General features: G+C 32.8%; 4 protein-coding genes across 4 annotated transcripts; 1 reads left to right on the forward strand and 3 right to left on the reverse strand.

Annotated features, from left to right (window-relative positions):
• Positions 1-15,010: 15,010 nt before the first annotated feature.
• On the forward strand, positions 15,011-16,199 carry LOC108336618 (uncharacterized protein At3g50808-like). The gene is made up of 3 exons (XM_017573090.2): positions 15,011-15,256; positions 15,707-15,853; positions 15,961-16,199. Exons 1-3 carry the CDS (start codon positions 15,224-15,226, stop codon positions 16,126-16,128), a joined length of 348 nt encoding a protein of 115 aa, XP_017428579.2. The 5' UTR covers positions 15,011-15,223; the 3' UTR covers positions 16,129-16,199.
• A 1,711-nt stretch (positions 16,200-17,910) lies between these two features.
• Positions 17,911-20,992, reverse strand: LOC108336619 (PHD finger protein MALE MEIOCYTE DEATH 1). The gene is made up of 3 exons (XM_017573091.2): positions 20,618-20,992; positions 19,754-19,997; positions 17,911-19,647 (listed from the first exon to the last, which is right to left on the reverse strand). The coding sequence occupies exons 1-3, from the start codon at positions 20,910-20,912 to the stop codon at positions 18,075-18,077; spliced, it is 2,112 nt and encodes a 703-aa protein (XP_017428580.2). The 5' UTR covers positions 20,913-20,992; the 3' UTR covers positions 17,911-18,074.
• A 7,627-nt stretch (positions 20,993-28,619) lies between these two features.
• LOC108337492 (U-box domain-containing protein 21) lies at positions 28,620-30,332 on the reverse strand. Its single transcript, XM_017574026.2, has one exon. It carries the CDS (start codon positions 30,178-30,180, stop codon positions 28,873-28,875), a length of 1,308 nt encoding a protein of 435 aa, XP_017429515.1. The 5' UTR covers positions 30,181-30,332; the 3' UTR covers positions 28,620-28,872.
• An 8,019-nt stretch (positions 30,333-38,351) lies between these two features.
• Positions 38,352-42,280, reverse strand: LOC108338312 (receptor protein kinase TMK1). Its single transcript, XM_017575111.2, has 2 exons — positions 39,734-42,280; positions 38,352-39,098 (listed from the first exon to the last, which is right to left on the reverse strand). Exons 1-2 carry the CDS (start codon positions 42,045-42,047, stop codon positions 38,566-38,568), a joined length of 2,847 nt encoding a protein of 948 aa, XP_017430600.1. The 5' UTR covers positions 42,048-42,280; the 3' UTR covers positions 38,352-38,565.
• Positions 42,281-58,386: the final 16,106 nt, after the last annotated feature.

Raw genomic sequence — 58,386 nt, forward strand, 5'->3', positions numbered from 1 at the left:
CGGATTGATGAGTGTAGTTCAACGTGTCGTCGTACGCACGCACGCACGCAATCGACATTGCACGAGGTAGGTTGGTGTTTCTTGAAGAAGAGGATGAGTGTTATATCCCTATGTGCTTGTCTTACAGGGGAGTGTGTGTAAGCCAAGACAATTGTTGTTTAACCGTCTTTGGCTCTTGTACTTTGCTATTATAAAAACCCAACACCTGTACCTATTTCATAGTTAATGAAGTGAATAATACACACAGATTATTCAGCGCATATTGAGTTTTGTCTTCTTTCTGTGGTCACTTCATTTGGTCATTCGGTATTTTAGTGTTTTGTCGTTCGATACAATAGTACTCTGCTGGTCTGTTCATTCTCAGGCGTCCGGCGCAGGCGTTCTCAAACCGTTCAGTTCGGTGCAATAGGTTCAAACCCTTTTTCTCTACCTTTCTAAGAGATAAAACAATAATCTTATATTTTAACTTAATTTCTTTTAAAATGTCTATTCAAAAAATTCATTAAATTTATATTTTTCTATTTTACTAGAACTTATATGTTTCTTTTTTATTTTAATTATTTTTTAATTTTTTTAATTCTATTATTTTAAATAATTTTTATCAAAAAATATTATTCATAAATATCATTTTAGATTAATATTGTCATTAAAAATAATTTAACAATTTTTATTTTTTATCAATTAAAATATTTTTTAATCTATTATATCAATTAAATTTTATACAATTTTTTTTAAAATTTACTTTCAAATCTATTATCAATCACTTCTAATTCATTTTAAAAAAAAATAACACACATTTAGTTTCAAATCTCCTTAAATCTATCCACTGACTCAATTCATCTCCTCCCTGAAAATGAGATATAGGTTTTTTATCAGCATTAAAAGATAGTTAATTGAATCAAAAGGAAAAAAATTGATTGTGAAAGCTACATTGATATTATTTAAGTCGAACTTGGCCTTTCTGTTTTCAAGCTGATAAGACTGGATGAAAATGAAATTCACCACCATTGAAATCAGTAGGATGCAAGCATACATGCATACCTTGTCACAAATGTTATACTGGATTTTGAATTTTGTGGTGTTGATGAATAATTGGTGAATAAGTCAGACAGGAAAGTTAATCATGGACACAAATGTCCCACCAAGTCATGCTCCAGTCTCACCTCAGCAAGACAGGAACAAACTAAGTTCAGGAAATCAAATCAGTGTTCCCAACAACACCATCCTCAATTTACGGACATATTATCACGGAGCCAAACTAAGCTGTCTCTGAAATTAATTACCTATGGTTGAGTTGAGGTTCAGATTTAGTTTTCAGCTTTCTCTTTATCATCACTATGAAGAATAAATTATTCTGTATTATACATTGAACATTCAGAATACAAATGTTTGAGTTACATTTAACAACTTCTCTCTGTCAGTGCAACTCTCGCTTGTTTCCGCACTTCCACATCAGCTGCCACCAGCCAGTACTAAATTTTCTTGTACACCAGAAGTCAACAGTAGCAACCCTAATAATCAACTAACACAATACAAGAAGCTCTCGAACAACATCAACTTAGAAAATTAAACATGACTCCTAAACTCTATATCGCACCTCCAAAACTCTAATCCAAGATCCCCTTAACATATGTGCTGAATTTGGCGAAAGTGCTTCTGGGCTGCCACGTTAGCAGTGACTGATGCATCATCGTCTTTCTTCTTGTTAAACTCAGTTTCCTCGGACACTGTGTTGAAGTGTGGTTGAGAAGCAGTGGCAGCAACAAAAAGTTCCATGAAACAGCTTAAAAGAGGCAAAGCCGAGCACACAAGTAGTCCCACTCTGATGATATTATTCATGGCTAATTGCTTCACAAAGTTTAGATCAGTTTTTGATGAGTTTGTGGTTTAAGCACTGCAGATGGGAAAATTTATAGTGGTGGGAGAAAGTCTAAATGAAAAGTCTCCAACGTGTTGAGCAAGATAGAGAAAAGGAAAGTTCTCGTGCTAGCCTCTGGTCTAGAGTCACTGAATCCATTTCATGATTAGAACAAATTGTTACAAAAGTAACGACTTTGATTTTAGCTAAAATAAATTCCAAGCAGAAAGAAATTTCTTTGCTCGTGCTTGGGAAGGAAGAAATTTCTTTCGCTCTCTTTTAGTCAACATAGTCACCTTAAAATATGGAGTGAATAATATCAATTTCAGGATAGAAAATAGAAAAGCAAGGAAAGAAGACATTGACATCGATGAAAGGAAGAGAAGATTTTTCTTCGCATACATAATTGCATTGCACTGATTAACTATTACAAAATTGAAAGAATTCGAACATGAAAAAAAAGAGAAAGTATTTTGATGGTAATTAGGTTGTAAGTTAAGTGTTTTCTATTATGATAGAAATCCAAAATAAATAAGAAAATAAAAGTTCTAATTTATATAATAAAACAGGTCAAAATATAAAAGAAAAATAAAGTCTACGACATCATCTGTATGTTTTAAAATTTCATAAGATAATAGTATCTTTCCCTGTTTATAACGAAGAATCTAAAAAATTAAATCATGATTTCGTGTGAAGTTTGAAATTTTGACAAGCTCAGTTGACAAGAACACATTTAACTAATCTAAGTATCTAAAGTAACATATTCAAGAAAGGCCTCATTTAATGGAAGTCTCTTTCATTCTCCAAACAGAAACCTCGGAAATTTATTGAGCAATAATCTTGATAGCTCCTATCATTAATTATGAAGTCGGCTTTTCTCATGAGTTTGAAGTTACTCCCTCACTCAAAATGCTCTTTGGATTTCCATTGTCAAATTAAAAGCCACTAATCATAGGATACAAGTTATTGATTCAACCTAAAGAGAAGGATATTTATTGTCATCAATAACCTCAGCCGTGTTTAAGAAAAAGTGCTAAGATATGTTTTTCTCAGAAATATTTTTTATTTTAAAATTATTTAAAAAAGTATCTTTCGTTTATAAAATAAATTATATATTTATTTTGTCCTTATATTTTATGAAAATCATGATTAACAGAGGGCATTTTTTAATTGTATACAGAAGACAAGGTGGAGGAAAATTGTGACAGAAGCTCTTATCCTGAAGAGACTAAGTTGTGGTTGATTGCTATGTGATGAGAAAATAATGTGAGGTGTATGCAGTGAAAAGTGTAGGTGCAGCGAGTGAAATTGGAAATGAGCTCAAAAAGATACGGAACACACATGGGACGAGGAATTAGCAGGGGGCTTCTTCCTGCACCCTAGCTTTTTCTTGCTACACCCCTAAAGTTTTTCATATTTTGCCATTTTACTTCTAAAGAAAGTTGTGCACCGGAATGGATACTCCGATTGATGACTTTGGATTCGGAAATATTTATCGAATTACTAAATTCATAAAGTTTGACAACTCGAAATATGCAATCCGATGAACAGCTTTTGAGAAGGTGTAGTTACCAGAATGATCAATTCAAAGTATATCTCTAAATTCGAAAAACAATAACCGAAATAATCCAATAGTTCTCGCCACGAATTGAAAAATTCATTCCGGAAATGCCTAATCGGGATTCGTCAATTTGGTTATGTCTAATCGGAACATAGTGGCATGTGTAACACCTCTCTTCTCTTTTCTTCTCTAGTGTGTGACACCTTTCAACTCTAGGATTAATGAGTTTGTTAGTTTGTTAAAACGGTTAGAACTGTTACTTAGAAGCAATAATCACTTTATTAAGGACAACGTCGCAACCACGCGACGGGGAAGACTAGTGAAACTCTTATAAAAATAATTAATGATGTTTGAAAATTAGAGTTTAGAGTCGTCATCATAGTTTATTTTGAAAAATTACGGAAAAATATAAAAATAAGCCATGATCTATGAAACAAGAGATTATGGATCCAGGAATCGATTATTGGCACCCTACATCGCATGCCCAAGAGCAGTACCTTTAATTAAATGTACAGACATGATGTCGTTTTCAAAATAGTTATTTCCCCGAAAATAACAAGACAATACAAATGAAAGAAAAATATTTTTTATTTTTAGGAAGCCCGACAAAGATTGACTTTGCTCCTACGTATTCTCATGTGAGAAATTAGGGATATGTAGTTCTTTTGAAAATAAGTTTGGAAAGAAGTTTGAGAAATTGATTTGGAAAATTGTTTGGAAGATTATTTTAGATTTTTGGGAAGTGAACCTGACAAGGATTAAGTTTGCTCCTACATATCTCCACTCTTAATGAAGAATCAAGGATACCATAGGCTCAGATTAAATGCATGAGAATTTGATATTTTTAGCTTTTTTGGATATTTTATATTTTTTGGTATTTTGATATAATATTTAGATTATGCGTAATAAGCATTAGGCTGATGCGTAAGATTGCACGAGTACTCACACGACTTTTTGTTTATTTTTATTGTTTTGCGTAATGAGCACTAGGCTGATGTGTACGATCCCACGAGTACTCATACGTTTTTATTGTTTATTTTATTATTTTGCGTAGTGAGCACTAGGCTGATGCGCACGATCGCACGAGTACTCATATGGTTTTTTTGTTTATTTTTATATTTTGGATAATGAGTACTAGGCTGATGCATACGATCGCGCGAGTACTCATACCGCTATTTATATCATTATTATTTTTTAATTATATATATTTGTTTTTATTTGTTATTTTATTATTTATTTTTTTTAAGAGAGATTAGTTGAAGGATTTATGACATACAAATGTAAGAAAAACGTAACATAAAATAAATATTGTAGAAAACAAGATAAATTTATAAACTAAAAAAATGATCAAAATGTATAGATAAATAAAATAAAAAGAATATGTGTATCTTGTTGAAGATTTGCACGATGGAGAAAAACCTTACTTGTAATAAGTTGTGAGAAGAGGTAGATGGAAAGTGAAGAAGATGACCTTGGAGTAGAAATTGGGTGTAAGAGAAGAACGAAGTAGAGTTTTGGGATGGAATGAAGAAGTTTGGTGCGAGAGATAATAGATGGATATTGAGTAATGGTGTGTGTAATGGAGTGAAGAGAATGTGAGTATTGATAGAGTTAAAGATGGAGAAATATTAAATAAAATATAATCTTTTTAAAAATGAGTGGGAAAATGAGAAAAGGTTAAGGTGGAAATAAGTAAAAGAAATAATATAAAAAAGTTGGTCGAGAAATTAGGTGAAATAAAATATAGTAAATAGTAAAAGTTAATGTGAAAATTAAGTGAAAGAAATAATATGAAAAGTTGGTGGAGAAAGTAGGTGAAATAAAATATAGTAAATAGTAAAAGTTAATATGGAAATTAAGTGAAAGAAATAATATAAAAAGTGGGTGGAGAAAGTAGGTGAAATAAAATATAGTGAACAGTAAAAGTTAACGTGGAGAATAAGTGAAAGAAATAATATAAAAAGTGGATGGAGAAAGTAAGTGAAATAAAATATAGTAAATAGTAAAAGTTAATGTGAAAAATAAGTGAAAGAAATAATATAAAAAGTGGGTGGAGAAATTAGGTGAAATAAAATATAATAAGAAAAGTAAGTAGAAAAAATAGAAAAGTTATGAAAAAAATAAAAATTAAATAAAAAAATAAATATATAAAAAATGTAATAGTAAATGAAAAAGGTAGGTGATGTGGAAGGATCTGGAGGGTGATGTGGAGACCTAGGTGTGATAAGAAAATAGGTGGTGAAGAAGTAAAAAAGTGTTGAATTATTTTGGACCATTGGACTAAGGGTTAAAAAAATAATTTGGGGGTGCAAACAGTAAAATAAATAATATTTTTCATTTTTTAGTTTTTTATCTTTCTGATAAATTTAATTTATCCGGACAAAATTGGGTATTGATAAATAATATGCAAGAATCAAAGGAAAGATAGAGAGTTTATAGAAAAGAAAAAAACTCACTTTAAAAGAATGATAAGTCAAAATTTATCCCCACCCGCCACAGTTTAACTAGTACAATATGATTGTGAAAAAGGATATGAATTAGTTTCCAATAGAAAATTTAGAGATAATAAAAATAGAAAGTGTTTATAAAGACTACGAAACATGGAAATGAATAATGAAATATATAGGAGTAATTAGTATTTTGGTTCTATATCCAAAGCAAATATTCAATCAATTTTTAATAATTTTTTTTATTCAATTTACTCTTAATTTTGTTTAAAATCGTGTAATGTTGACTTTTTTATTAAATTGGTATTAACATCGTTTGTTGGATACATATAATAGTATCTTGAATTTTTATTTTTGTATTTTTTGTTTTCTTTTTTTTTAATTTTTTTTCATTTTTCTTTCACTCGTCTACTACCATGGCCAGTCATAGGCGTCGTTGTTGCCCCTCCCTCCTATCCGACAAGAAGTGCTACCAATCAATCACAACCAGAGACCTTGTCGACGTTAATGCATCATTTTTCCTCTTCATTCTTCTTTTAATGTGCATACCGAATAAATCATGAAAAAGTAATTCGCCTAAATCTGCATGGATCCAAATAGAGAAATCAAGTATTTGTAGGTCTCAAATGTTATCATGTAATCCTATTTCAATTTGTCGACCACCTTTGATTCATCAACCTTGAAAAGTCATTTTCCAAAATTGATAAGTGTGAAAAAGAGTTGTTTTTACACTTATAAATAAGCTCAATCTTGTAATTATTCATGTTGTTCCTCATTGAAAAGTTGTAATAGGTAGTAGATTGTTATGTAAAATATTGTACAGGAAAGGGTGTATTATTGGGACTCTGTCAGCAATTTTCGTAAAGCGAAAGCCAAAATTCGCATTGCCAAAAGAAGGAAATTCGCATAGCGCACCAGTACCTGTGCGCTGAGCGAATAACATCAGTTAAAGTACAGCAGTTAAGAAAATTCGCATAGCGCACCAGTACATGCGCGCTGAGCGAATTAATGAAGTTAAATGGCTTTAAAAGACGTGACAAAAAAAAGAAAATATCTTCTGACACACGAACAAAGCGAGAAAAATACTGGAGAACTCAGGAGACAATCAGGAGACCTTTCCAGACATCAAGACTTCACTTTCTGCAAGGAATTGCTGTAAAGAGTACATTTGAGATGTCTAGGATAGACTAAATTTTATGTTCAATGGAATTGGTTGTATGACGACATATTAATGTAAATTTCCTGTGCAATATATTTTTCTGTTCTTGTTCTTTTCTTGACTTACTTTTGATTATACGGAAGTATAATTCTTTTTAAAAGTTCTTTTGTACTGGGAAGTATTTTTAGAACCAGAAACGTAAGAAAAGAAACTAAAAGTAACTACGCTAGGAATATCTTTTGTGCTTTTGGTCATTCTCAACATCTGAATTTAATGCAAAATTATCTATTGAATTAATTAAGGAATTAATAATTCAATAGATAATTTTAGAACTTGTTTTAAGGAATTAAACCAAGATACTCTTATGTGAATGCTTGAACAGAGAATGTATGTTGTCCAGGATTTTACTATAATGTTAGTAAAAGACCAATACCAGTGATCTTTTATCGTATTTTTCAATCTTAATTTTTTTTTACATTGTTAATTTCATGCTAATTTCCAAATTGAAATCACAAATGTTATCATCAGTAATTGATCTTGATAAAAAAAAATTTAATTGAATAATGTAACTCAAATTCCCTTGGGAGAACGACATTCTTAACTTAAGTCACTGTATTACTTGAACGATTTGGTATACTTGCCAAAAAGTTATCAAAGGTATAACGTAAAGGTCATCGAAAACATAACAACTTCGTTATTAAGTACTAAATTGAAAATTATAAAGAAGTTGAATGCTCAATGTACCAAAAAAATTTAATAGAAACTTAATTAAAAATACTTAAGTTTATTATGATAATCACTACAAAAAAAACACAAAATACCAACGGATAAAATCCATTGATAACAATTAATATCAGTCGGTAATGACTATTTTCGATGGTTTACTAATGGTCAAATATGCATCGGTAATTTTGCTATCGGTAACCCTTACTGACGGATATAAGCCTTCGGTAATTGTCGAAGGATAATGGTTGTCAATAATTACCAAAGGATATATTATTCGCTAGTATATCTGTCGGTAAGTGTTAGGCAGAGTCCAATGCAATTTGTATTTTGTCTATCCCAGTTTCATATAATCATCAAACCTTCACAAAACATAGACACTACATATCCAGACAATTAGACAATCAAGCATATATTGAGATGCATCTTTTGTACAAAATTCAAATATAACTTTCCATATATTTTCTAGATCATATTCACAATAGTTTTGTTTAATATCAATTTGAATACCCTTAACTAGATCCTTAGACTCTCCACTACACTCACTCAATCTGAACTGATCCTTTTATCAGTTAGTTAGTTAGTTACAACCATCATTATGTGTTGTGTTCTCTTGGAGTAGTTTATTACAGTTGTAGTCTATATATAGTTGTAGATAAGATGAAGTGAAATTAAAGGGATGGATGTTTACAGTTTTCTTCACATGGTTAGAGGTTGTACTGATGGGGAGAAACTGATGCTTGTTTGGGTGAACATATTGATGATTTGTTGGAAGAAGAAAATTTAGATTTGGAAATATCCTCACCACATAACTGTGGTTTTGAGACTGTCTTCGAAGACAATCCTAAAGTACTTAATGATTCAACATCCAATGGTTAAGATGTAAATTCAAATGAGACTGAATCAAAATCCAATGGTTGGTCTACTTGGGTAAGTAACAAAGTTAGAACAAACGAATTAAGATATGAAAACGCCCACGTGATTGTTAGAGGAAAACTGTCATAGAAGAAGATTCTTTTAAGTCAAATGGTTGTGATGGTTGCAAACAAAATAGGTCAGGCAAACACAAAATCTAATGATAGTTGTAAAGCTTAACTAAAATGTGGAACTCATCGGGTTGCTCACTTGCACTCATCGGGTCGATTCACTAAAATGTGAAGCTTTATTTCTATCTACTAGCCCAATATCTATGAGTAGATATTGATCAATTTCTATGTACTACCCTAATATCTAAAAGGTCAGGTATAATAGTTAAATAGAAACCTAGATCTTGAGCACTTAAATAGAAACAAAGAAGAACTCAAAACTTACCTCGATTGTCCGTGAGACAGTTAACAATATATGGCTTCTAAACAACACAAACTATCTCTCGACGAAGATGCAGTAAGCACAGACCTTCGAGAACAACAATCCCTCAACAACAAAAAACTCATGAGAAACAAGTTTAGATTGCACTTACAATGGCTAATGCTAGAATGCATAAAGATATGAAAACCAAACCTATAACAACTACTACTGAAACACATTTAAGCCAAGACAATCCTTTAAACCATTACAATTTGGCAGCAAGCATCAATGTAATAACATATCTATTATGAACATATTTCAAATTGGCAGCAAACATCATTGACAATCCATTAAACCAATTTCAAAACCAAAACAAGAAGGCAATCCATTCAACATAGACTTACCTCCGCCATACCTCTACCTTTAGACCTCCACTGCCAGTTTAGGGCTTCTAGACAACCACGAGCCCTCCACCACCACCAGCCATCATGGCATAACGACCACCGTCACCCAACAACACGCAAAGCGACTGACTACCTACGCACCACCACCCACCAAGCGTTGCCTACCACCCACTAGTCGCGCCACTCTCGCGCCACCGTGAAGCCACTATCGTGTCACCACTGTCGCCTAAATTGCCATTAGGATCGCGCCACCACCACTGCCACTAGGGTCGTACTCGCTGCATCGGCACTGCCACCAGCCACCAACATCCACTATCGCGCCATCACCTAGGGGGTTTTCGATTGGGGGTTGGCGGAGGTTGGGGTGAGGGCTTTTGGTGGAAAACAAAAATGGGGAGAGTTAGAAACCAAGTTTTGATTTCATAAACTCGAAGATTGGGGGGAGGGTTTTTGGTGGAAAATGGAAACGGGGAGAGAGGGAAACCAGGTTCTGATTTCATGACTGAGGACCTTTACCGACGATATTACCGGTGAATACATTCGCTGATAAGTAACGAAGTTCATTATCGACGATCATAGACCCGTCATTAAATATCATTCTACACTCCGTTGGTATATTATCGATAAATATCTCTTAACAACGAATCATTAGTGGTCGATAATAATCAGTCAATAATATAATATTTTCTTGTAGTGAACATTAAACTTAATTAGGACTTATTTTTTGAATTATTCCAACTAAACTAAAAAAACTAATAAAACATAATTAAGTTAGAAATAACAAAGTTACATAATTATAATTATATAAGTTAAAAATAATTTATTAAACTAACATTTTTTTAACAAAAGCATTATTTCCGTTACCTTTAATATGATAATGTATTAATGTTGAACTTTGAATTTGTTGAAAAAATCATGATTAGTCTTAAATGGTTGTTATTCAAATAATGTAGCTATTAATCTTTTGTATAATAAATATTTTGATGAGCAAATGGCCTCTTCTGAATTGAAAACATTAATAAATGTGTTTGTAAAGGAAGTACAGTAATTGGGGATTGGGCCACAAATGAGAGTGAAACGGCTAGAGGTAGTGTTTGGCTCTCATCGATTTTTGAACAAGTTGAGCACAAACGCTTCCGTTTCATGCCTATTCCGCGTTGTCTTTATTTGTCCTTTTAACTCATTCTTCTTCAAACACTACAAATTCCTAGGTAATCTATTCTGCGTTACTTTTCTTATTCGTCTCATTCATGCAATTCCTCCTTCAACATCTTTTCATTTTCAAATATTAATCTAATTTCATTTCCATTTTATTCTGCAACAAAGGACATCATGAGTGCTTCTTCCTCCAGAAAACTTCACATGGTATGTGCCCACAAAACTTTTACTCTATATTTTCTACTTCTTAAATTAAATTCAGTGCCATTTAGCATATACTTTAATTTCTTAGCTCTACTCTTATAAATTTAAATATTTCCCCTTTCACACAAAATAGTTGCGTAGGAAAAAAAAATTGTTATTTTGATATGCTTATTTTACCAGCTTTATTTTCTATGCTTAGTTCAGTTTATAAAGAATTTATAGAGCACAGTTTGTGAACTAAGGGGAGAATGATATTATCAAATGCAATTGGATTATTATTTAGCTGGAGAAGAAACATGAAATGAAAGAATTATTAACATTTGATTTCTTCGGTTCAATTTCATACAAAAATCAAGGTTAAAGTAAAAAAAGTATGATAAGTTTTAGGTTTTTTAAGCTTTTACAACATTTTGTTTCAATGAAATTATCACACTCTTCAAGCATAGAAAGCAAGAAAAATTTCAATCAAGCTTCAATATTCTATTTTATTGATATTTTTTTTATCGAAATTAGATTGGTCTGCTAAAACTTAAACTTCAACAAAAATTATTTTTTGTCAAAAACTATATTGATTAACCCTATATATATATATATATATATATATATATATATATATATATATATATATATATATATATATATATATATAAGAGATAAAAGAATATTTTTTTCTTATAAAACATTTATTGCAATATATATTCAATTCAATATAACTAATATTTGAAACATTATGGTGTATGTTTATTAAATATCTTACTTTTAATATAAATTTTATATTAAAATGTATTATTTAGTAAAAGTAATCATTAAATACACAAACACAAATATTGAAATAGTGATTACTTTTGTTGTTATTTAAAAAATTAACTTACAAAACATACTTAAAAATCGAATTCTTCTTACAAAGTATTAGTTATTGTATTTATTGACATTAATAATAATATTAAATTTTGGTTTTACTACATAGATGTAATATATCATGCGAACCTCTACAGATGAAATATATTTAATAAACCTAGGGTAGTTTTTTTCAAAATTTAATGTCTTAACATATATAAATATATAAAGAGAGTTTAATTTCTATAAACATTCCTGTGAATTGTTAGTCAATACATTAAACATTGGAATAAATATGACTTTTAATGTATTATAGTAAAGGACAAAGAAAATTAATTATCATAAAAAGTTATTTTAGTGATATTATAGAATTTCTTTGTAACGTCAATCCTTATGCTGTTTTATTTATGCAGTTATTAAATGTATTATTTAGATAAATGAATTTCTAATATATAGACTTTTTCAATAAACATAAAATTTTGGAATTTGATTGATAATTTTAGATTGTTAATTTATTCATATTCATTTATTTATATGATCTTGCAAACAAGTCTTTAATAAATTCTTATTGAATAGTCGTTTGCGACTTTGTATTTATTTGAGGATGATAAGTTAAATTAAGATCAATTTAGTCATATTAGCTTTATATAGTATCTATCGCAACCTAAAAGGAAAGTTAGAAGAGAACTTAGTATCTTTGTTAAATATTATACTTACAAGTACTCCAGGTAATCTAATTGTCTTTTTGTATACAATTATGCTTATACATGTACATAAATACTTAATTTTATGAGTATTATCCATTAATTATATCATATTCTTGTACCACTCACGTAAATGAGTGATAAAGTTTATGAAAATGATACTTATTTTAAAATAGGTATCTCTAATTGTTGTAACATGTTGTTTGGTCTCTAATATTGATTTTTTTGACTTCTAACGTAAAAAAAAGATTATATATATACCTTGCTACATCTATCTTCATAATAAATAAATAAAATCAAGTTTTGATATATTATTAGGATGAAAGACTTGACATATTCTTATAACCCCATCAATAATTATTATGTTTAACTCATCATTAGTAGATAAACATACTCTTTTAAACCTTAGTATCTCATTTGATCAAACTAAAAATTAGTTTGATCAGTATTAACAATTTTCTATACCTTTTTCAGATAATGTCAAGGAAATCATTAGTTCATATTACAACTAATATGATCATATTCTATTTAATTCAACCCAAAACACTCTATTCACATTTTCTATTTAATTCAAAGATTGATCTTTATAGGTCAATTGGGTTAAAGGAGTCATATATTCATGACTTCCTTTATGAACCTTCTACTGAACAGTCAACTCCACACAACTCTTTAACTTTAAAATTGTCTTAGAATGACTCTAACTAGAGAACAACCTTAACTTCATAAAAAATTAATAAAGATTCCCTCAATTGAGAAAACATGTTCCAAGAAGTACATCACTAGCGTCTAGAATCCTTCCTTAGACAATTTGACATACAATTATTTTTCTCTCAAAATATACAATATGGTCCTCAAGTGTAAAATAAACATCACCACAAATGGATATATATATATATATATATATATATATATATATATATATATATATATATATATATATATATATATGGTTTGAAAATCCTATTCCTATAAGATATAGTTGAGCATTAATCATCCGATGAGGCATAATTACATACCATGTCTTAAAAATTATCCTTTTTCCATCTTTAATCTTTACTCTAATATAATGATCCCCATATCTCAAATAAATATTGGAGAGTACCACCACTCCATGTAACTGATCCAAAATAATTGTCAATATTTGACAACAAATATTTATTGTCAACTTATTCAAGTGCTTGTATAATCAATGCATAATCTTGATTATTCATTTTTCTTCTTTATCAACGACATTGTAACACCCCACAGAAAAATACTTTGTCTAATTAATATTTTCTACAACAAAGCTACAACCCATTTATTCAATTTTGCCAACTCTACAAATGTCATCATGTATGATGTCATGGATATTGGTCCACATTCTACACTATATCAATAAAGAAATCTATCTCTATTAAAGGTAGTAACTCATGAATCTCATTTGGAAACACATCCATGAATTCCTACACAACTTTCATATTTCCACTAAATTATCATCACTTGCCACCATTATAAAGCACTTTGCACCATCTTGTACATCTTGGAAAATGTACCCTTCTTCTAAAGACTAGCATACATAACTTTTTTTCATAATATATAAGAATGAGATTGATAAATAATTAATACATCTCTAGGATCACATTCATGTCCTTTAGAGTCAAACAATAAGATTTATCTTGAACTTGCATCCCTCAACAGACACCTTTCATCTAAAACATACCTAAGATGCAATCACCATACTAGATTTTGGGATAGACACCAATATATCACACTTTAGCTCTCAATGGAAGTTTCAACTATTCAATACATAATTTGAACACAAAAGAATGTGTCACTCCAAAGTTATACAACATTTTCCAGGATGAACCTTCTTAGAATATATTTTATGCATCAAATTATCTCATTGTCAACTCCACTGATATTAGACTCTATTTGATATTAGACTCTATTGGTTGTCACGTGTCTTTGCTCACTACTATGGAATTCTACTACACTAAACTAAATGAAGTAACATCAATCTTAATCCAACAATCTTTAGACAAATAACTTGGCTTATGACATCTAGATGATGTCTTTGAATAAAAAAATTATTAAATAACGACCAATTTTAGAGATCAAAATAATTAGTCACTATAAGTTAGATATGTTTTATAAATTAAAAATTATTGATATCTAAAATACCTTTAATTATGAATAAAAGATTATAATTGATTTATGAATTGAAGTCTAAATTCATCTCTAACACTAGCTACCAAGATTTTAACTACTTACAATTAGTGATTTTAAATTATCTTTTAATCTTAAATTAGAGACTAATTTATACATTAATTTCTTGATAGCTAAAACTTTAGTGATGAATGTTAGTTTTTTGTTGGCCAACAATTTTTTGTCACCATAATATTGATGTAAAGTATTCATTAATTTCATCTTATTAATACTTTTCGAAAATATGAATTGGTGAACGATTTTAGAATTTGAACTCATTAATATACATTATAACGTAATGATATGGATTTCAGACAGTAAAATCTCAACACTCATTATAGTAGTTATAAGGGAAGGGAAATAATAACATTGACAAAAAAAATCAAAGGATAAATAATGATGGAATGAACATTGATTTCCTTTTATAGTACAAATTTATTTGACATTATTTACTTTGTAGGATGAACAAGTGACTGAACGAAAAATCCACAAACCAAGGTGGCTTGAGTCTTTTCTGAGAAAAATTTTCTTTAACTCGTGCTCAACTCATCCATTCCGTAAGAATGAGTTGAACAAGTATTGTATAAACTGCAATTTGTCAGTTTGCCAATACTGTCTAGCTTCGGGTCCTCATCGCCATCACAAAATACTGAAAATCTATAGACATGTTTATAAGGATGTTGTCTCTCTTGCAACCATGGAAAAGTATATTGATATCTCACAAATTCAGGTATGATATGATTTGATATGTTTTTATTTGTGTTAAATATTTTATATGTAACATTCAACATGAATGTTTTTCATGTTCTTCAAGAAATTATTTGGATAAATTGCCTATAAAAATTTATATTGTGGATTTATAAAATGGGAGTTTCCTAGGTGTTCTTTCAAAAAAAATGTTGGGAAATGTCATATGTAATAATTTTAAATGATGTCATACTAGTTTAGTTGGCTGTCAACTTTATAAAAAAATAAAATAAAAATTATAATTGATGTCTTCATATACAGTATAATTGTCATCTAAAATTGTCATACCATTTGAAATTATTACATATAATATATTTTAATTGGATTAAGGTGAAATAGCAGCAAAACGTCTTTATTTAAAGCACACTCATGTAAAATTTATATCCTTAAAAGAATATAACCTATGTGTGATTTGGTTACTTTCTGGTTGCAGCCTTACAAATGCAACAAGCGACTGGTTATTTCACTGAATCCTCTACCACATTCTGGTTCAACGGCAAACAATGAGGCATCATGCAATACTTGCAAAAGAAAATTGACTGAACCTGAATTATATCGCTATTGCTCCATTTCTTGCAAGGTGATGATGATAATTTGGCAATCACAACCATGTTTTGTTCTTCATTGTGACATATTAAACTAAATTTATAATTTTAATCTCTTGCTGGTTTACATCTAAACTTGCAGGTTAGAGCTGTTTTAAGTAACCCTGATGATTCAACTCCTCCTTTCATTTCCATCCAGACTCCTCGTCTTCCCCCTCAGCAGGAAAAGCAAGAGGAAACTAATTCTGAACCTCAAAAGCCACAAAAGAGGAAAAGAAAGGGATCACCCCATAGAGCTCCCTTCTTCTGAAAGTCTCATGTATGTCACATGCCCTTAATCTGGATATGGAAGATTGGAATAAATTGCATCTTGGAGTTTATTAACCGTGACATTTGAACTAAATATTATTACTCACATACTGTGTTTCAATTCTTAAATATTATGGATATTGGTATTTTCTGGATTGAACTTTGATATTATCATGTCATGTAGTTATATATATATATATATATATATATATATATATATATATATATATATATATATATATATATATATATATATCGTGTTTTTTGTTGTAGATTTTGTTGTTGAAACAGAAAGAAATCTTTTAGCATTTCAGACACTATTAACACCATGCTTATGACAATATAGTAGGTCAATCTGATAGGATGGTTTAACTACTTTCTTTCATTTTAAAGAAATATAATCTAAATTGTCTAAATGATGAAGATTTCAAATTTCACAATTTGGGAAAATTATTCGTGTGGAGAATATAAGAATCATTTTCGTCCCAGAAATATAAGAGGACGATTAGATATATTTTTGTTGTGCAGTGATAAATGTGTAACCGCAAAAAAGAAGACTCTATGAGAGATGGCTGATTCGTTTTCTCTAAAACTACGTTTTCAACTAGATTAAATTAAGAAGGTATTACAAAATAAAGAGTATTAGAATAGATGATTTTGTAGGTTGAGCTCAAACTTCTAAGAAAAAACTCAAAGGAAAGTATAACACTTCTTGATGATTAAACTTTAAAAAAGTAGCTGTAGACTGTCCTTTTAAGATATATCATATCGTCTACGTTTTGCTGAATATACAATATTATTATTAATGTATGAAATATAATTTAATTTATTAACGGGTTTTTGGTATGAATTAAAACAATATTTTCAATTGCCAATATATATTAGATCTATTTACTAGATATAAATAGTCTATACGGGATAGACATTTTTTCCTTCTAAACGAGTTTTTCCTACTATTGTGAACTTTTTTTGTAAGATTTCTTCATAAATATTAAATCCTCTTGATGCACCTTGTGTTAACATAAGTTATCATTATGATTATTACGCATCTCAAGATGAAAACACGAGATTTTTTTTCTTATTTAAATGCTTAATGAATGGCCACATGTTATTCAATCTACAATAATAAGTTCAATACCATGCCAAATTTCACTACCAAAAGGTTTAATTTAACCTCTAAACTAGAGGAGCAATCACCATGACCATTACATTAAGATATTAATGCGCTCAACTTTACCTTTTTATTGCGGTAGTTTATGATGTCAATGAATCAATTATTTTTTTTTTATGTTACTGGTGCTACTTTTCAATCATTAATTAAATTATAACATTTACAAATTTGACGAAGAAGTTTATACAATAACATCTAAAAGCACTTTAAATTGTTAACCCAAACCAAAGGAAAACACTATTTATGTGGAGTTTTGTAGGTAAAGCGCAAATTGAGACATGAACAAATCTAATTAAGACAAGTACTATTCCTTCCACTTACTATATCTTTCTTCACTGAATGAAAGAATCAGATCACCAAGGGGGAAACAAAACGTTATTTCAAAAGGGACATTAAAACACCACGTTAACAAAAAGAAGTGTGCAAAAACTATAAGACGAAGATATATGAACAAATGAAACGAGAACAGAGACAGGTATTTCCTAACTTTGAGCAGCCAATGATACAGTAGTTTTTCCTCATTGTTGATTCCTTTCAACTTTCACATTGTTTTTTCTTCACTTGAAAGTATAAAATCACCAAGGAATAAAAAAACAAAGGGAGCTATTCTTTGGTATCACCCACATAAAACCAACGTCTCACATGGGAGACGTTAACATACCTCATTAACGAAAGGAGGTGTGAAAAAAAAAAGACCAAAATATATGAACAAATGAATTGAGAATAGAAGAAAAAAAGGTATACTCTAATTCTAAGCAACTATGTTACAACAGTGTTTAATCACGCATATACTCGTATTCTAGCATAAGAGAAGGGTCTGCTGGAATGAGAAAAGAATCAGGAGAATCTGAACAAAAGGATGATTCGGTCCTGGAGGGTACGAGTGAATCACAGCAACCAGTGCAGACAAAAAGTGGTGGAACTGTCTCAGAATCGTCTATGCCACAGCAGCGAGTATGCTGCCACACTTCACAAATGTCACAAGCCACCATTCTCTCCCCATCATCATCTTGAGCTCCACACTCGCATCTCACCTTCCAGTTGTCAGATCCACCCTGATACTTCAAATTGGTGCACAAATCAATGGCAATTCCCCTCACACAAAGTTCTACACCGGACTGGATTAGTCCAAACAGCACTTCCTCATCACTTACTCCCATAAGTTGTTTAATGTCTGTCACTATAAGCCTTTCTGCAATGCAGTAAGTGTCCCTAAGAGCAGCCTCAGAAGCCCTCTTCAAGTCTCCAACCGTTGCATGCAGTGGAACCACCACAACCTCACCACATGGTAGACCTTTCAACTCATACTTCTTGTCCACAAAATTTGGTTGCAGTCGGCAAATGAATGTCAATGACTGCTCCTCTATTTCATCCCTCTCTGCCCACTCCTTTACGAAATATCTGCTGTCTAGAATTGTCTGAATGGCCAAGTCCACTATTTCTGAATCGGGGTAGCCCAATAGCACATTCTTGTACAAAAACAGTACGTCGCAGTAAACATCGTTACCAGGCACCCAAGATGACTCTACAACTTGTTGATCTACATAAGCCATCACCTCAGTCTCCAATTCAGGGGCTTTGTACCCGTTGCCAAGATCGTGAATAGTGTACTCTAGAATTCTAGTTGACGGATTCACCATCCGACGAACAACATAGTTTCCAACAATGACATTGTTGAGTGATTTAAGTACATAATCAAGTAAACCTGTGTCACCAATGTGAAGCCTAGCTGCATCTCTCACATCTTGCCTTGCCATCCCACCTGTGCCTGGTTTAACAGCCTTGTTTTCTTTCAGTGCGTCCACAATCACTTGAGCGGCAAACTCTAGCCTTCTTGTGGGCCACCTACTATCCATGTTAGTCACTGCATTGCTGAACTTCTTATACCTAACAGATTTCTCCTTCATGGAATTTGATCTGGTTGAAAGAGTGTGTTTGGTTGAATTTCTTGACATTAATGCTGAACAGGTAGAATCAGCAGCTGCGGCGGCGGCAGAATAGGAGACTGTTGTCTTAGGCGCTGGAGCACGGGAAGACTTTACGGTAAGCATAAACCTTAGAAGATCCCTGAGTGAGATAATATGAGTCTCACTCATATCTCTATAGCACCGAATCATTTGTTTGATTTCTTTGTTGTACTTTGTCTTACTCAAATCTTTTGCAATCATGTCTAGCTCCAAGGAGCCAAGCGTTGTCATTGCTTCATTGTAGTCTGATTCTGTCACTCCAAAGCTTCCACGGCAAAATCTATAACCCCATCTGCCAAACCAGGAGTGTCCATAGGCGACTCCATGAAGTAAGCGAAGGTCCATAGACCTCTTACACGAAACATCTTCAACTGCAACTTTCCTGCCATACAAAGCAAGTATCATATAAACATCGACCCTTGAACGCTCAATAAATTAATTTAAAACAACGAGAATGAAGATGAACGTTGAGTTGGGGTTTTATTTACCTTACTCGGAGGTTGGTACATACCCTATCCCATAGATCCATAATCTCTCTGCCACTAAGAACCTTGGAACCTCCTTCAATGCCATTTACACAGAGCAAATGGCCATATCCATTGCAATGAATCACCCCATGCAACAGATGCCTCTGACTATCTATAGAATCTTCATCTAAGGGCCTATGCCACCCACTGTCCATCGGGATTATAAAATGATACCTTCTCTTTGATACAAAATGGCCACTCCAACCTATCAATTATTAACCAAACAGGGTATTTATATCAGCATCATCCAATTTTAGTTTCTAAAACCCACTCAGAAGTCATCAAACCTCCAACCAACAGTATTCATAATAAATGAATCATCACTTTTGGAAAACTAGTCGAAAAAATGCTTCTTTTTTCGTTTCTAATGACTAAAATATCATTTTTTTTCACTTTGTCTCTGTTTTCAGAAGTATGTATGATAAAAAATGAATGAAAAGTTGTTTTTTTAGCTTTACAAACTTTTAAAATTGAAAAAGTATGATTTTTTTTTAATTCAAAATGTAAGATAAAAGTTAAAGTGAACATTTTCTCAAACTAACTAAATCACTAATATATCCCTCTCAATAGTCATAGGCTAAGTCTACCCTGCGATAGAAAATTCCAAAATTAGAAACAACCATCAATGTCAAAACCGGCACCCGAAAGAGCTAACTCCATCACGACGAGAACAAATTACGAAACACGTAAAAAAGAAACCCTTTTCACGAGCAGAACGCAATCACCGCCATTTCAGAAAAGAGCTAAAAAACCCAAACTTGAGCCAACCCCATTTCAAGAAACAGAAACCAAAGGAAACCCAAGAAATCGAAATCGGAAACGAACCTACGCAGCGGCAGTGATCGCAGAAGGGGTGCGAAGAGTGGTAGACGTGCTCTTCGACGGTGTAAAGAGGAGCCATTACGTTGGACTTATCATGGATGAGAAGGGTACACCATAGGGGATTCCCGGAGACACTATAATCTTCAGGTTCTCCAGCTTCTTGAAGGAAAACCCGAACGTTATCGCGGAAAGTACCCAAAGGTACAATTGGGATACCAGGGTCACCGAATGAATGAAACCTGAAAAATTTTGGCCATCGTTTTCGCTTCTTGCAAGCTTCGATGAGAGCAAAAGACATTGCGAATTATGACGAATATGAGAAAATGGCTTCGGCTTCGATTACGATCACTCTCGCATCGTGATTTGGTGCGAGGAACAGAGCCCAGTGCAAACCAGAGAAGAGAGCAGAAGAGAGCTTTAACTCAACAAACTAATTCCGTTATAAGGCATTGGCGCCTTTGAATAGCTTCACGTGGGTATATACGTCATTTCGCGTGGAAACTTTAAGTTTGGTGGAGGAGCTGTGCTAAGCGTTGATGATGTATCATCGACGGTCAGAACCCGGACAACGAGTAGAGAAAAAAAAAAGTAAAGTTCATTGTCAAAATTTATCTAATAACATAAAGATTTCATCATGGAACTTTTTTTTTAATTTAAGTTAAATATGGTTTTTATTTTCAAATTTTAAAAAATAATGTTAATATCTCTAATTTAAAAAAAAAAATACAAACTTATTGTTTAAAGATTAAAAATGGTTTCGAGAAAACATGTTAGTCTTTGAAATTTAATATTTGATACTGAAAACATATTTCTTTTTAAAATGGGACACTAAATTTAAAAGAAAATTGAGAAACTAAAGCATTTTTTTTTTACATGTGGAAGTTGGTGGCAGAGGAACATGTTGTGTATGGACTCTAAGATTTGGGAATGAAAGATTTGTGTATCTTTAGTGGGACAATGAGGGTTGTCTGATAATTTTGCTTCTACGCGGCACGTCGAAAACGGATGGGGTGACCTACTTTTCTCGGCCAGCTCCATAATTGTGGGCTTCAAGGTATTTTAGTCACATATTTAATAAAAAAAATTGAAAAGAAAGAAAACTTTAGCAAAATTATTGGAAATATTTTTATCCCAAGTCTCAAATCCTCCAAAAATTAAAAATTTTACATATTTTTCGATGATTTTGGTTACCAATATCTTATTGGAAGCAAATTTCACTAACAAAAAAAAAGTACTAATAAAGACTTAAATAAACGTTATAAAATGTACAAGGAGGGATAGATTGACCTGATCTTTATGAAAATCTTTAGCCCGAGAAAAATTTATTGGAGAGACAATACTTAGATTTTTCAGCACTTTATTCACAATACATAATAAGTCAAAAGAATGGATATAAACTAATGTATCATGTCCTATGTTTATAGTAAGTGAGAACCTTACTTTACATGGTTGACTTTACAGTATGAAAATCATTTTATGAAAAAAAAAAGTATTTTTTGAATTATGTAATATATAAGTTTATTTTAATGTAAAAAAATAATTTGTAGATTGTGTAATTTAAAACTCAGAAATGACATTTGTAGTGTGAAATATATAATAGAAAACTAAAATTTAGATTGTATAATATGAAATTTTCTTTTTTTATGCAAAAATAAAAATTGACTAAAAGCTGCTGAATTATACAATTTTAATTTTTTTATTTTAAAAAGCTACAAATTGTATAATCTAAAAGTCATTTTTTTTCATAAATCATAAGAATAAAGTAGATATTAGGAATGAAAAATGAACATCTTCCAATATATATTGTTTGAACTCGCGACGAAATTTATTTTTCATACGGAATATGATAGACATAAGTAAAAATTTATTATTTTCTTAAAATCAGGTAATCTTTCATTCCCATACTCATTTGCGTTGTCATAACCATTCTTATTTTAAATTACTAAAATACTTTTAATTTATTAAGTATTTAAAATATATATATATATATATATATATATATATATATATATATATATATATATATATATATATATATATATATATATAAACTTTAGTTTGATTATCATTTTTCCTGCAATATTAACTTTTTTTTAACTATTGAGCACTAGATCAAGTTCATTTTGAATGCATAATTTTATATGTAATTCATTTGATAAAATATTCGAAAAGTTCACTAGTACAATAAAACGAAATGGCACCGGTTAAATTTGTTTATAGGCACCGGTTCTATAACCGGTGCATATCCAGCCGAGGTAAAAAATGGTAAGTTTTATGCCTCGGTTACGAACCGAGTAAAAATAAATAAGATTATGCCTCGGTTTTTAAGTAACCGAGGCAGTATCGTGTTTTTTTTTTCAATTTTTTCAACCATCCTCGACCAACCCAGAGCTGGTAAATGGCTATCCTCAACCATCCTCAACCAATCCAGAGCCTGTTTCATCGCACAGGAAGAAGAACAACACACAGCAACATTTCAGAAATTCCAACATACATCACAAAGCAATACACAACAAAGCAATACACAATACTCAATACTCGCACCTTCATTGCACAGTATACAACATTATCAACAAAAGAGAAGCTCCGGAGGCATCGGCGTGCCCCAGATCCTGACGGTATCGGAGGCATCGGCGGAGGCGACCCACTCGTCGTTGGGGGAGAAACGCTCGATGGTGGCTGTGGCGGAGTCGATCCACTCATTGTTGGGGGAGAAACGCGCGATGGTGGCGGAGGCAGAGGCGACCCACTCGCCGTTGGGGGAGAAACGCGCGATGGTGGCCGAGGCGGAGGCGGAGGCGACCCACTCGTTGTTGCGCGCGATGGTGGCCGAGGAGACGATGGGCGACCAATTGGGATTTTCTGATTTAGGGTTCCATGGCACGATGGGCGATGGTTGGCCGAGGAGACGATGGGCGATGGTGGCCGAGGAGACGATGAGCGACCCACTCGTGCATCTGATTCGATTGAACAATGACCAATTGGGATTCTGATTTAGGGTTCCATGGCGCGATTCTGGTGGCACCAACGACGATGACAGTGGGCGACGACAACAACGACTACAAAGGTGAGAGCGGCAGCGACGAAGGACGAAGCGAACGACACCGACGAAGGACTCGCAACGGCGACGTTGGTGGAGGCAGCCCTTGGGGAGAACAACGGTGGTGGCGGCAAAGCGAAGGAGCAACTCGAAGAAGAAGAACCGAAGAAGCAAGGAAGAAATGAGCAGTGGCAGCACGAAGAGAAACAAGAAGAAGCAGAACCGGAGCGTGAGAAGAAATGAACCAACTCTGAGAATTTTGAAGCCTATATGCTTCGGTTTGGAAGGAACCGAAGCCGAACATTGTTTTGTTCAGGCTTTATGCCTCGGGTCTAAGTTGACCGAGGTGTTAGCTTAGGCTTTCGGCCTCGGGTCTGCAGGCAACCGAGGTAGTATCACCTTTTCGTAATTGTCAGTCCAAATTCTGAACTCTCTGTCAGCTTTTAGGCACCGATTATGCTTCGGTTTTATGTGCAACCGAGGTTGTATCTGGCTTTTGCACCGGTTCAGCATGCAACCGAGTTATATAAGATCGACTTTATTACAAACTTGCCACCGCTTTGTCATAGACAGCGGTTTGGTGTCAAATGAAGCATAATGTGCGAGTTTAAAAGCCAATATTGTACTAGTGGTTCAATCTAGTTTATATGATATGAATTTCAGATAGAGAAATAATCTCAGGGTCATATCGAGCTAATTCACAAGCACAAGGTAGATCATATGTTCGTCTCAAAACACATCCATAACTTCCACTATCAAATCTTATATGCTTCACTTGATCGAACTCTTGAGCAATGAATCTCAAAACATATTTTAATACATGTTCACCCAATCTTTTATATATGCTTACTTTAAAAGTGTCACTCATAAGATTTATACTTTTTTCAAAGGACTTTATCTCACTATGTTGTAGGATGATGACGTTATGTATTGCATCCCAACACGAACAAAGGTCTCTCATACTGTTCCATAATACTTTCTTAAGGCTTCAATGAGTAGACTCAACCTTGACACAAATTACATGAACAATATCATAAAACATCAAATAAAAACAACTAAATAAAATAAAATTAAAAAATACTTGTTTGATATTGTGTTTCCTAAATGCATAACTCGGTTTGTCCAGACCTTTACAAAGTATTTCTTATACGTAATGATCAAGACTTATTGACATATTCAAAGAATAAAGGTCATGAAATACAAACATGATGAAGGCGATTGACACAATCAGTAAACCTTAATTCATGTTCACAATCTTGACATTTAATCATGCTTCCATGATGACATTCCATGTCCCAACAAAATTGATTAACAATTTGCACTTGTCTTTCACATTTTTCTGAAAGTGGAAGCAACATAGGAGATGGTAACATTTAAGGAATGCAGTGCCAATGACATTCATCAAAGTTAGGTCTTTGTCGCTAACAATGACTTGTGGACTGTCCTCATATGTCAAAAATAATTCTCTTAGTTTTTCTAGAGTCTAAGTGAAATTATTTTGTCATTCACTTGATAAGAATATAAAGACCGCTGAGAAAATCAACCCTATTGATGTAACCCCAATTATCTTAAGCAATAACTGCATCAAGATGTGTCCAAAAGATGTCACTTATCACCTTAGATTCATTCACACATCTATTCTAGTGGATGTATTTATCATGTTTTAACATCATCATTAATTATTGTAATTCAGTTATCAAACCTCTCAATGATCGGTTGTAAGTATATCTTGCATCATGTACTTGTTTGATTGTTGACACATTATAATAATTATTTTCTTTGAGAATAAGGAGAATGTTTGCAACATTCACTTAACTCTTAGTCATACCAATAAGAAATGATTGTTCAGTGGAAAAGGGTGACCAACTAAAGTCTGTGCCAAATCATGATTATGATATCCAGACATTACCTTTAATACTCACCCCTCTCCATTAAAAATTGGTTTGCCTATCAATTTAAAAGGACACTCGCATTTTCTTGTGCCAAATATAGTAGGATGAACATCAGATTGCATTTTTTTGTACTTTTCACCCCTTTCACATCCTAACAATACAAACATCTTTCTCCTAGGTTGACCATTAACTTTATCCGATCTTATAATGACGACAACAAAGTCAAGGTCAAAAGCAATCATTGGAATCCAGTTATTTAACTAGTCATATGTGAGAAAAATGTGATCAGTTGTAAAATTATTTGTATAATCTCCCTCACATATATAGAAAAATTTGACATGAAGCTTGAATTTAATTATAAATCCATTAAACTGAAGTAACATCATCATCATCAAATACCTTACTTTTGTGGTAATAATAATAATAATTGGAGATCAAGAGATTATTAAAATAAAACAAGTAAAACCAATTTTTTAAAAATAAATAAAACAAAAAAGAATATAAGAAAATACTGGAGAAATAATTACCGAATTTCAAAATTTTGTAGGAGTGTTTATCAAATTTCGAAATCAAAGAGAAATAATTATCGAATTTCAAAATCCAATACATATAAAATATAATAAAAATTATCGAATTATCCTTAAGTGAATTTCAAAATCCAATAATTTTTTAAATCAGATTTTGAAATCTATTATCAAATTTCAAAATTCGATGAATTTATTAAATTAAATTTCAAAATGTAAAATATAATAAAAATTATCGAATTATCCTTAAATGAATTTCAAAATCCAATAAATTTTTAAATCAGATTTCGAAATCTATTATCAAATTTCAAAATTCGATAAATTTGTTAAATTAAATTTCAAAATCCAATACATGTAAAATATAATAAATACAAATATAAATTTCAAACGAAATAAATAGAAAATTCCAAACTAAACTTAACCAACAATTATAGAGAAACAAGATGAAATGAAGAAGATGAACAAAATCAACTTAACAAAAGAAAAGCGAGGTCGAGCTACATAAAAGATGAAAGCACACCACCATATCACCAAAAAAACCATAAAACAGATGAATACTTCGGAATGCATGCTTCAATAAATATAGAATACACAGTGTTTTGGTAATCAATTATTAATGCTTATCTAATTCTTTTTTATTTTTATAGATATTTTTAATTAAAGATGTTTCAGTCAATTTGGAAGTGCAAGAAGAAAAGTTGAAGAGATAGACAAAGCCCTTTTTAGGAGTTATGAAAGAAGCCATTTAGGACCAAGAGTACACGGCCTAGAGGAAAACATTCTTCCATACAATTTTTCCTATATTCGGACCTGACCATTTCTTCCTACACCCGTTTTTTCTTCATGCAGTCCTATGAAATGTAATATACCCATTTTACCTTTGATAAACTTATAATAAAATATGAAAAAAGTTAGCATGCTCTTCTCCTCTTCACTGTGGTGTGTGGTGACTAGGGTGGGGGTAGGATCTGGTATGTGTTTTTTTAAGAAGTTTGGGATTGCAATCCAAAATGTTACTGGTTCCTGAAAAATGTTTCAAATTCACCATTCCAAAATATGTGTATTCGAATATCTTTTGAATTATAAAATTTGAAACATAAACATGTATTTTAAACTGTGCAGTCTGAAGTATGTTTCCAAATTTGTAAGTATATTTTGCTCCCTCGAAAAAGAAAGTAACTCTAATATATAGGCTACTGCACAGAAGTCTTACTTCCTTCTCGTCTTTAAACTAAACTGTGAAACCTTACACAATTGCTTGGTCTCCTCTAATCTATGGCTCATATCAGTATTCTTTCTTAGCCATTAAGGTCCAACATTTTGGGGCAATCATAATAAAAATCTAAAACCAAACACGATGCCATAGAAAAAAAAATGTGCAATAGTTTTTCTTTCTAAAATAGTTGAAATTCGATATTCTTTCAAAACAAAAATTAATTAATTTTGGTCCTTCAAAATTTAAATTATGTTGCTTTTAACCTAAAAGTCTAAAGTTGTTGGTGAATTGTTTGCGTGATTAACGCATGCTGATGTTATCATGGAGTGCATGACTATCATGTGTAGGATTTGATTCGATCAAAATCGAACACTAATATTATTGGACCGTGTGAGCATGAGTTTTCTTTCTGATATTTGGATTTTGGGTCAAACAAATATCAAATACATGAAAATGGATTTGAATTTGATATTATTGCGGGAAGTTTCACATCATTATAAATTAGTACAAACTTCACTTAACTAATAAATTTTATAAAATTAAAAGTAATGAATGTTTAACATATTCATAAAAAGTATATTAATTATTAAAAGTTCAAGTATGAGTTTAAATTTTAAAATAATTAGAAATGATAACTTTAATAATATATAAGTAAGAAGATACATAGATTCTTTATTTGAATTGAATGTTAATATTTAATGTGAGTTTATATAGAATTAATTCATGTAGCAAAATCTGACGACGGAGTAACAAGCTTGATCATGGAGTTCTATTAGCTAGATGATGCATCTTTCGATAATTGTTCCGCGCGATATTTTTAAGAGCTAATTAGAAGTTTCCTCTATCAGGCAATCCATAACTATATGCATGCATCTTTTTATATAGAGATGCTTCTATTTGCGAAGTTGGTAGATACTAGTTCTGGAAAATCGTATAATTTAAAACCATCGAATAATGTCTTAACCTAATAAAAAAAATGGGTAAATAATGACAGTGAAAAAGAAGAGTTATATGAAGATATGGACACTTGATGCAGTTTTTTAAACCAGTATGTTTGTTTTCCATTGAAAATTAAATGTGGATTTTTCTGATATATATGGATACGAGATTTCGGGCGCCAAGTTCACAACCAAGTTTTCAACATTTTCATGCAGGAAGACAGATACCTACGTGTAGCTTAAAATTTTAATATAGTAGCTTCTTCGTAAATCTGCTTCCATTTGGAAGGAATAGCCTATGGATCAAATATCCCATATTAATCAGTATATTATAATTTCATAGACGGGTGGTTAAGAAATCCTAAATGAAAAATGAATGTTTGTGAGGTTGCATATATAAACCGAAACATCTTTTATTGTAGCTCTGAATTTGTGAATTATTACAAGAGGCTTTCAGCATCTCCGTATGTATGTGTAAAATCTAAAACTTGCTTAAAAAATGAATTTCAAAACTTGAATTGAGTGTTAGAGATACAATTTGTATCGTCCGTATGAGAGTGTGTGTGTTTGTACAATATCCTGTTTCTACAATGTATATGGCCTATACAAAAGGGAATTCGAAAGTCGCCATTCAAAATAGCAGATGAATTAGAAGGGTTTCTTCAAGTGCTTGAAATCCAAGGAGGAGTCCACACACTCAGCTTTGCTCCTGCAACCATTCAATGATTTCAACAACTCCGTAGCTTTCTCTTTGGTGCCCTCAGCACAACCCACTTGCAACAAAACAAGGAGTTTATGAAATACTCCAATTTGAAGAGCCTCGACCAACGTCTCTTCTTCTGTCTTGTCACAAACCTTCCAAAGAACCGAAACAGCAAAGCTGGAACTCAACTCAGACACCCTCAAAAGCTTCTTAATCACAACAGGCAAAGTCAAAGCATTACTTTTAGCCATTTGCAACCCTTGTTTAGAATCACAAAGACAATCCAATACCCCCAAAGCCTTCTCACACACCCCTTTCTCCGCATCAACAAGAACCTCCAACAACACCGAAACCAAACCCAACTCCACCAATCTCTCGCAACTCCTACCCCTATTACTCATTGATGAATTAACCAACTTAAAAATCGTTGATAAACATGCCTTTGAGGAAGCACTACCAGCTGGCTCCTTAACCATGTTAACCAAAGCTTCCAAAACCCCTTCACATTTCACCAACGCCTCAACACGCATTTCCTTCAGCAACAAAGCAGCGTTCTGCCTTGTCGCCAATTGTTTACCATTCATGAACCAAACCATGCAACCAATAGAACTCACTGACCCCAACACGGATCTACCATCTTCGGAAAGAGGACGCATCCACGTCAAGGCCCCCAGAATCTCATCCAACACAACCACGTTCTTCTCAACCACCCCACGTGAGAAAATGTTAAACGCATTAGCCAGTGCTAGAGCAGCACCGTTGACCACTATGCACCTCTTGTTCCTCTCACTCTCCTTCCCCCACGCCTTAATCTTCCTCACCAACTCCACACACTTGTTCTCGTCCCCGTGCTGCGCCGCCGACAGGATCTTCGTACACGTGTCAGCAACCTCGTACGGAGACACCGGGATCCGAGGAGTGGGGATCCGTTCGATCCCGTAGGAACGGTGCTCCACGCACCAATCCTGAATCATCCTCCTAATGGAGTGGTTCGGGATCATCTCGAAGCTGTTCAACTCCGTCTTCGTAACCGGGCAGGTGCGGTTCCCGGACTCGATCCACTTTTCGATGCTGTCTCTGTCGTAGGTTATCCCCGTGGACATCGTCACGGGGTCTTTCATCATGTCCAAGGTTACCGGGCACCGGAAGTGGGTGGGGATCGCAATCTCTATCTCCAAATCGCTACCGGAACTCAACTCTTTCCCCTTCCGAGCACGCCGGAACACTCTCCCTTTGGTCCACGACAACACCATTTTTCTTCAACGGTAAAAATTTACGATTTTTTGTATGTATGTTTACTGGGCAGATCTAATTAGAAAGGTTGTATATGCGTGAATATGATGGGGGAAAAGAAAGCTGTGTGGTTTGGTATATATACTCACGGGTCAAAGGTAGCGTGATGAGACCGTGAGAGATGAATAGTTGAAGAAGAATGCGTCAAATAAAGGAAAGAAAAATAAAAAAAAAAGGTGATTTTTATTTGTTTATTTTGTGCGCGTGTGTGTTAGGACTTATAGGGATTATAATTTGAACGTTGAACGTTGAAAGTTTGAACACAGTCACTCGGAGCTCGAAGATGTTGAAACATATGTTATTTAGTTAATTGATTAAACTAAGGAAATAAAGTAGTAGAGGAGTAGTTGGTTGAGGTTGAAGATGAAGTTTGAACGGCGTGGGATGGAGTTGACTGGGACTGAGTCAGCAAGGTCGGTGTGCTGACTTGCATTCCTTTCATTTTTTGCATTTGCAATTTGCAGTTGCATGCACTTTTTTAAATGTTCTCTTTTTGGCTTTTTCTAGTTGTAAATTTGCGTTTTTGCTTTGATAATTTGTGGCGATGGCGTAGGGTGAGTCTACGAGTGCCTGATTGTGCGTGTTTGATTGAAGTTGTCCCCGCCGCTTAAGGAAACATGGGTCGGTGTTTACTACTTTTACCAAATTCTTTTCGTTCAACTCAAACAAGGTGGGTACTGCCACTTCCTACTGTTCCTGCCATGCCAATACAACGCGGAAGAACATGCTTCCTTTTGTTTTTTTGCACGCGTGTTCTGTGCTTATTCGTTATGCCATTTCATAAAACGTGTTAGAAGAATTATAGAAACTACTCCATGAAAAAACCAAGATTATAAACGTTACTAATAACGCGTATAGTGACATGTCTACATTGAAAATGAAATTAATTTTATAATTAGAATCTGTTGGAATAAATCTGTCCGAAAGCAATTTTAATATTATTAGTTTTATTTCAATGCAAATAAAAATATATGAAAAACTAAAAAGAAAAGAACTATAAAAGTTAATCATAATAAAAAAAATGCTATAATTTTTAATTTATGTCCCCAACCTATTCAATTCAATGAATAAACCATTTTAATAAAAAATGTAAGTTAAAATAAATAAACTTTCTCAAACATGTTTTAACTATACAAGTTTAATATGATGGGTTTAGTAGACTATACAACAATGATATATGACTTAATTTATATAAGTGGTTGAGATTATCTTTATTAATTCAAAAAGATAATAAATTTATGGATTTTATTTTTTAGATAATATTTTTTTTTATCTCTACTTAATTAAACATTTAAACTCTCTTGAAATTTAAGATATAAATATAAAAGAAAATAAAGTTATTGATTTATTTATCTTAGAAAATGTATGGATTATTGACCTAACTTCTATATTTAGTTTAATGTAAAAAAAGTGAAAGATATAGATTTAGAAACGATGTAACCACTCTTTTTTCTTTTTAACTTATTACGTTGTCTTATGGATAACCAATATTGTTCTTCCTCTTTCGTCTCTGGCGATACTATCCATGTAATTGGTTATAAAGTTGATTTAAAAGCATTATTCATATACAAAATACATACTTAATACGATGAGAGTAGATGATATATAGTGTAAAATAGGATGTTGACGTAGATTGTTTGATAAAATAAAAGTCAAGTTGGCATATATGTGGGTGTGGCTGGGGGAACATGTAGAGAAGAAATGGATTGTATTAGATATTACATATATATGGTTGCTGGTCCAACTACGTACAGAGAAGGGTATAGCTGGATTCAACTTTGACTTCAACCAAACTCCCTTTGTCCCATTAGGTAAGAGAACATCGCCTCAATTCTTAAAAGCTACAAAAAGTACTCTCATACTCTACCATCTTTTCTTATCTATTTGTCATATTCTTACAATTTTATCTTTTTATCCACTTGTATATTTTCGTCTTGAGTGTGAGATTTTAAACATTGATGGTCTGATAACAGATGATATAAAGATTGAAGAAACAAAAATTCAAGTTTGGATAACCTTTAAGTTAGTTTTGATATCATATTATAAGAAGAAAACTTTAAATCAATCTCACAAAATTAATTTATAAAGTGGAATTTGTACTTAATGTACTCTCAATTGATTTTCTCTATAATTGATGTGAAACTTTGAACATCTTCATATATCATATTATTATGATTTAATCTAAAAGAATTTTAATTTAAGATTAATTATTATATTCAAATGAATGACTTATCTTTATATATCTTGTTTATGTAACTATAGATATCTTTAAAAAATAAACCCTTCGAAAGACATAATAATATTATTAAAGATGCCTTATTATTCCAGATTCTTTTTCAAGCTTCTAATTTACTTAATCAAAAACTTTACAAGAATCAACATCTTAAAATCTAAATGTCAATTAAATTTTTCCAGTATTTTGAGATAAAAATTTATAAAGCCAACACAAAATGAACTACTCACTTGTAACTTAGCTCATAGGGTATATTATTTTAACTTTCCTATACTTTACATAGAAAAGCTAATTAATGAACAAGACCGTGTTGAATATAGGAGGAGATTTACTGGAAAGACACAAACATCAATGAGATATAAACTCAATCATGTAAGGAATTGACACCACTCTCTACCTTAATGGTTAATAGATCTTTTACCTTTATATAATACTCTACTTTCTCATTTTTATCCAATGTGAAGATTTAGATTCACACTAAAAAAACTTGAAGTTGGACATTGTACTCAAAGAGTTAACCTTGACCCAAAAACAAAGTTTATCTTTCTCTTTTAATTTCTCTAAAATTTTATGAACTGGACAAGCTCAAATCAGTAAACTCTCTGCTCAACAACAAGATTAGATTTAAAGAAATAATATGTGAATTAACATATATAGTAATTTATCGGCTAAGAATATCATGTTCAAACTTAAAAACTTAAATAATGAGAAATTCTTATTCTCATACCAAAAGTTGTTCTAAGACGAGAAAACACATACAAATAATTTTAGTTGTCACTGGGTGCTGCCGTGATTTGTTCAATGTCAATTTGTTCGTTCAAATATTTATATTATGTCGTTTTCGACTTCTGTTCACACCAGCCTTTAAATTTGATATTATGTAATTAAAAACAATAATTTATATTAAAGATATGCATAAAAATAAAATAAATTCTTTTTTTAATTTCTTCATAACTAGTCTTTAATAAAATAAAATTATTTGTTTTACATGATCCATCTTAAATAATTTAGTCTTATTGAAAATCCTGCAATAAATAAAATCAATTTACTGTATATATCTAAGCGTGGATAATTATCACCTAATAAACCTTGTGAGAATTTTCTAATATACTATGACTTTGTTATAAAAAAAATTAATATCAATTACAAATAAAATTAATTTACATTATTCAAATGAAGTTATTTTACAAGTTTATCCGTCTTGTTGTGACCATGAATTTCCATTAAAGCATACTAAATAGGTTAAATCTTTCATTCCTTTGTTCATTTATTTATTCATATGTGATTTAAATTTCATGAAATAAGTCTATCCATGAAAAAGCCAAGTATATTTGCAGCATGCATACGCTACCAAAAATCAGTGAGGTTGACATGTTGAACCTCTAAATAAAACCAAAACTTCATCTATTTCCTCTTTCTACAACTATGATAAAATTTGCTTTTATAAAATGTTGGTGTTTTCAATAATGCTGGAAAATTTTTGCTGTCATTTTGACAGTTTCTTCTCTTCCATATTTCAAACTCAGGATTATCATCAACTTTTATACTAAAATTCATTCAACAATCACTGAAATATATTTATTGACAACCTTCTACATTTTACGTTGTCTTCTAATCTGATCATTTTGTTGAAAATTAACTGTTTAGAAAAGAAGTTAAATATCGGAAACATTATTTAAGTTTTGGTATTTTCAAATATTATATTATATACGAATATGAAATTGTAGTTTAATTTTCTTAATATTTTTTCATTTATATATGCATTATTTTTTAACAGTTTTTTCTTGCATTAAAAAAATAGTTGTGTTAAAATTACCTTTTAGCAAACTTATCCGTTTAAAAATTATTATTATCATGATTAATTATAAGAATAGTTAAGAGACAATAACTCTTTTACTGCTACCTGCTATTAAAACTAGTGATTGTTTACTAAGATGATTTATCTAAATGATGAGAAAATTAATTATTCTTTTAGTAAAGTTTTAGAATAATAAATCATGAGTGCAAAAGGTGAGTTTCAAAAAAAGAAGTTATATCTCATCATAATAATAGTGAATTTCACTCCTCAAATTAACTGAGATGGAATGATTGAGAGTTATTACCAAATAATTAATCATGTTTATTACAATTTGTTATGTTTTTGTCTTTTTTCTCCATGTGAACAGTTTTGCACACTTTTTCTTTCCTGAACAGTTTTGTACAAGTTGTTATGACACCTGTCCAGTTTGTTACACATGATGATTTTCTTCATCCTTACATATATAGGCTTTGCCTTTCTTGTAATGATATGGAATTAATGAAACATTCATTCTGAGAAGGGTATAAAGAAGGAACTAGGATACTTGTTGTATGATATTCAATCCAGACAAATTTTTGTTTCAAGAAATGTGGTCTTTTATGAAAATTCTTTTCCTTTTAAATCAGGGAATGAATCTAACATTACTAGTCCAACTCTGTCAAAACCAATATGTGATAATGTGATAATATTGCACCTTTGGATATAGATGATCTCACTATTTTTTCAAATCAAGAGAGTGTAGATAATTTTAATTCAGTTACTGCTACAACACCACATCCCACAGTTTCACAACTTTCTAGACACTCCATGAGACAAAGACAACGTCCACACTACTTGAGAGATTATCACTGCTATTTGTCTGCTGCTTCCCATACCAATCTGTCATATGATAACCATTCTTCCTCTATACATTATCCTTTATCTGCTTTTCTTTCTTATAATAAATGCTCCCCTAGTTACAGAAATTTTTGCTACTCTCTATCTTCCTTGATTGAACCAAAAACATTCACTCAAGCTTCTAAAATGGATTGTTGGATGCAAGCCATGAATTCTGAGATTAATGCTCTTGAACAGAACCATACTTGGGAGATAGTTGATCTTCCTCCCAATAAAAGGCTCGTGGATTGTAAATGGGTTTATAAGATCAAATTACATGATGATGGTACCATATAGAGGCATAAAACCCTTTTGGTTGTTAAGGGATACACACAACTTGAAGAAATAGATTACTTTGATACTTTTTCTCCTGTTGCCAAACTTACAACAGTGAGGGTCATTCTTGCCATAACTGCTGCCAAAAACTGGTTCCTTGAACAATTAGACGTTAATAATGCTTTTTTACATGATGATATGCATGAAGAAGTTTACATGCACTTATCCCCTGATATGACAACTTCGCATCCCAATAAAGTCTGTAAATTAAAAAAATCATTATATGGGTTGAAACAAGCTAGCCGACAATGGTATGCCAAGCTCACCACAACTTTATTAGCTTTTAAATTCACGCAATCTTCAGCTGACCATTCTCTCTTCATAAAGAAAACAAGGGCATCTTTTACTGCATTATTAATCTATGTTGATGACATAGTTCTTGCAGGCAATGATTCTAATGAAATTGAATCTATTAAGGCACACTTGGATCATGAATTCAGCATTAAGAATCTTGGGAAACTTCGTTACTTTTTAAGTCTTGAAATATCCCGTTCTTCTACTGAGATTGTGGTTAATTAAAGAAGATATGCTCTTGAATTGCTAGAAGAGAATGGTATGCTTGCTACCAAACCTATATCGACTCCTATGGAGCCTTCCACCAAATTCAATAGCTCTTCAGGCAATCCTTTATCTGATCCACAACCTTATTGCAGATTAGTTGATCAGTTGATGTACCTTACAACCACAAGACCAAACTTAGCTTTTGTTACTCAACAGTTGAGTCAATATGTTTCTCAACCAATGGATACTCATCATAATGTTGCCATGAGAGTTCTTTGCTACATCAAAGGTTCTCCTGCTAAAGGTCTTCACTTTCCTTTCAACTCATCTCTAATGCCTTCCAGTTTTGCTGATTCTGATTGGGGTAGTTGTATTGAAACCTGAAAATCTGTTAATGGGTATTGTGTCTTTCTTGGCTCTTCCTTAATTTGTTGGAAAACTAAGAAGCAAACAATTGTATCTCGTTCTTCCTTTGAAGTTGAATATAGGGCTCTTGCAGCTTTGAGTTGTGAACTACAATGGCTTCATTTCTTGCTCACTGATTTGCATGTTCCTCCCACTGCTCCTATTTCAGTTTTTTGTGATAATCAGTTCGCTATATACCTGGCTCACAATCCAACTTTTCATGAACAGACAAAGCATATAAAGATTGACTATCATGTCATCCGTGAGAAAATTCAAAGTGGTTTTCTTCATTTGCTGCCCATTTCTTCTTATGCTCAATTGGTTGATATGTTCACTAAGGTTCTTCATCCCAAAGTTTTCACACAATGCATATCCAAGCTTGGACTTTTCGATGTTCGTAGTCCCGCTAGAGGGAGGGTATTACCAAATAATTAATCATGTTTATTACAATTTGTTATGTTTTTGTCTTTTTCCTCCATGTGAACAATTTTGCACACTTTTTCTTTCCTGAATAGTTTTGTATAGTTTCTTATGACAACTGTTCAGTTTATTACACATGAATGATTTTTTTCATTTTTACATATATAAACTTTGTCTTTCCTGTAATTATATGATGGAATCAATGAAACATTCACTCTGAGAAGGGTAAAAAAGAAAAAGAAAAAATCATCATTATTTATTGGAAACTAGGTAATAAAGATAAAACCCCCCACAGTTAAAATAAAACAAAAACATCTAAGTTTGGTACGGTATAAATCTAGAATAGTTAAACAGTTAAACTGTTGTTGTTTCAATCAGTAATATTAAATCCTCTGCAGATCTACATATACAAAGTACTATCATCATTCAGTTTTTTTAGTTGGTGTATCTTTGTTGGTCATCTGGTTTGGTGACACTCTATCTCTTAATTAGTTGCAATAATTGGAAGGGTTTGGTGTATTTGTTTTCAAAGAAATAAATGGAGGGAATGAAAATAAAAACAAAAGATTGAGAAAAAATATAATATAAGTAAGAAATAAATTTTAACTACTTAATAAAGTATATAAATATGAGAGAATATAATTTTTTTAAAAGGTATATACTTTAATTGATTGGACAGAAACCAAAAAAGGAAATAGAAAGATAAATAAAAGTATGTAAGAATTATGAAGAATATTAATTTCCTGCAACATAAAATAAATTATTTTCTAATAAATACATTTTACTAAGGCTAAACAGCCAAGCCTTTATTAATTAAATTATCTTAAAATATAATATAAGTCATTGGAATTTTAGAGTATAAAAGTAAAAGGATACCAACTTCCTTGAAATCAATACTATAATTACATGTTCTTTGAAAAATCACACAATTTCCTTAAATAGTGTCAACTAATTAACCCATCTCTATAAAGTTATAATATTCATAGAAAATTGTTAACTTAAAAGGCTAAAAGGGCCCTTCGTTTTGGTTCAGCTTTCCTTATTTCCAATGTTGAAGCTTAACATATAAGAAACAATAAAGTGGGTTGTGGAAGCCAGTTGGAAAGTTTGACAGCACAGCTTTTATCTTTTGGCTTAACTTGCATTCGCCTTTTGCCACACTGTCACCTTTCACAACCAGGCCGAACAGCAACATGCAGCAAATAATATTTGATTCTCTCTTTTTAACTACTTCCTCTCCTGTCTATTTTGTCCATTTCACAAATTCATGCTCATCCAAAACAGCTTCATAAACGCCAGATTCCCTCCAACATTGACATGACAGCAACCATATGTCATGTAGCCACCAAGTTTTGAAATCATCTCTCAATGAAACAAACTCAAGTTGTGCATTTCAAAAACGGTGCCAGTTGTTGTGTTGATCCTCATGTGTCATGTCATCGGCACTCAATACTACTTGCAAATAAATTGGTTCAACAAGTGTAATATATTAACATTAGCTAATCAACAAGTTCAACAGTGATATTTGATTTACACATCTCAGAAGGCGGAAAACGTGAATGTGAGATGATGAAAAGTACATTATCGGCTCAGAATCTCTTCCAAGTTTGTCAGTAAAAGTTCTTAACAAGGGCTAAGATGGTGTAGAACTAATCTACACAATGAGAAAAGATAAACAAGTTCACAAAGAATAGCCAGTACATGAAACAAGGACCGGAGAATGAACAAACACACTAAAACAAATATTTACAACCGAGCATGATCACCTACGCATGATCACCTACCATCTGCTGATGTGAAAGAATCAGCAAATCCATATGGGCGAGTAGGTATACTTGTCTGTGTGTTATCCAAGCTTGGTAGAAGCGAAGATGAAGAAGAGGACTCCATTTGACTTTTACCTTCATAAGCCTGCCACTTCTTAAGTGCTTGTGGCAAGGACATGTCAAGGTCAATGCCATATATATCTTCAGAATTCTGATCAGATGGTTTCCAGAGTTCAACGAGAGAAGAAAGCACGTTAACAGTATGACCCATGTCAGGCCTTTGATATGGCTCCCTGGCACAGCAGTGGCCAGCTAACTCTGCAACAGTGTGAATACTGGCAAGAGTTTCCTCGTTGAGATCAATTGCGGAGTCAATGGCCTTGCGGAATGAGTCCTTATTTATGGACATTCTGCGGAACCATGTTACAAGGTGCATGCTATCCTCGGGTTGAGTCTCATCAAGTGCTTTTCTTCCTGTTATCAGCTCCATCAATATTACCCCAAAGCTGAACACGTCAACTTTAGTTGTCACACGGCCAGTCACTGCAATCAGACAGTCATTTGCATGGCGGTGTTAGAGATGCATATGGCTAAAATCAATGAACATTTATACCACCAAGCAACCAAGTCAGATAGCAAACATCTAATTGATCCAAATAAACCATATCTTCTGAAGACAAGATAAATCCAATGGGAAATTTACATTTTGAATGAACATTTAAAAACTAATGCCTTGGAAGGAAAATAGTCATGTCAATTTGTATGCATTGAACATGAATAACATGGATGTAGAGGCTTCATTCTTGAGTCTTGAGTAGAGAGTATTTACTTCAGTGAATTGGTGTAATGATTGAATGGTTACTTCAACTAACTTCCTAGTAAGTATAGAAGTTGGTTAGATAGTGGTGATAAGAAGAATGTCATATTAGCTTCCTACGAAGAAATGAAATGTCACCAGTAGCTCTTAAAGTATCATGGATCCTACCAGGAAATAAATATGCTAATTAATCAAACTAGATTTTTCTAAGGTATACTATTTCCAGGAATACCATAACAGGACACTTGAAATATATTTATTGCCTACTCTATTCCAACTGTTTATTTGAGAAACTGACTCAATACGGCATTGCTCACAAAGACATGGTGTGGTGAAGGGAAGTTATAAAACTAAGTGATACCTGCATACTCAGGTGCCAAGTATCCAAAAGTGCCTGCAATTCTTGTCTCTATAGAGGCTTTTCCTTCCGGAGCAAGACGCACAAGACCAAAATCAGCAACCTTTGCCCTCATATCATCTCCAAGGAGAATGTTTGAAGGTTTTAAGTCCCTGTGTATGAAGCTTTGATGGGCCAAGCCATGGAGGTACTCGACACCCCTTGCCACATCTAAGGCAATCGTCAATCTTCTGTTCCACTCCAGTGGTTCCAGTCCTTCCTCTGGCCAGTTGAAAAGATGCCTGCTCAATGTTCCTTGATGCATGTACTCGTACACAAGCAGCTTCTCATTCCCGTCCAAGCAGTAACCTAGAAGAGCCACAAGATGCCGGTGGCGAACTTTTGTCAAAACAGCAATTTCCGACTTGAATTCTGCTGCACCCTTCCCTGTTATTGCTCCACACTCCATTCTTTTCACTGCTATTCTTGTACCATCATGGAGTTCACCTCTATAAACCGTTCCGAAACCTCCTTGTCCCAATATGTTCTTCTCACTGAAGTTGCCTGTGACATTTCTCAGAACTTGTATGGAAATGACCATGTTTCCGGCTTCAACCATTTGGATATCTCCTGCCTCACTGCCAGGTATGGTTCGCGTTTCACTGACACCACCAACACTGACATTTGAACCTGCAACGGTTATCTTCACACTCTCATTATCCGACCCAGAATGCCTAGGATGAATAACTAGAGCATTTGGGCTCTGGACCCTGCTCAACTTCTTTTGCTTCATCCTAAACAGGCAGAAAATCAGGAAACCAATCATAGAAACCACAAAAACCGCCCCAATCACTGAAAACACGATCACTCCCACATGGGAAGACTTTTTGCCACCATTTCCAGAACCCCCACCATTTTCTCCCTTTGAATTGGGAGCCGTTGGAGACACTGAACCCTGAGGGGACTGGCTACTCTTATCCTTCCCTATATCAACATTACCATTAGTACTCACAACTACATTACTCCTAAAACTCGGCACCTTCCCATAAAGCTGATTGTTCGCAACATTCAATAGACTAAGCCGAGGCAAAGTAGTAAGCTCTACTGGAATTGAACCAGTGAGATTGTTATCCGCAAGTACTATTCTTTGCAAAGATTTAATCTTTGAAAAATCCGGGGATATCTCACCACTAAGTTGCATCTTCTGAAAATTAACAACAGTTATATTCCCATCTCCACAAGCAATTCCAATCCAATCAGCACAAGGATCATTCCCCTTCCAACCCTCGGCAAACCTTTGAGGATACCCCATAAGCCCAACAACAGAAAGAAGAACCTGCACCCTGGAATCACAATCACCAGGTCCTGACAAACAAAAACTGTTGGAATCCTTATCGTTATCTACCTCAACTCCATTGCCAAACACCGGCATAGGACCCTGAAACAAGTTATTAGTCAAGTTCACAACTTCAAGTGTCTTGAGACCCACCAACGAAGGCGGAACAGGACCTGTAAACCTGTTATCCCTCAAACTCAAAACCTTCAAACTCTTCAACCCGGACAAATCAGGCAACGGACCCGTAAAAGCATTGGAGTGCAACCAAACCTCCGTCAAGAAAGTCATGTTCTGCAAAACAGCAACACTGCCACCGAGCCTGTTAACGCTCTTCTGCCCATTCAACCACAAAGACTGAATCTGAGAGCCAGAAAAGCTCAAAGGCAACGCCCCCTCGAGGTTATTGATGGCCAAGTGCAAAACCGTCAAACCAGGAAACACGTCGGAGCTGAAGAAATCCGGCAAAGTGCCTCTGACATTGGCAGAGTTGGCGGAGAAGTTCTGAAGCACAGAAGCGTTTCGGAGAGTCTGAGGGATCTCCCAGGGCTCAAAGGGGTTGTTGTCGATCTCCACCGCCTGGAGCTGCGACATGCCGGCGAAGAAGTCGGCGGGGACGGCGGAGAAGCGGTTGTTGCTGGCAATGAAGACACGGAGGTTGGTCAAGCCGTTAAGCGAGGGAATGGGACCCGAGATGTTGTTGTATTGGAGCTCCAACTGTTCCAACTGGGTCAAGTTCTGAATAGTTGCAGGGAGAGTGCCCTGGAGATTGAGGCGGCCAATTTGGATCCGTGTGACCCGTTTATCTTCGGAGCACCTGACCTGGTCCCACTTGCATGGGTCCGGGCCGGTCCATCCCGGCGGGTTGAGGCTGTTCTTGAGAGCCAGCATTACTGAAACATCGTCCTGGGAGTTGGCGAAGAAGGTCATCATGGTTAAGAAAATGAAGAAGGGTAGAGGATTTGGAAAGTAGGTGGTGGTGGTGGTGGTGGTACTGCTCACCATGCTGTTGTGGTTCTGTCCGTTAGCCGTGTGGGAGAAGGTAATGTGATGTGAGGGAAAGTATAGAAATTAGAAAAGAAAGTGTTTTGTTTGTTGAGGTTGGGTTTGGGAGTTGAAATGAGAAGGGAACGGGGAAGAAGGAGAAACGCACATGGCAGTGGGCCCCAGGTATCTGGCTGTCGTGACCATTGCTGAGTGAGTGAGTGAGAGACTCAGCGAGTGAAGCTCTCATGCATGGCCCATCATCATTATCATCTGCATTTTATTATTTTACTAATACTAATCTTAATATTAATGATTAAAGTTTTTATTACAAATAAATTATACATTTTTTTTATTTAAAATAATGAAGTTCCATTTTTTTATACATTAAAAAAAGGAAAAGTTCGGCTCTATGGTAAAGCAATCACATGCAAATATGGGCTAATAATGTCTTAATGGTTGGCAAGAGCAAAACCAGGTCCAGCTGTTCTCCCAGGTTTTCAGACATGTCTGTTCTCCTATAAACTCATTTCCTTTTCAATTTCATCTCTTATTATTAAAAAAAAATATTTTTCTCATTTATGGTTTAATTATACTTTTATTTTATTTCATCTATTAAAAATTTGAAGTTTGTTGTTTTGAGATTCATGTTAATGGTCCAAATGAAAACAAAAGAGTGTTTATTTGTTATATATATTTGAAGAGCATAATTATAACAGGTAAGGCTGAGAAAGACATAGGTTGTTGATAACCCCACAAACAAAAAAGTGATGGGAATGGAAGAAATAAAATAAGAGCGGAAGCAGCAGATCATAAAGTTTTGAGTTTATGATTGTTGTGTTGTGTTCTGGATGTCTTAGCTGGAGGGTATATATATTAATAACCCTTGCTAATGAGGGAAGAGGGACTTTAAATGATTTTTAATCTTTTTTTAGTAACTAATAATGGCACAAGCAAACTTTTTTTAATGTCCTTGTTAGAGATGTCAACCATAGGTAGATAGGTACCACCTCTCACCCATATTTTAATTTTCATCTTTACATTTACGTTTTCAAACACAATTTATGTTTATATTACTTATAACCAGAGGGTTCATTTCAAACATTTTCTTATATATGTCGAAATTGTATTTAAGAAAAAATCAAGTGCATATCATTCGAGTTAAACTTAAGCTTAAATTTAAATGTGACAACTCCTTTAACAAAGGAATAACTTGTGAAAATTTATTGATTTGTAAATTTGTAAGTTTTATGTATTCTCTATCCAAAATATTTAGTAATTTGCCAAGTTAAAGTCATATATATATGAAATTAATTCTATGTAATAATTTCTTTTCAAATAAAAAACCTGCATTTAGAAGCATTGAGTTCTTCTCGTATTTTTACAGTTTTTTATTTTTATTTGTTATAATAAGAATAAAAATAAAATAATAAATAGTGATAATAATTGTTTTATTTTATTTTTATTCATTTTTGTTATCGGTTTCTTTCACCAAACCATTATTTATCATTTTTCATTTTCTTCCTCTGTTTTCCTTCCTTAGTTTCTTTTGTTTCTTTCCTCTCCAACATAGACCAGAGACATACAATAATAAACAGATTATAATAATGAAATAAAGTTCATTCTTATAAGCAAATATTCGTTCTCACACTCTAATTTTTTTTATATAGATATAGTTTTCACATGTTGCTCCAGGTGTCACCTCTAAATCTTTGTATAAAAAAAACTACTTATATAATTATTTGTTGTTATTAATAAAATTATTAATTAATATGATTTCCACGTAATATTATAATTATTACTAATTAGAAGATGAATGTTGGTGCATTGTGAGCCAAGTAAGTGAGTTTTGGTAATTAAAACTAGAAATTTGGCCTATCTATATCACTCACTTATTTTGCTCCTCTCAGTCTTTTCACTCCCCTCACATAAAACACAAAAGCTTGGTAGTTTCAATTAAGGAGGAATGAAGAAACAAAGGAAGGAAGGAAAAGAAAGTGAAAATCAAGTTGTTAAAAAAATAGAAAGTGTGTTGAAACTTATAATAGATATGATTGACTTAGAAGAATAAGTTTTTTATAAATTTTTATAAAAAAAATTTTACAAAAATTTTAATACAATATTTTTAAAATATGTAATTAGAGTTAATATAAATTTTAAAATAAAATAAAAAAATATTCTCAAATCTTAGTAAATAAATAAAATTATATTTCAAAATATAAATATGCTAAAATAAACTACTATATTAAATATAAGTTAAAATTAATTAATTATGTATTATTATTTTGATATTTTATTTTATTTATTTATTTATTATGATATATATATATATAATGGATTTTTATTTTTTGTGTACATTTATTATTTAAATAATTATTTTGTCAATATTATTTTTAAGGGAAGATTTGTTTAAATTTAATTACCTTTTTTATTTGACTTTTATTTAAATTAACTACTTTTAATTAAGAAATCACTTACAATATAAATAAAAGCTACTTACAATAAAATTATAAAAATTATTTATATTTAATTTTATAATAATAATAATAATAATAATAGTAATTTTATAATTTTGTATTATCATAAAATTCTTATAGTTTTCATACATATATATACATAAAAGGATACATAAATAATAATCATAATCGATTACTGGCTTTTAACATAACTGAAATTATATACACTTTTTTCGCAAATCACTTTATTTGACACGGAAAGTTTTTCATTTAAAAAGTGCATCGTTTTTCGTATTTTCTTTTTGATGTTCATGTTTTTTTCCCTAAATGCCCTTGTAAAACTCAACAAATCCAAACATACAGTTAATCCTAACGTTATTAATTTAAAACTAATATTGCAATTATTAAATTAAAATTACGGTAATCATAAAAGGTCATCTCGTTATAGCTTAATAATGTGAGTATTACAACTAGCTTAAACAAATAGCTTTTTAACTCCCAGATTACGCTTCAGTTTTTGAAACTGAAGCATATAAAAGTGTGGTGACAATTTCGTAATTCTGGTGATTTATATGTCTCGATTTAGTTCGAACTGATGTCTAAGAGGGTATACTGTCTCGATTTTCTGACCAACTAAGACAAAACACCCTGACAACTTTTTGGAAATAGGCCTACTGCCTTGATTCTCCAACCAATCGAGACAGTATGTTCTATCAGAAATTGATTTTGAACGTTTCAAATCAATCTTGTCAACCTCTACTATCTCAGTTCCATGTCATAGTCCCTTTATGCCTCGGTTTAAGAGCGAACCGAGGTCTATAGTTAGAAGATATTTTCAAAATTTTCATTTACAATTTTATTTTGATTTTTTTTTTAAGGTTTACGTATTGGTTGTTTTTATAATCGAGATAATAGCCTCTTCAATGGTTAAATTCCAAAAGCGTAAAACAGTAAGCACATTTAACTTTTTCTTCTTCTTCTTCTTTTTCCGCAAAAGAGTCGTTTCTCATCTCGTGCAAACAACTTCTTCGTGTCGCTTTATCGTCGCTGCCTCCATCACGCTACCTACACCACTAGTCGTCGTTGCTGCCTCCACTACTGGTAACCGTCATTGCCTCCACCACTGGTCGTCGTTGCATCTGTCGCACGAACGTTGTTGCCTCCATTTTTCTCGTGCGGACTACACTTTTCGTTGTTGCCACCGTCGTTCGTCGTCGCCACCGGCCGTTCATCGCCGCTAACGGCTATTTGTCGCCACCTTTGACCCTTCGTTTCCACCTTCGGCCCTTCGTCGTCGCCCTCGGTTGTTTCACGCCGCCTCCAACTGTTTCGTTCGTTGCCTTCGTTGTCTCATTATAAATAAAAAAAGAAAAAAAAATATTTTGAATAGGCAAAAGACCCAATTTCTGAAAGAAAAAAAGGCATCTATTGCCTCGGTTCGAAACCCACCAAGGCTAAAGACCCCCACATATTACCTCATTTAGAATCGAGGCAAAAAGACTACCCCTTTTCCCCTCGGTTGTATATGCCTCGGTTCATGAACCGTTGGGTATATACTAAAATAACTAGTGTTGTTTCCCTTTACTGCACTAGTGGTGTTTAAAGAAAAGTTTGATTGAAAAGAAAAAAACAAAACAAAAAAGGGGAGAAAAATAGATAATAGAAATCCTGCTCCAAAACAACATTAATGCTAAACATGAAATTGCAAATCAAATTCTTTCAACAATGTTGAATTATATTTGTTGTAACCATGTCTAAATTATCTATATGTTATCACAAAATAAAAGGGGAAAATACATCTAGGGTTCATTGGAAGTAAGAGAATCTTTTTTAAGGAAAACCCCTCACTCCATACCAAGAAGGTTCTAGAGTTGTTTTGCACTAAGGGATCTGAACCAGTGCAAATCAATTACCTTCAATTCAAACCATCCATAAAAACATCAATATTACAGTGGGTGATAAAATAATAAAGAAATTATCTTCAAATTTAAATCCTATATATTCAACAAAGATAAAAGATATTAATTACCATACAACAACATGTATCAAATAGAAAGACAAAGAAGCAAATTACTTCTTCCAATTATAAAACGTCTAGAAACAATGTTCACTGAAGCCAAAATTAGAAAGTGAATTTATGATTACGCAAATAAAAAATTTTCATCCACATTCCAAACTTTAATGGAAAAATATGTCAACATTGATTTAGAGTGAAAGTATAGTATTCAACCTACCGATTGAAATGCTTAGGTAGTGAAGTTACAAACACCTTATATGTCTTGAAGAAAAATGATAATTAAGTGCCTTTATTTCAATAATTCAAGTGAGAAAGATAAATATTAGCCATTTTGTAGCAAACAATTAACAATAAAAATTGTCATCAAACCAAATAAAACAAAAGGTGTATGATAGTTGCTCTATATTGTTCAGATAGAAAACAATGTTTTTTGCTAACGAGGGAAGAGGGACTTTAACACTGTGTTCGCATGAAAAGATTTTACTGTTCATGTGGGTTTGCGAGCGATGAATCCAAACCACAGTGCTGTTCACTTTCGTGGATTTGTGACGACGGAATTGAGGAGATTTGCGGGATACCTCCTTTCGGTATCACTCGCCATGCTGAGAAGATTTGCGATGAATTGAAGAGAAATGACTCTTTTACCCTTAATACATATGATAATACTAGTTGAGAACACGATGGAGGATGCTCTGACGCCTACACTTGCGCACGAGAGCGAGAGCGCGGTCGAGATTCCTTGTCATCTTGGCAGCGATGCGACGGATGGGACGCTCGAAGAGCAGCGGCGGCGCGGCGGAGGTGCGGCGGAGGTGCGGCGGAGGTGTTGGTGGCCGTGGCAAAGCGGACGAGGGTTTAGAGCATTTGGAGGAGGCGATCGATCTGCTTCCACATCTCTGAGCACTCAGCTTTGAATGAGTCGGCCTCATCCATCGCCGAGCGAACTCGCTCTGCCACCATAATCGGGTACGATAACTCTTCCTCCACTTGCTTCTCCTCCAACAACGCCATCTCCGCTGCGCCGAGTTTGCCACCAAGTTAATCGATAAATAATCAATGGTTTTTCTGGGGATGATGTGTGCTGTGTGAGACCGAGTCAACCGACTCTACGCTGAGTCTAATAGAATCTGAGTCGGGAATTGGATCGGGCATTTATGTTGGTGTTGTTCATTTGATACTTGTTGTTCTTCATTTGACACTTGTTGTTGTTCTGCCACACATGTCTTTATGTTTTTTTTGTCCTAACTCCAAACATTACCTGCACTCACACATCACACAAGTAACTTCTTTCTCCCTTCTTCCCTTATTAATTAATTTACCAATTTTATTATTTTATACTATTTGACTTCAAATTTTTATTAATTAATTTTATTACTTTATTCCTTCAATTATCAATTCAATGGCTAAATCAACGTTTATATATTAAGATTTTTTTTTTAAATTTTCCGTTTACGTTTAACTAGTTTAATAAGAAGGCTAAAATTAATTTTAATTATTATTTTTAATTTTTTATTTTTTATTCTTTATAAACATTTTTACAATCAAATATAACATTAACAAATAAACATTTTTACAATTAAATATAACATTAACAAATAACATTTTATATTATTTTAATAACTAGGGGCATTTTGGTAATCTTTAATTTCTATCAATTAAACAAATTTTTTAAATCTGTCACATCAATCAAATTGTACACTAATTATCACAAACTTTACTTCCAAATCCACTCTCAATTACCTCCAAATCCACTCAATCAAACAACAAAAATTTACCCTCAAATCCATTCAATCACTCTCCCCAAATCATCTCCCACAAATCCTCACATGTGAAAAAAACAAATGATTTTTAATCTTTTTTTAGTAACTAATAATGACACAAGAAACTTTTTTTAATGCCTCTTGTTAGAAATGTCAACCATAGGTATATACCTACCTATCACCCATATTTTAATTTTCATCTTTACATTTACGTTTTCTAACACAATTTATATTTATATTAGTTATAACTAGAGGGTTCATCTCTAACATTAAATCAAGTCCATATGATTTGAATTAAGCTTAAACTTAACGTAATAAATTAACTGTAATAGATTGATTCAACTCTTTTAACCAAGGAATAACTTATGGAAATTTATTGATATGTAAATTTGCAAGTTTTGTGTCTTCTCTCTTCAAAATATTTAGTAATTTGGGAAGTTAAAGTAATATATATATATATATATATATATATATATATATATATATATATATATATATATTGTAAGATCCTTGAAAAATATTTGTAAGTTAAATACTAGATAAAAAAAAATGAATAGTAAATTGTGAATAGTAAAAGGTGAATAGTAAAAAGTGAATAGTAAAAAAAAAAAAATATATTTTTGGAAAGGATAAGTGTTACACGTAGCTTTGAGATCAGAATTCACCAATTTGCAAATAAAAAATTATTTTTGTAATAGTAAAATGAATAAAAAAATGAATAGTAAAAATGAATAGTAAATTTTTTTACTATAAATAGCCAAGGGAGGGAGGCTGGAAATTTACACCAAAATTCTAGAGAAATTGTGAGAGAAGAGAGTTGGAGTAAATTATAGTTGAAGAGGGGAAATTCTGGAAGTTTCCGGAGAACGGTTTGAGAAGAGGAAACTAAGTCTGGAATAGAGGTAAGGGGAGCCAACTTTGAGTATTTCCTTTTGTATTATCTTGAGTCTTGGATATGTTATATTTTGCTTTTCTGATCTTATATCTTGAATATGGAGTATTTTGTTTCTGTATGATCTTAAATTTTAAATGAGAGTATGCTTTGTATTGATATCCAAGTGTGATAGTTGTAAAATGTAATGTTGATTATGTTATGCCACTTGTATGTTATTAGTTGTTTATTTTTTTGTATTTTGGAAGGATTAGAAATTGTCTAACCGGCTCTGCCAGATTCAATTTCTTGTTTCCCCAAACATTCTATTGTTTCCCTTATTTAATTGTATTTTGGAAGGATTAGAAATTGTCTAACCGGCTCTGCCAGATTCAATTTCTTGTTTCCCCAAACTTTCTATTGCTTCAGTTATTTATTTTATTGCACTTTTGGAAGGATTAGAAGTTGTCTAACCGGCTCTGCCAGATTCAACTTCTTGTTTCCCCAAACTATTTATTGCTTTACTTATTTATTTTATTGCATTTTTGGAAGGATTAGAAGTTGTCTAACCGGCTCTGCCAGATTCAACTTCTTATTTCCCCAGACATGTATTGTTCTTGTTATTTAATTATATTGTATTTTGGGATGGATTAGAAGTTGTCTAACCGGCTCTGCCAGATTCAACTTCTTGTTTCCCATGAATTTTTATATTAAGATTATTCTTATGATTGTCAAATATTGTATTCTTCTATGACCATTTATAGTAATATCTTATTATGGGTAATTGTTTATAATTATCTTGTATGAATTCTATCATGAATGAGTTTCTTGGCTGAAATTGATCTTGTTGGAAGGTCTGGATTAAGGATTCTGTAATAACTTGTATATGAGTATTAAATAGATGTAGTGATACTATTTGAGGTTGTTGTAAGACGAAGTAAAAATATTAAAATTAGGCATTTTAGATTTAGAGCATAAGCGAACAAGGTAGATAATTTAAATAAATAAATTGTTAATTATTGAAGACCTCCCTTTGTTGGTAGGATAGAGGAACCTTAAAAACCTGAGTTGGCACATCCCTGATCATAGAGCAGCCCTGGCCTGGTCCAGTCAGTTGTGACTAGTCATATGTGTTGGCGTCGAAGGTGAGTTTGATGCGTTCAGACATCTGGGTCCTCTCCGGTGACCAATTGGGGTAAAGAAAGATCTCTAATAGGATGAAATTAAAATAAAATAAGTTAATTCGAGATGCATAAATTTATCATGGTAAAAACTTCATATATATTTTATTTATCGTTACATTGAGTTCAGACTTTAATACGTAGTGGCTAAGATATGATGAAATGTTTTGGCTGATCTATGAATCTTTAATTGGTGAAAATATGTTGAGTTATACTCGTTATGGTCAAAATTGAGTTTATAATATGAAGTATGATAGCCGGCGATATGTTTAATTTATTAACACCAAAATAGGTTATTGTCAAATTATGATTAGAGCATGAACATGATTGAGTTATGTGGAGAAGAGGTTATGAATTGTTGATTTGATGAAATGTTGGAGTAGATATAAGAAATTATTGCTTATGAAATGATGTTCCCTACGGGAAGTAGTATGTTCGGTTATACCATGAGAGCTTGGTATGAACAAAGTAACACCTGAGGTTAATGAAAGCAGGCAGCAAGTGGTCTGACCATAAGGCTTTGACATAAATATGTGGATCATAAGTTTTATAGAAGCAGGCAGAGAGCGGTCTGACCATAAGGCTTCAGAGAGTAAGACATAGTATACAGGTGAGGCTTAAGGAAGCAGGCAGAGAGCGGTCTGACCATAAGGCTTCGTGAGTAAGCATAGTATAAATTGTAAGGTTTATGAAATTGAGGAAGATGATTTTGATAATGATGAATTAATGACATCGGGGTAATGATATTTGAGTAATTGTAGAAATAAATGATTAAACTATTCTTATTACAAGTTTAATGATTGATTTGATATGGTTGGCTTACCCTTATTTGTTTATGCTATGATCATATAACTCATATTATATGTGATTAGATAATGTTGCAGATGTGGTTGAAAAAGCTTAGAGATGAGAGAGATGCGGGGAAAACCTTTCATGGATTTTTGTAAAAAGAATAAATTTGTATTGGGAAGATTATGTTGTGTAAAATTTAAAAGTTGAAATGTCAACAGTGAAGACTATATTGTTTAAAGTTTGTAAGTTTGGTATTGTACTTTGGAGTAATTGAAATAAAGTTTGATTGTTTATATGAGATATCGAATTAATTTAGTCTCTACTATCAGTAATACCCTTTAAAATATTTGGGTGTTACATATATGCTAGTTCAAACAAGTATAAACAAGATATACAAAGTAGAGAGAATAAAAGAAAGCAGAATACTATCTATTATTCTGTTAACCACTACAACCACATACATCATCCACATAATAGTAAACATAACAAAAGAAAAATAATCAACCATAACTTTTGACCAGTTACGAACATTTATGTACAAGAAAATAATAAAACTGTAATAAAGAGTCAAAAGAAAGAAACATATTAGCCATCTTGTAGCAAACAATTAACAACAAAAATCGTCATCAAACCAAATAAAACAAAAGGCGTGTGGTAGTTTCTCTTTATTTTTCAAGTAAAGAAGAATGTTTTTGTGATATATATACCATGAGAAAAGATAAACAAGTTCACAAAGAAAATCTAGCACAAGAAGCAAGGACTGGAGAATAAACAAACATACAAGAGGCCGGTGACGAACTTTTGTCAAAACAACAATTTCAGACTTGAATTTTGTTGCACCCTTCCCTATTATGGCCCCACACTCCATTCTTTTCACTGCTATTCTTGTACCATCATGGAGTTCACCTCTATAATCTGTTCCCAAACCTCCATGTCCCAATATGTTCTTCTCACTGAAGTTGTCCGTGACATTCCTCAGAACTTGTATGGAAATGACCATGTTTCCAGCTTCAACCATTTAGATATCTCTTGCCTCATTGCCAGGTATGGTTCGCGTTTCACTAGCACCACCAACACTGACATTTGAACTTGCAACTGTTATCTTCACACTCTCATTATCCAACCCAGAATGCCTAAGAAAAATTTTTGTTAACCACTACAACCACATACATCATCCACATAACAGTAAACATAACAAAAGAAAAATATTCAACCATAACTGTTGAACAATTAGGCATAGTTATGTACAAGAAAATAATAAAACTGTAACGAAAAGTCAAAAGAAAGAAACATATTAGCCATCTTGTAGCAAATAATTTACAACAAAAACCGTCATCAAATCAAATAAATTAAAAGGCGTGTGGTAGTTGCTCTTTATTGTTCAAGTAAAGAATAATGTTTTTATGATATATATATATATATATTTATATACCATGAGAAAAGATAAACAACTTGACAAAGAAAAGTCAGCACAAGAAGCAAGGACTGAAGAATAAACAAACATACAAGATGTCGGTGGCGAACTTTTGTCAAAACAACAATTTCAGACTTGAATTTTGTTGCACCCTTCCCTATTATGGCCCCACACTCCATTCTTTTCACTGCTATTCTTGTACAATCATGGAGTTCACCTCTATAAGCCGTTCCAAATCCTCCATGTCCCAATATGTTCTTCTCACTGAAGTTGCCTGTGACATTCCTCAGAACTTGTATGGAAATGACCATGTTTCCGGCTTCAACCATTTAGATATCCCCTGCCTCACTACCAGGTATGGTTCGCGTTTCACTAGCACCACCAATACTGACATTTGAACCTGCAACTGTTATCTTCAAACTCTCATTATCCGACCCAGAATGCCTAAGAAAATTTTTTGTTAACCACTACAATCACATACATCATCCACATAACAGTAAACATAACAAAAGAAAAATATTCAACCATAAATGTTGAACAATTATGAACAGTTATGCACAAGAAAATAATAAAACTCTAATGAAGAGTCAAAAGAAATAAACATATTAGCCATCTTGTAGCAAACAATTAACAACAAAAAGCGTCATCAAATAAAAAACAAATTAAAAGGCGTGTGGTAGTTGCTCTTTATTGTTCAAGTAAAGAATAATGTTTTTGTGATATATATATACCATGAGAAAAGATAAACAAGTTCACAAAGAAAAACCAACACAAGAAGAAAGGACTGGAGAATAAACAAACATACAAGATGCATGTGTCGAACTTTTGTCAAAACAACAATATCAGACTTGAATTCTGTTGCACCCTTCCCTAATTTTGCCCCACACTCCATTCTTTTCACTGCTATTCTTGTACCATCATGGAGCTCACCTCTACAAACCGTTCCAAAACCTCCATGTCCCAATATGTTCTTCTCACTGAAGTTGCCCGTGACATTCCTCAGAACTTGTATGGAAATGACCATGTTTTCGGCTTCAACCATTTGGATATCTCCTTTCTCATTGTCAGGTATGGTTCGCATTTCACTAGCACCACCAACACTAACATTTGAAATTGTAACCGTTATCTTCACACTCTCATTATCTGACCCAGAATGCCTAAGAAATTTTTTTTTAACTACTACAACCACATACATACATAATCCACATAACAGTAAACATAACAAAAGAAAAATAACCAACCATAACTGTTGAATAGTTATTTATGCACAAGAAAATATAAAACTATAATAAAGAGTCAAAAGAAAGAAACATATTTGCCATATTGTAGCAAACAATTAACAACAAAAACCGTCATCAAACCAAATAAAACAATAGACGTATGGTAGTTTTTCTTTATTTTTCAAGTAAAAAAGAATGTTTTTGTGATATATATATATATATATATATATAATATACCATGACAAAAGATAAACAAGTTCACAAAGAAAAGTCAACACAAGAGGCAAGGACTAGAGAATAAACAAACACACTAAAACAAATATTTACAACTGAGAATGATCACCAACCTTCTGCTGATGTGAAAGAATCAGCAAATCCATATGGGCGAGTAAGTATACTTGTCTGTGTGTTATCCAAGCTTGGTAGAAGCGAAGATGAAGAAGAGGACTCCATTTGACTTCTACCTTCATAAGCCTGTCACTTCTTAAGTGCTTGTGGCAAGGACATGTCAAGGTCAATGCCATATATTTCTTCAGAATTCAGATCAGATGGTTTCCAGAGTTCAACTAGAGAAGAAAGCACATTAACAGTATGACCCATGTCAGGCCTTTGATATGGATCCCTGACACAGTAGTGACCAGCTAACTCTGCAATAGCATGACCCATGTCAATTTGTATGCATTGAACATGAATAACATGGATGTAGAGGCTTGTGGCAGTTTCTTCCCGTACCTCCGTAAATTTCTCTCAAGCACTTCAATAATTGAATAATTTATTTTTTCTTTTTTAATTATATAATTTCTGGAGTTTAATTTCCAGATTGCATAATTCAGAACTCATTTTTTTTTTAATTTTAGAATATGCAATTTAAAATTAGCTTTTAAAAAAATATTTTTCAGATTATGTAATTTGAAAGTAATTTTTTATTTCTGAATTAACAAATCCAAAAAAGAACAAAATGGAAAGTTTATGTATATGTATTTACAGTAAGACATTTATGGAGGTACGGGAAGAAACTGACCACAGGACATTGCATAGCATCCAGGTAAGGCCCAATATCAGTTATTCGATTTCTTTATTTTATTATTTTAATTATCTTACCACTACTATCTATCTCACATTTTTAACAATTGTAATAACTATGTTTCCTCAATAATCTATATGACTTAATTATTTTTATGAAAATTATCTGCAACTTATTATTCATCTAGATTTACTACATCTATACAGTTTTTAATGTGGATAAAGTACTTCACCTTCAGGTCAAAAATAGTTTTCCAACCTGTAACTACCCTACTCACTGAATTACACAATCAGAAATTATTATGTTAATAAATTTAATTCTATTTTTTTATAACATTGAAAATCAGACGTAATCCTAAAACACAAACACAGCTGTTTTTAGTGGCGTGAGAAAGACAGAAACAGAGAACAGCAAAGGAAGGGTGTTTTATGGGTCGGGAATGCAACTGGATGCGTACACATTTCCACAGACAGCAACGATGGTATTTGTTTTCTAGCCCAACCCAATAGTCGTGGTTGCTTCATTCTGCATACATAATAGTTGATGTTTTCTTTTGGCCCACATATCTGTTTCTCTTGCTTGTTGTAGTGCTTCCCTAGCTGGCATAGTGTCCAATATTCATTAAATTGACCTTTGAAGTTGTATTTCTCTTGCTGCTCAAACAAATACCGATTTTGGTTTCTTAATGATTGGATTGACAATAGTAACTTAACATCTACTGCAACTTTACGTGTTTGAAACCAAAAATGCATCAACAACACATTATTACGTTAAAAGAACACATTTTGTTGTTGTCAAAGTCTGGTTTGGACCTCATCTAAAGAATTTAGGCTCAGTGTGCTGACCCAACACAATTTTCAGAGAAATTTGTTATGCCTTTGTAGGTATTTTGAGGAAGATACAACGTTAATCAGATCTGAGTCTAATTATATAAAAGATTGCTATCATTTTCTAAAAAAATTTTTAAGACATGGATTAACTAGTCTTTCACCTTTATATAACATTTTATAGAGTTTGGCTTGACGTGAGAGGAAATTTCGTTCAAATATTCTTCCCACTTTAAATTTGTGCTGCACAAAGTTTTTCATGTTGTTTTGCTTCAAACCGAAAGAGATTTATAGGTATCTGGTTCTGAAGGTATAGTTCTTGATAACCAGAGGGCTCAATGTTCTGTCAATGCAAGCACTGAGAATCATTTTTATTATCTTGTTATTTTTCTCTTTCAAAATTTAATTTTAATTCTTAGGATCCTTAGTCTACTTGGATTGTAACGTGACCTTTGTTTCGTCACTTCATTCTTTTTTCCTTTTAATCTTAATAGAAAATAAATTGGACAATGCCAGCCACGGGATAACAACGATAAGGGTAGAGATGCAAGGTCATACTCTACCACATGACGTGGAATCAAATTTTTAGACCTCAACATGGATTAAATATGACCTCTTCTCTAGTTTTGTTAACAACAATTTTTTAAGTCTAATTAAGCATTAAGAAGTCTTTAATAGCCCTGATTTGTTTTCTATATATATAAAACAAAGAAAAGAATATCAGATTAGAATGTATGAACTAGCAAAAACAACTTTAAACCCTTCATTCTTAGCATCATCAGATGTGCACTTCTTGGCCATATTCCAGAAATTCGAGTGGAGGTATGCATTTTAAATTCAGAAACATTATATTAAAGTTTACTGTCATGCACAACTACATTGTGGACACATTTCAGCAACAGAATCATTGGTATTTTTGTGAAAGGTCTAAGGCCCAATCGTGCAAGTAGCATTTGTGTCTGACTAATAAACTAGTTTGGTACAGAAATTCAACTATGCGAGTTAAGTGGGTTGATCACAGCAAAAGTTAGTTAAAGATTATAGAAGCTTACTGGGCAAGCTGTTGAAGAAATTGGAATCATGAGCATGTGTTTGACAGTAATTTGTACATAGGAAAAGGCATTGGTATGAATACTTATCAAAATTGAGCATATGCGGCTAATCCTTGTCTCTGGTGGACACTAATTAATCAGCACTACCTTCATGTTTATGGTAAACAATTGTAAAGTGAGGAAGCATGAGAATATATTAAAAAGTCACCAGACAAGTGGAAGAATTTGCTTTAAATAATAATAGTAATAATAATAATAGTAATGTGTAGTAGTAGTAGAGTATAATTATCAACTAGAGTACTTATTATTATGTATATTTTCATTACTGCAATGGTGATTAAGGTATGCAATTAGTGATGTTAAGTGGGTATGTGGTGGGGGACCAATTTGAATAGTTATGGAGGCTAATGTGGTTATGAGCGGCGTCTGGGGAGATGAACAAAACGACGGAAAGATGAACTTGTCTCTAACTGCCATGACCAAAAGGTAGAGTGTCACTTGGTCACGTGCCATTTATGTGACAGGGTAAAAGCAAACACAATAGGATTGAAAGACACTATTCATTAAATTGTGTTGTCTTTGGCACTGTCTTATACCTGTGTTAGTTTCCTGAGAGAAAAAAAAAAGTACTGTTCTATTGCATTGTTTATTGCTCTCTCTCACTTTTATTATTATTATCTTCAACGGGTTTTGATTGGACAAGGATGCTACATACGTGGCTAGGTTGCATTTGCCATGAGGTTTTTTAATGTTTATGTTGATCACTCTCTTTGACCTGCTTTGGACATGTGCTTAGGCCTTAATGGGCTAATTAGTAGGCATTCCCCTAGCCTAGGAATTCTTTTTAGTGCCTAAAGTGATTGAAAAATTTGCTTTGATTTGTGAAGCATATAGGTCTTATTTCTCCACTACCCTCAGCTACTTTCTCTATCTTTTTGGGTGTTAAAAGACTAATCTCCTTTGAACATGTGCTTAAGTTTCTAATGCCCCATTAAAATATTGGTTATTATGTCTAACTTTGGCTGGTTCAACCCAAAAGCATGATGCAGGATCCAATTTTGCCAAGATATATTCTTCATAAAGCACTTTTTGTAGGATAGGTATACTTCTTTATAAGCCCTGCCTTGTCAGCCCTTTAGACAAGTGCTTCTCTCTTATATTCTTTCTCCATTAATTCATCATATTGCTCTTGGTTAACCTCCCCTCTAGTTTTAACTATTATTCTATGGCCGATGCATGGTTGGTGCTTTTAAGATCACATTCAAGTATGCTGCTGACACCAAATAGAGCTATGAAAAAGGCAAGAGCTTCCTGCCAAATTTTGTCTCTCTGAACCTTCTGCATTAACTTCAGAAGGGATCCTATGATTTATCTCCTGTAATCCTTCTGCAAAGATACCATTTCCTGTTTCCTTTTTCCAGTTTCAACCAGTGGAATCTTAAATAGTGACAACCTCAAACTAAATTCGTCACCTTTTTTTTTTTGACTATTTACCTATCCATCATTCATACAGGAGCATTGGTGTTAATTATCAGGATAAAGGGCATAACACAAAATCAGTACGGTTGATATGGTGTGAAAACTGAAAAGCAATGCTTGTTATACTACAATATAAATTGTACGATTGTTCAGCACAATGCAAGGGAATTAATCTGAAAATACTAAAACCAAAACCGAGGTGGTTCCTTGACATCTGCTAAATATAGAACTGTGTGGAGACAGTGTCGTTGTATTTATATGCATTTA

The sequence above is a fragment of the Vigna angularis genome, chromosome 7 (genome assembly GCF_016808095.1).
Source record: "Vigna angularis cultivar LongXiaoDou No.4 chromosome 7, ASM1680809v1, whole genome shotgun sequence".
NCBI classification, from domain to species: Eukaryota; Viridiplantae; Streptophyta; class Magnoliopsida; order Fabales; family Fabaceae; genus Vigna; species Vigna angularis.

What these genes read in the sequence shown, in the direction of transcription:
- LOC108336619 (XM_017573091.2), bottom strand. Translation starts at nt 20,912, where the DNA reads ATGTCTTTTGCTCTCATCGAAGCTTGCAAGAAGCGAAAACGATGGCCA. An exon ending in CGATCACTGCCGCTGCGTAG is followed by an intron (nt 19,998 to 20,617) that starts GTTCGTTTCCGA and finishes AATAATTGATAG; the next exon opens with GTTGGAGTGGCCATTTTGTA. An exon ending in TGTACCAACCTCCGAGTAAG is followed by an intron (nt 19,648 to 19,753) that starts GTAAATAAAACC and finishes TTTGTATGGCAG; the next exon opens with GAAAGTTGCAGTTGAAGATG.
- LOC108338312 (XM_017575111.2), bottom strand. Translation starts at nt 42,047, where the DNA reads ATGGTGAGCAGTACCACCACCACCACCACCACCTACTTTCCAAATCCT. An exon ending in CTTGGCACCTGAGTATGCAG is followed by an intron (nt 39,099 to 39,733) that starts GTATCACTTAGT and finishes GTCTGATTGCAG; the next exon opens with TGACTGGCCGTGTGACAACT.
- LOC108337492 (XM_017574026.2), bottom strand. Translation starts at nt 30,180, where the DNA reads ATGGTGTTGTCGTGGACCAAAGGGAGAGTGTTCCGGCGTGCTCGGAAG.
- LOC108336618 (XM_017573090.2), top strand. Translation starts at nt 15,224, where the DNA reads ATGGAAAAGTATATTGATATCTCACAAATTCAG. An exon ending in TTGATATCTCACAAATTCAG is followed by an intron (nt 15,257 to 15,706) that starts GTATGATATGAT and finishes TTCTGGTTGCAG; the next exon opens with CCTTACAAATGCAACAAGCG. An exon ending in ATTGCTCCATTTCTTGCAAG is followed by an intron (nt 15,854 to 15,960) that starts GTGATGATGATA and finishes CTAAACTTGCAG; the next exon opens with GTTAGAGCTGTTTTAAGTAA.